We start from the raw sequence: 72,089 nt of genomic DNA on the forward strand, positions 1-72,089 counted from the left end.
CTCCTGAAGATTTATTAAACACTAAATGTTACATGTATATTCAAGAACATAAAACACCATTACATATACATAAATATATATATTTGGATCCTTGCCTTCCTTCTCAAATCAATATATTTTATTGAGTCATAAACTTGCTCTTCTTATTCAGTATAAAGAAAATGGAAAAGTACTTTGCCGTTTATTGTCTGTAACTATGTGGAAATCAGAGTCATTAATGCTGCTGGGATATTACATATTGACTACTGCATTGCAAGATCATTCATTGTATACAGGGAATCTCGTAGGAAGTAGCAAAAGAGACATCCTGCATAGCATAAACCCGAAGTATTCATACATTATGCAAGTACTTCAGTAATCCATATAGCACTGTCTCCATACAAAAGAATAAGCAGCAAAAATAAACTGAAGAAAAAAATCTTTTTTTGTTGTTGAATAATAGTCAGATGGCCTTCCATCTAGTCTTGGGAGTTAAAAGAAATTGGCTTTTGCTTGTGATTTACAGCTATCCAATCTCTGTATATAAAAAGTAAAAAATTTACAATAGAAATAAAGGTTATGTAGCTCAATGTGAGCTCACTTTAGTAAAATACCTTATTTATTTCTACACAAAGAAATAAAGTTTATACATGACTGCTTTTGACCTGTCCAACTGCTGGTTTCCTTTGAAAACTTCAGTTGACTATACTGTGTGTTTATATGACTAACTTAGTCATATTTTAATAACTGTTCAAACCAGTAGGACTTAGTATGTCAAAGTTATTACTCTTCTACACAATCATGGAGTCACAGAATCACAAAAGGGTAGAGATCTGAAGGGATCTTTGGATGTCATCTGATCCAGACTCCTGGCTCAAACAGGGCCATCCAGAACACGGTGACCAGGCCCATCTCCAAGTGGCTTTTGAAAACATCCAAGAAAGTAGACACCACAGCCTCTCTGAGCAGCCTGTTACAGTGCTCTGTGACTCACACCATACAGAAGTGTTCCCTGATGTTCAAATGAAGCTGCCTGTTTTCCAGTTTGTGCCCACTGCCTCTTGTCCTGGCACTGTGCACTATTAGAGCCTGCCTCTGCCTCCTCTGCAGCCCCACATCAAGTATTTACATTATTTGATGAGGTACTGCTTGAGCCTTTTCAGGCTAAAAACACAGGTCTCTGAGTCATTCCTCACAGGAAAGGTGCTCCAATCCATGAGTTGTCTCTGCAGGCCTTCAGTGGTCTCTCTAGAAACAACTCATCCTTCTTGCACTGGTGAGTCCGGTGCACAACCTTGTAGCCAGCTGTGGCACCACCTGTGATGAGTAGAAAGGGGAAAATAACCTTGGAGGGGATAGTAGCACAGTTCATGTCATTCTTAAGGAACACTGGGAGGAGTTAGCTCACAAGTTTAGGAATAATCATACTGCATAGCCAATGGCAAATCCCAGTTAAGAGCTTAAAGACAAATACTACCTATTGTCCATTAAATCCTGGGGTAGTTTTGTACTTATTTTTATCTAGAAATAAATAATATATAATATAATTAACATATCTAAAAATAATCTAATAATCGAATATATCTAAAACTGTTATCATTCCAGATTTAATTCTATAATAATATAAAGATTTATTTTTTATGGCATCATAACAGGAAGGACTTCCAAGGATTCTATGATTCTACTCACATCAGCCATCTGACCCCACCTCATGAAATGCATGTAATATAGATTTCCATCTTCAGACTATCTCGGATCCTTTAAGGGAAGGGCATTTTCTTTTAATTTCTAGCATAAATGTATTCAAAGGCATCTCTTAGATGAAAGGATCAAGACCTCTTAGTTTGCAGATGAATTAGAATTCTTCATGTACAGATACAATTATTTCCACGCGCTGGTATAATGAAAACACGCTGAGTTCTGTTAATTATTAATTATAACAGGAACACTTGACTTATCTTTTTTTGTTTCAATTCATGCAACATTAAAACTGTAGCTAAGTGTCCCAGCTATTATTGCTGTGATGCTGTTTGTGTTTTACAGGTTTTCAAATGTAAACTTTTACATCAAAATTCACCCATTTGTATTAGCTTCAGTTACTATGAGGAAAATGTTACTAGAGATCTGAGCAGTCCCAAAACATGGTATCCACATACAAGGCATCTATAACTCAGTTCTAGTCTCTTAACAGCATGTATACTTCCAGAAAGAAACATGGTGCAGGGTGGCTGGAAATTTTTGCGTTCACCCTAAATTATTAGAGATGCTATGAACTGCCAGTATTCAAAAGATTACAGTAAAGAGCAGAGCAGACAAGCTTTCATTGCTACTGCTCAAAAAACAGCAGATTTGTGAACTGTGAATGAATTCAGTATTGTGTATATGTACGATGTACAATATGTACAATTCCTTCATTCATCTTAGAATTTTTAGTAGGCTGTAAGTATTGTCTTTGAATTTTATGGGGTAAATTACTTCCATTTGCTCAAAAGAAGGTGAAGAAAAACATTTCCTCCACCTTTTTTTTCTTTTCTTTCTCCCCCCCCCCCCCCCCCCTCGCTCCCCCAGTTTCTTAATACTAAAGATCTCAGAGGCTAGATGAAAATGGGTAAGGCCCATAAGCATGAAAATGCATACCATCTGACCATGTCTTCTGAGAATGCACTAAGCCTGTTTTAAGTTGCTGCCTTCAGAGGTGCAGTGCTGTGGCTACAGATGTGTGTCAGGTTTTCCATCTGTTTCATGCTTCTGCTTTCTGCAGAGGCCAAAGGCACAGAAACAGGTCCTTTTTTTATTTGTTTAACTGCCAGAAGGACAAATAGTTGCAACTGCTAATATAATAAACATAGAAGCTGAGTGGACTCAGAGCCATTTTTGTTTGGTCAGCAAAGTGGGTTTCCATGACAACAACAATGAAAAAAAAAAAAGAATAAAACTTGAGGTTTTATTCAGATTTAATATTTAAATAAGATTTAAATAAATTGTTCTCATAAAGACGTGTTTAAATAACCACCTAAGGAAAAGAAGTGTTCCCAAAAGATTTCATTTGTTTGTATGTACAAAATTCAAACCCCGACCTGACTGGATACTTCATTATGTTCAGGTTTATAGCAGCAATGCTTTGTTGATGAAATATAACAGTGCTTATCAGCTCATGACAAACTTTCTCATGGCTTATCCTTCTTATTTATTGATCACATTAGTACATTGCTTGAATGAGAAGAACTGGGAAAGGGGCAGAGAAAGGAGATGGTGGACAGAGTGGAACTGAAATCATATTTCTAAATGGCTGTGCTCATGTTGATCAGTACAGACAGTTTTCTGCCATGCTTCTTCAACTAGGGAAACTTCCATTGTGCTCCAGCAACCGAAATTTCCACAGTAGCTGGAGTTTCATATCTTCTGGAGAACAACTACACATAGTGTGAGCCATCTGCAGTGTCAGCCTAATGTCAAAATCTGCCCCTGCTGTGATAGCTTAGATTTGTAAATGCCCAGCATGCAACCCAGCCTTTCCTGAAACAACCAATTCAGCCTACAGTACTACCCTTATTATTCTGACAGTATAATGTTATTCTACATGAGGACTTTTAGCACTGTTATCTGCTTTGGATGACCCTTGTCTGTGCTCATTCTGATGCAGAGTTGTGTCCAATGGCAAAAAAGTTTGGAAGAAAATAAATCCCACTGTGTTCCAGCTTGTCCTTAAGTATCAGGAAGACTGCAAGTGACTGGGCTGGAATTCTGAGTGACACTCAGTTTGGTGCTGTAATTCTGGTTTCATGTGTTGAATTATCCCAATTACAGACCCGCAAGTAATCCAGCGCACCCTCAACTTAGTTGCATTTGACTAAACTAATGACATTCTCAAGGATTTTGCTCATGTTCACTGAGAAGTTTCACAGCTAGATTAATGAATGGTATGATTAATGAATCAGCAATAGACAGCTGACTCTTTTGAATTGCTGGTATTATATAGGCATATGCTGCATGTGCAAGTACCAAGAATATGAATACATAACCAACAGCAAACATGTTAAATTATAGTATAACTCTAAAGAGCTTTCTAACTTTCCCAGTTAAGCACTCATTATAACCAAGTGTGAGAATTTACCCAGTAGTTATTCTTAACAAGGGAGGCGCAGCCCATCAACTGACTCCAATAATGTTATCTCTCATCTGAAACGGAATCGGCCCTAAAATACCTCCTCTTTTAAGCCATATTTATACAATGTTATTACTTCCAGGTGGAAGTGGAGTGACTCTAGTCATACATGCATTTTTTGTCCCTGATGTAAAGTTCTCTTGCTTTGCTTTTGAAGATATAGGTTTAATACTTCAGAGCACTTGCTCAGTGTTGGGGGGACTGCACCTTGGAGGTTGGTAGCCTTTGGAATGGAGGTGTGTTTTGGTGTCATTATGAGGTTATAATGAGCAAAGTTCACCATGGGGTGTGTTTCTGATAATAAAAAAAAAATAAATAAAATAGGGAAGGGAAGGAAAGGGAAGGAAAAAGAAAAGAAAAATATTGTTGGCTTAGAGTAAAACTACTCAGTTTATCAGTTTTGTGGTACCACCTACTTCTCATCCCTTCAGTGTTACTACAGAGCCTGGCTGTGGAGCTGTACCTCACACAATCAGCACCAAGCTCCTCTGGTGTTGCCAACTCCAAGGCTGCAGGTTGTGTTGCCTAGGGAACCATTGTAAAACAGACTCTTTGCACATGCACTGTACACTGCCTTGGAATTTTCCTCAGCCCTGTACCTTCTCTTAAGAGAGGGACAACCCAACCAGTCCCCTCCAATATTTATTCCACATCCAGGAGTTAACCAGATAATTCAAAGGTCCTGCTTGAACATCTACATCCAAGTTTCTTCTGAAGTACTGCTTTATTGGTCGGTCATTTGAAACTGAACAAACTGACAGCACTGTGTGAGAGAGGGCACATGAAAGCACTGTGAAAAAAACAGACAAATCTTTCTTCCAGGATGGTGTAATTTTGTCTCTAGCCTCAGTCTCTCGTGTCTCAGCTCATGATGCTGTCTTTCTCTCCCACCCCACCCCACATGCAGAGCCTGCTGCCTCTCCTCCATTCCCTCCTGATGCTGCTGGAGCTGCTGCTGGGTGCCCCCCATAGCCATACCTGCAGCCATTTCCTGCCTGAAAAGGTCCTACTCTGCAGCCTTACTTCACACAGCATGGCCTCCAGCCCCACTGCCTCAGGGCCTCCCCTCCTGCCAGTTTGGGGGTGCCCTCCCCAACACCCCCCCACCACACCCCTGTCTACAGTGTCCCAGCTCTGACAAGTGAGTTCTGGGTAGCTATGGCTGATGCATGGCTGGAGCAGCAGTAAATCATACCCAGGTCTCCTCTTGTCCTCAGGATTTTACTGCAGAATGCAGTCAGGTGGGACAGGCATGATTTACTCTTGTTAACTTGTGCTGATTGATCCCAGCTGCTGTCTGCTTCCTCATGTGCCCAGACATGGGCTCCTTGATCTTAACTGGGACTGAAGAGAGGTTGGCTGGTCTGTGGTTCCCCAGGCTGACTTTGCACTATTTCTGAAGGCACGTGGGGCATTTGCTGTTCTCTAGTTATTGCATACCTCCCCTGAACTCCACAGCGTTGCAGAGCCTATGGAAGATAGCAATGCAAGGGCATGCATTCACACTGTGGTCCAACAGTGGGAAGTCCCACAGTTGATACCCTAAGATATCTTGTGTTCCTGAGAATGGAACACTGTTGCAGTTGGAGTATGCCATCCACAAAGGCCATCTTGATTTTCTGGGTTCCTTTGCCTGTGGAATTCCACATACAAGTTCTTTGAATAAGGTGAAGCATGGCTGATGTGCAGTATCTGTGCTCTGACACTCACATTCCTGCACAATGGGGAGGGGAAAAAAAAAAAAAAAAAAAGGCTATTAATGCCAGATACGCATTTGAGTCCTTTTTTAAAGCCTGAACAAGTGATAGTAACTGCAATAGAATGCAATCTTCATAAGACTTGGCTTTGCACTCTTCTGTTCCTGGAAGAAAAGAAGAACACATTCTGTTTCTGAAGAATTATTTTGTTTGTTCCTTTTTTTCTTCCTCTTCCCCCCCTAAAATCACTCCAATTTGCTGTAAAAAGCATGTCAAAAAGGAACAGCTATGCAGAACATTAAGCCCAGTCATTACTTCCAAGCAGGAAAATATAAGTGCATTTATTTGTCCTTCACAGGAAATTTCTGTGAAACAACCAATCAACTAATTTTCTATTATTATCTCTGCTAAGTTTATCTAGGAAACAGGTCTGTGCTTTATGCTTTCTGGAGGGTCTGAAGTTATATAGCCACTGTTTAGATAATATTAATTTACTGCAATTGAATAAAGGACACACTGAACACGTGTAATTTGTCAGATTGACATTGTCCTCCGTCATTTTATTTTTAGCACAAATGAAGACAATGTTTTCTGCTTTAAACCAAACACATAACAGTAAAATATAACCACTGAAACACCTGCTATTTTCATTTGTTTGTTTATATGTAAATGACTGGAGTTGCACAGTCGTATGGAGTTTATTAGATTTATAGGAGCAGAAAGGGACAGTCATCTCAAAAATATTACTTTCCTAAAACATTTCTTTACTCAGTATGACTTTGGGTAAAACAGGAAACCTGTCTTACCTAATGAGCTTTTACTCAACTTAATTTGGAATCACATTGATAATTTTAACCAAGGCAAGGCTCTGAGAATTAACATAATAAATTCATTATTATTATTATTATTATTATTATTATTATTATTATTATTATTGTTGTTGTTGTTGTTGTTGTTGTTGTTGTTGTTGTTGTTGTTGTTGTTATTATTATTATTATTATTATTACCTTCACAAGAAGTCTACACTGCATGGCCATTCACAGTGAATGTTTTATACTTGCAGTCACGAGGTCATATGGGCCAAAGACTGATCTGTCCTACTATTTCAGGTTCTGTTTCTCTTCCTTGATCCAGACGTGGAGAAACCAAATCACTATATATTATCCCTACTATTTGAGACAAAGAAGAAAACTCATTTTTGTTTAGTTCTAGTGAATATCTTTGTAAACTGCCACCACCTTCCTCTTTAGAGCTTTACAAATGAGCACGATCTTGCAGTCTTCAGTGTTTGGCTTGGTTACGGTAGAGTGGCATATATGTGGAGCATCCCTCTTTGGAGTGGAGAAATTCAAAAGCTGTGTGGACATGGGCTTGAGAACCCTGCTATGGGTAAATCTGCTTGAGCACAGTTGTTGGAGCAGATGGTCTCCAGAGGCTTCTACCAGCCTCAGTCTGTGATTCTGTGATTCTGTGATTTTGTATAATGGGGTCTTTCCAAGTGGCTTGGACCAGGTGAGGTTAGAAAGTTACGTGCAGTAAAACCAAGGTTTTTTTTTTTCTAGTTATGATACATGAAGCGCGTGTTTCATGACACATGGGAGCTGTAGAAGATGAATGCTATTGATAAAAACCGTAAGATGATGAGGAATTAGTTGCATGTGAGAGAAATATGGACTGAATTAATAGATCTTCTTTCAGACTGGAGAGATGTCAGCACTGGAACTAAAGTTCTGCTTCTTTTCTTTCTATTGCTCAATATTTCCATTTAACACGATTTCTCAGAAGTTATGCCTGCTGATACTTGATGACAATTTGGAGGAAATATGATCCTTAAAAACAGAAGTTTATCACTCAGGAAGAAGTGGGCTACATTATTTAGATACATTCAGTACAGTTTAGGACAACATGAGGAGGTGAAGGTTATGAAAAATAGAATGTTTATGAACTACTAAAGTGTAGCAACTGAAAAAGACACAAATGAGAATTGAATATGGCAAGAGACGAACTTTCCAAGAGGAACAGGAGCACCTTAGTGACCCCATCTGGAAAGACCTTGACTCTGCATATTGGTAATCAATTTCAGGAAGGAATTGCTCTTATAGCAAGCAAAATTTAAATTGGATATATGGAAACAATTGTCAAGAAAGATGGTCAAACACCATAACAGATTACCCAGGAAGGATGGTCTCCACCCTGGAGACAGGCAAGCATCGTATGGGCATGGCTCTGAAGTGTTTAACAGGCCTTCCTGGTGGATTTTGTGTTGTGCATGGAGCTGGATTAGATGGCACCCAGCAGTCCTGTCCAACACAGATCATTCCGTGCTTCTGGAAATGGAGATGATCTGTTACAAGACTGTGACTGACTTGGCAAACCAGAAAGGGCAGAAGTTGAAAGCTGTGATTTTGTCCCATTTTTATCTATACCCATCTATTTTGTCTACACCTGTGGAGCATTATGCATTGCTTCAGCTGCTGCCTGACAAGGAGTCGTCTTCATGGGCAACATGAGCACAGAGCCCAGGAGAGAACAAATGGAGGCAGCTGACATGGTCGCAGCATGCAGCCCTGCATTACATCCTTGCTGTTGCTGGTCACAGACCTCATTCTTTGCGATGACCTTGGAGACCTCAGGGCTCACACTTGTCAGGCTTGCAACGTCTGAACTTTTTGTAACAGGTAGCTTTGATTTACTTGATCACAAAAGCAATTTGTTCGAGTGTTAATGACTGATTTGTTTTACTTCTGTATAGTAAAACAACAGTTTTATACAGATAGTAGCAACAAGCATTTATTCCATGCAGAATTAGGTATTTTCACCTCTAAAACAAAGGCACAGCATAATGAAATACAGGCCTGGTTTTATAGCAAAAGCCTTGAGAAGTAAGACACAAGATGTAGTACAAAGTTTTAAAGTTATACACACATGAGCTTGGCACTGGGAAGAAGAGAGGAGAGGAGAGGAGAGGAGAGGAGAGGAGAGGAGAGGAGAGGAGAGGAGAGGAGAGGAGAGGAGAGGAGAGGAGAGGAGAGGAGAGGAGAGGAGAGGAGAGGAGAGGAGAGGAGAGGAGAGGAGAGGAGAGGAGAGGAGAGGAGAGGAGAGGAGAGGAGAGGAGAGGAGAGGAGAGGAGAGGAGAGGAGAGGAGAGGAGAGGAGAGGAGAGGAGAAACTGACCTAAGTAAATACCACCATACATGCTACATTTGGGTGTAGCATGCTGCAGTGGACCACTGAATACAGGTATAAAAGCATGTTAGTAGTAAACATACAAATTACTTCTAGTGGATCTTGTGAAGAGAAATTAGAAACCAGCAGCATCAACCAAAATAATTTCCTTCCAAAGGACTCAGGAGACTAACATCATCTGGTATTGCCCTTTCCAGTGATTCAAAGCTACTAACTTCAAGATGTAGAGGAGCGCTGGAAAGGTGATCATAATACCAGGAAAAAAAAAGTAGTGATTACCAACTGTGTACAACAGTTTCAATTGTATTATTACCAAGCTTCTTCTATACGGAAGACTCCACATGCAATATTATTCTTTCATTTTCTGTAATAATTACATTTCCATGACTAATGATTTTGAATTAGGCTGTTAAGTTTTCCACCATCCTAGTTAGATCTTTATTTTTCACTTTACTTGTAGGTGAGACCTACAGTGTGTCTAGGTGTCACACTGTGCTGTGACAGTGCATGGAGAGGTCCCCAGCATGAGCTAAGCGGGCAGGTCATCAAACATCAGCACCCTCCAGCCTCCATTAGGTAACTTTTGACTTTTTTTCAGTTTTGGAAGCACAGTTTGAGAAATGTAGTCTAAATAAATCAGCACAATTGTACAAGTATAATTCCATTACTCAGAAAAAGTTACAATTAGACCAGTTGGGCTGATTGCCAGCACTTCTGATAGCAATACTTTTCAGAAACCAGATGCAAGAGTAAATTATAATAATGTAACCGTGGTAGTCAAAATAGTGTTCATACTCTGTTAATTCCCTGAAAGATCTGAATATCAGGGCATAACACTGGAAAATAAATGTGTAAATGCTGATAAAACAAGCTATATAAGATATTATTAGTGGGAGAAAGGTTTGTTCCTCATATATTCCCAGAAGTAATATTTACCTCTGTTTCCTGACAACATAAGCAATGGGCTGAGACAGTGGTTAACCACCTGTGGTGTTATGTGAGTTTTGGTGGTGCAGCAATTGTTATGTGAGAGTGGACGGATGTGTTGGGATTGGGCAAACCACAAAGCTTCTACCATGCTTTTATTCACGTTCAACTAATTAACAATCCATCAACTACTAAAAATCAAACACTAAAAAAATACAGCGGTTTAATTCTTGTGCATTCTATTCCATGTGCTTTTTGTGGCCCTTCCAGAAACATCTCATTTGTTTTTCAGTGTATGTATGTATGGCAGTTACCATATTCCCTCCAACAGCCACATCCTGAATGTCTTTGCCTTGCTCAGTCTCGTAGTACGTCTTTCTGTAAGGCAAACTGAAATAAGTCACTAATAGGTTTTGATGCTATAAGAGAGCATTCCTCCATTGAGGTAGAGTGTTGAGCCATGCAGATTTTTCTGCTGAAGTAAGGCCGTGAATTAGTTAAAAGAATTTCAGATCAGTCCAGATTCAACCTGAGAAAGAGTAAACCTATGTCTAATTTGAAGCTTATATTATGATCAAGAGATTCCATAGCTAAAGGGAAGAATAAAAGCCCTCCTTCCCACCAAGACACGTTCTCCAGAAATCTCCCACAGTCTAAATTCAGAACAGCTTGATGAAATGCTAAGCAGAACAAGAGCATGCGGAGTTTGCTTAGAATCTAGCATACATTTTCTGTATTTATATCTTTTTTTCTCTGACTCATTCTGTTCAGTGTTTTCTTATCAACCAGCCATCTATGTTAGGTGGAGGATAAGATACTCTCATTAATTCAAAGAGCAATGTTGTTCTTATGTTTTTAGACATCAAATAAGGTCAGGAAGGATAGTTAAAACATATTGGACATCTTAGAAAAAGGTATTATACCATTCCTAAAAATTATTTCAGCTTTGTTCAAATGGAGGGAGGGGACCTGAGTCAAACACATTTGTCTTCTATGCAGAATGACTAGAACAGCTACAGGCTAGGGGATTAAAATCATTATGTATTTTAACATCATTTGAAATTAAGGGAATTGGTTTATGCATCTTTTGACAGACAGCATACAGCTGAAAAGCTAAGTGGCATGTATGTTTTCTATTCACATTTCTGAAAAGTGAAGAATAAAACAACACTGTCGTCTCCAAAGCAGTCCTTGCATTACAAGCCAAACAAGAAACTCTTTTTCCAGGCAGATGGCTTCTCTCACCTGGTAACTTAAACAGTAGCTCAGTTACAAGTGCTGCAGGAGGAAAGCTTAGCTGAAATCAAGGAATCACGAAGTAGCAAGTATTTGGAGAAATTATCTTCAGTTTGGGACTGGTAAACTCTGGCATACCTCCAAAAGAATGAGAGCTCAATTGACAACTGTTATTTTTAACACCACACACACAACTCCAGTTTTACTTCAGACTAGTTTGGGGCATAGGCAAGGGGAAGGGATCACCTAACACGCTCTGCTCCTGCTGCCGGCCCAACCACCTGCTCTGCTGGGCCCACTCCATCTGTGTTTGCAGCACACATGGGGAGAAGGAATGGCAAACTTCCTCTTTATCTATACAGGAACACAAAAGCCTCCACTGCCCCCCAAAACCACACTGATCTCCTTTCTTTCTCAGACACAAAATCCTGTTTCCTTCCTTTCCAGTAAAGGAAAGATAAAATGTAGTGTTCCTGTTAGTTAAAACAATAAACTCAGTTTTTACTCTTGGTCCAGACAGTCTGTAACACTGTGTGGAGTTCACAACTGCTTCAGGAAAAGATCTTATAGCTAGTAGGATCTGTTGTTCATTGCTCATCTTGCACCAAAATCCACTAGTATGCACTTTCCCTAACTCTGGTGTTAATGCAGTTGCAGCCCTAAGGAACTGAATCATTTCACCATTCAAATGCAATCTGGATTAGCTCCCTCCTTGTCTGAGGCTTTACTTCGTCCAATGAACTTTAGTCCAGAGTGAGTTTCTGTGCTGTTCAAAAAGGGGCTGTACTGAAATGGCCTGAATAAAATGTGCTGTGCATACATATACAAAAAAGTCACCACGAAACCTTCATTCTAACCTCACTCCCAAGGGCTGCATTTCTTTTTTCTACCTATCTTTCAAAATTTTGTATAGCTAATGTAGTTAAAGAACTGAAGTTTTCTTTGAAAAAACTACTTTGGAAAATAGTTTCACAGCTAATTTCATCATTGTGTTACTTCTTTCTGCCAAGGTAATTTCAGATAAGAGAGACTTTTAGAATAACTAACAAACTAAAGAAAAAATGTATGTTTGATGTTGAGATAAAAGCAGTTTAATACAAAAGGTCTTTTTTACACTTTTCCAAGAGTTTTACAAATCACGGGGAGAAGAAGGGAGGTATTTTCCCATAACTGGATCTTGGCCACTGTAGTGATCCAAGTCCAGCTAACAAGGAAGAATGTTTGCTGCACCAGTTTTGTTAGACAGAGCCACATAATCAGAAACATTTGGCTGCAGTTTCTATAAAAGTTTTTATTACCTGTTATAAAGATCATCCATGTATCAGATATCTGACTCTTCTCTTGCAAAGTGGGAGGAACTTTGCAAACCAGCTCCTTCAGCAGCCCACTGCCCCTAGCTGGCAGCTCTCAGCACTTCACCTTCCTCCAGCCTTACACTCGAAAGATCCCTCATTGGACCGGTGCTCCTGGAATGCTCCTCACCACAGGCACAAACCTACTGAGTGCCAACTGACCCCAGACACCTGTCAGAAATGAACTGGACAGCTTGAAGGGGAGTACTAGTGAGCTCCATGTGTTGAGGTGCCAGCACTGCCTGGGAAAGGAGCATGGGCTCACTGGTCAAGCAGGTGCTTTTATCTTGTACTTTGGACTTGTTTGGTCAGCTTTTCTGCAGCTTTTACCATCAGAATTCCTGTGTAGATATGAGTTTAGAGATAATCTGTTGCACGATATAATAGCTCCAGTTTAGAGCAAGGATTAATTATAACAAGTTTTCTGTTAGCATAGAGTTGCAAAGCTGCGGGTTTATTTTAGCAAGGTAATTGTTTTGCGGGGTGAAAGAGAGAGCAAAATTGTGAGTGATGACAATTACAGAGTCTGTGCAGAAGTTAAGGTTTTGCTATCACCATGGTTACTTACTTCTAAGTCAGAAACAGGGAGGGAACACACTGTTTATTTCCTGGAAATGGCCCATCCCATCGAAACTATGTTATGATTATAGTTAACCTCACCTGGCTTTTAAACCTATTCAACTGAATGAGCCTGCTTTAGACATGGGGGAAAGAGAAGAAAGGGAAGGGAAGGGAAGGGAAGGGAAGGGAAGGGAAGGGAAGGGAAGGGAAGGGAAGGGAAGGGAAGGGAAGGGAAGGGAAGGGAAGGGAAGGGAAGGGAAGGGAAGGGAAGGGAAGGGAAGGGAAGGGAAGGGAAGAAGGGAAAGGAAAGGAAAGGAAAGGAAAGGAAAGGAAAGGAAAGGAAAGGAAAGGAAAGGAAAGGAAAGGAAAGGAAAGGAAAGGAAAGGAAAGGAAAGGAAAGGAAAGGAAAGGAAAGGAAAGGAAAGGAAAGGAAAGGAAAGGAAAAGGACAAACACAACCAGTTGAGACCTTTTTTTTTTTTTTTTTTTAATTTTAGTTGACACAAAAATAATTTGATTTCTTTTTCTTGTGGTGAAAACTGAACCCAATAAATTCTCTACACCAAGTATTGCAAATGGAAACAAACTACGCTATACAGCACTCCAAACAGGGAAGCTAAGATATATTTCTTGATACACTATAGTTACTACATACTGATTTATCAAAGCTTAATTGTGAACAAGGCAGTGGCTGAATAAGATTTGAGGTGACTGGATACACTTACATATTGACTGCACAGAGAGTAGGGTAAACACATGTATACAGAAGGCCTTCCCACTGAGTCACAGCATTCAGTGCAGATCCCTTTATTTTCTAAACTCCTTGAACCATGCAGGTAAGGAGCCTAAGTGCAGCTGGATCCATGCCTAGTCCCAGGCCAGGGGAATCATTTATGTCTGAGGGATTGTATGTGCACAATCTAAGATACAATCTTAGTGAAGCTCACAGAGCTTACAGTCTATCTAAGATGTGATCTTAGCAAGGGTGACCAAGCACAGAACAAACAATTAGTCACTTACTGAGGCTATGTGTCCGCAGCATGTTCTGACATTAAGGTGTAAAGGATCTTTGTTCAAGCATAATCTCAACAAGCATCTCTGCTTGAGAGATTTTGTCTTGCAGCTCACTGCCATGCAGGAGAGCTCAAAGGGGCTTTTGGACTGTTCACAACTGATGGGATAAGATGACTGTTAGTCAGATGTTGCTTTTTACATGCATGCTCCATCAGTTTTTTCAGACCCTGACCCTGGAAATCCCCCTAAGTTTGAGACAGATTTGTGGTCATTAATCTGTTTTAGCAAGTGTGTTATCAGTACTGTTGCTTTATCTACCTGCGTGCAAATCCAGGTTGAAGGATAGAGGGAAGGGAAGGAGAGGTGGGAGCAGGGGGAGCACACTGTCATAGAAGGGCAAAAGGACTCTTTAAACATGTAAAGCTTCTGGTGCATGGGGCATTTTCTAGGGCCTTCTGCAGTGAAAAATGTTCACCCCTGTAGCTGCCTTTCAAACCAGGAAGAAATCACTAGTAAATAAGCTAACATCTGGAAATGATGGTTGAGAGAGTGTTCATGAAAACAGAATTCATATTTATTAATTTATCTCTCTCAACCAAAAGAAGGACTTCTTTCTTTCTTTCTTTCTTTCTTTCTTTCTTTCTTTCTTTCTTTCTTTCTTTCTTTCTTTCTTTCTTTCTTTCTTTCTTTCTTTCTTTCTTTCTTTCTTTCTTTCTTTCTTTCTTTCTTTCTTTCTTTCTTTCTTTTTTTTTTTTTTTTTTTTTTTTTTTTTTTTTTTTTTTCCCCTGTGACTTGCTCAGATTCCAATCAGCTGACTCCTACTTAGGAAGAAAAGGAGCTGGTTATCCTTGGAATGGAGCTTCCTCCCACCTTAATTCTTCTTGAACTTAAGAAATTCCTTTACTCCAGTTTCTAAATAGCTTCTGGAAATACCTATCTTCACTGAAAGTTTCAACCAATTCATGCAAGCACCAATAACTTCTTGTTGCAATTGCATCATCAGCTTTTTTGCATGCCTTTTGGATACCTTCCCATTATGAATATCTGAAACCTAGTACTAAACAATGCTGTCATCTTGCTATATATTTTCCTAGTTAAGAAACAGTTTACAGAGGAGAACAAGTTGCCTTTAACTATTTCTCATCCAAACAGCTACATCATATAAGCCATTTCCTGCTATACCACGCTGACAATATGCAGGTTATGGCTGCACAAAATGATGCAAGGTTAAAATATGTCGAATTCTGTAAAGAGATATGTTTTCTTTTATTATATAAAAAAAAACAGCAATCAACCAATAGGAATGTCTGCCATTTGATAACCAAAACTGGTTCTCTTGTTACATATTACTATATCTAAACCAGAAGGAATTTGTGGAAAGGATTTTGCTATCTTAAATCTCATTCCTACAAAGTCATATAATGTCTCTTTACAAACTATGACTTGCTCTATTCTCACACACTTGAGATGGCAGCGTTGTGCTCTATAGAGTTTATTTGTGTGTTGACCTGTCCTGCTACCTACATGCCTTCAGCAAGACAAGAAGCACTGTGAATCAAACTCAGTTATCCCTTAAAAAACATCTCCTTTCAGAAATGTTCAATTTCAAGAAACACTGAGAATCATGAGATACCACTAAACTTACTTATGATAACAAATATTAATTTTACCTAATTTTAATATCAACAGTTTAATTTGTACATCTAATACTAATTTTGACTCTCTTATGCTTTCCTCTACATAACGGAAGAGTTCTTGACAGCTGAATATTGTTGGTGTAACTAACCCAGTCACCCCATTAAGTTCAGTTAATGCAAGTGACTCATGAGTGAAACCGAGAACAAAAATGAACATTTTGTCTGCTGCACCTCCTCTGAAAAGCAAAACAGCAAGAAATGATCTCTTGTTTTAATCAACTCTTAGATTTATCTATAATGGTTCGACTTAAAACACCTTCCAACAGCTAAGAACACTGATGCCCACCCCCAGTGTGATGATACAAATATAGAAATACTGTTCTGCAGTTGCCATAGAAATGATTTTGGATCACAACAAAAAATTATTGAGGAATTTAGAGAACATTTGACTGATGCTGTTAAATTTAATCTACTTCGCTTTCAGTGCATGAAATACTCTCAGCAGAAAGAATAAATCAAGCCTCTCTGCATTAAGCCATCTAAAGGGGATGGTGAGGACTGTCAGGACAATGAAAAGTTGTACGGACTGTGACAGTGACCCTGCCCTCCAGAAGGACCTCAATAAATGCCAAAAGTGGGCCTGCAGGAACATAATGGAGTTCAACATTGCAAAGTGCAAGACTTTGCACTTGGGTCAGAGTAACCCCAGATACATTTTCAGACTGGGAGAACTCCTTGAGAGTATCTCTGTGGAGGATCTGGGAGTGCTGGTGGATGAAAAACTGAACGTGAGCTAAAAGTGTGCTCTTGTAGCTCAGAAGTCCAGTGGTATCCTGACTTGCATCAGAAGGTGGCCAGCAGGGACAGAGAAGTGATTGTCCCTCTCTACTCTGCCCTCATGAAACCCCACCCGGAGTACTGCAACCAGGTCTGGGGCCCCCAGTACAGGAAAAATGTGGAGCAGTTGGAAAGGGCCCAGAGGAGAGCTGTGAAGATGATTAGAGGGCTGGAGTATCTCCCCTGTAAAGACAGGTTGAGGGAGCTGGTCTTGTTCAGCCTAGAGAAGGCTGCAAGGAGACCTCACTGCAGCCTTCCAGTAGCTAAAAGGGGATCATAAACAGGAGTGGAGTCAATTTTTTACAAGGTAGAAAGGGATAGGAGTAGGGGGAATGGTTTTAAGCTCAAGGAGGGAAGGTTTAGATCCGAAGTTAGGGGAAAGTTCTTTACAGAGAGTATGACAAGGTGCTGGAACAGGCTGCCCAGAGAGATTGTGGATGCCCCATACCAGGACGTGTTCAAGACCAGGTTGGATAGGGCCCTTGGCAGCCTGGACTAGTACCAAATCAGGAGGTTGGTGGCCTTGCCTGTGGCAGGGGTGTTGGAACTTGATGATCCTTGGGGTTCCTTCCACCCCAAGCCTGTGATTCTGTAATTCTATAACCCTAAGATTCTGTGATGCTGTGATTCTGAAATTCTATGGTTCTAAGATTTTTTGATTCTGTGACAGCTAGATAGAACACATGGGTGGTGGGGAAGTCTGGTCAGCAACAGGAGACAGTCTCCTTCTTGAAGATCTTTATATCTACCACTCCCTGAAAAACGTGCTAGAGAAACAGAAACATGCCTAAAATAGCAGAAACATCCCACTCCACTGCACTGCCAGGTTCTGCACCATTAAAAGATCCATCCTTTGGCTCAGCTGCCATGGGATTTGGCTCAGAAGTGAGAATTTGCTTCAGAAGTGGGTATTTATTATAATAACTGTTGGGCTGGAAAGAGGTTTAAACAAAAATCTGCCTTGTCAGAGAGCTGAGGTCTCTAAAGCAATAGCCTGTGATAGCTTTACCTCAGAAACCTGACTGGTTTGGATAAACAAGGTTGCTACCATTTGTGACCAAATACTTTTGTGAATCACAACATTATGCAACATTAGACTGATACTCTATGTGCCCATGAAGACCTCTCGGTGGAGAAAAAGTTGCTCTAACAGTGCACAATTGAACAAGGCTCAATAGTCAATCACTAGCACAATACAAGTTTTAAAATGAAAACTTAATAGAGCATTAGATTTAATACCAAACTCCCATTGATTTTTATACAGTTTGGATTTGTCCCAGGAAAAACCATCCGTATGTCCTAGAACAAAAAGTTTTTTGCTGTACTGTTCTATGAAGCACTATTCAGACCCATTGTACTAACTAAAACAACACATCAGTGTGAAACTGAATGCTCTTATGCACATGGCTTACTGTCAGCGATTACTGACCAGAACATGAAATTAATAATAAACAGAATTAAAAAAAAAAAAAAAAAAAAAAGAGCTCAGTTTTCATAACTGGACTGTTAATAGTTTTCAGATTTCTAATCTGAAGCACTGTTGTTCTGTTGTAACTTATCCTGTTCATCACCGTTCTTGTATGCACATTTCTCCAGAAGGCACACTCCCACCTGATTCAGGAACTTCTAAAGCAGAAAATACAAACCACCTCCCTCCATAGACTCAAATATCATTCTTTGATTCTGGATCTTCAAATGATGAACATGCAGAACATTATGGATATATATAGAGATATATACATTCCAATATAAATATATATATATATGAATATATATATGTATTTAAATACCGAAGGCTCTGGAAATAAGGAATAGGTCATAATTCATCTTTTTGTTGCAGTTCCTCTTGCTGTCACTGTTGACACCTTTCTTTCAATAAAGGATTTGCTTTTCATGAATTTTTGCCCCATAGTGTATACAGCAACTGTTAGTGAAATACAGGCTTTTCAACAGTTTGAAATATGTGGGTCCCTATGTGCATGCTCACAAATTTTCTTACAGATTTGCTAAATCTGTGCCTAGAAATGTATGTATTAACAGTGCTACAGTAATTTATACTTTTGGTACTCGGAACTAAGATTGCTGTAGAGACTATTCAGGTAACACTCAAAGCAATTCAGATGACACACTAAAGGCACACAAGGCAAACTGTGCCTGGCTGGGGTAGAACTAGTTGTCTTGATAGCAGCCCTCACGGAGCTGTGCTTTGGGCTTCTGTCTGGAACTGTTAGTAAGACACCAATCTTTGGTCATTTCTGGACAATGCTTGGACACAGGAGAGGCTTTTATTCTTTAAAGCTCTGTCACTGTGCAAGAAGTAAACTGGGAGGGGACACAGCCAAGAGAGCTGACTCTAACTGGCCAAAGGGATGTCCTATTCTGTATGTTGCCATGCTAGTAATAAAAGTTCAAGGAAACAGAAAGAAAGGAAGTTATCTTTCATGGTGTTTGTCTTGTGAAGTGACTTTTCACTTAGTGGTGCCCTGCTTTCCAGGGAGCTCTGAACACCTGTTTGCCGATGAGAAGTGGTGACTGAATGCATTGCTTTTTCTTTGCTTGTTTCCCAGCTTTTGTGTTGAGTTAAACTGTCCTTTTCTCAGTCCACAACTCTTCTCACCTTCCTTCTACTTTCTCCCCATCCTGCAGGACTGTGTAGCGAGTGTGGAGCTGCATGGCCATCTGGTGGTTAGCCAAGGCTAACCTACCATGGGAAGGCAAGTGCTTATTTAGAAGATAGTATGGGAAGTCAATATTCATCTCTTTCTCACTTCCTCTTGTTGTTGGCTAACTGAAGATTGTTTTCTTTCTACCCTGGCATACACCTGTTTTTCTGGGCTTTATCTACTTACAGCTCAGAAGCTGTTCTGCAAAGCAGCTGCTGAAAACCTACATGCTCAGTGGAATGTCATTTGGAGGCAGCATTTTTCATTTTCAGTTTCCTTCTGTCCCAATAGTTCTGTGCTGGTTTTCTAAGACTACCAAGAAAATGCACAAACTGATGTTAATATAACCCCAGTGACAGTGGGTGGTACCCCATCCCTGGAGCCGCTCAAGGCCAGGTTGGATATGGCCCTGGGCAGCCTGAGCTGGTGGGGGGCAGCCCTGCCCACTGCAGGGGGTTGCAGCTGGATGGGCTTTGAGATCCCAGCCTATCTAATCCATTCTGTGATTACAATGTGTAATCCTTTTCCGAGGTGTGATTTATATGTCATTGGTGCGCTGATTTCATTTTTAAACTCACAAAAAAAGCTAGAGCTCAGGATGAGGACACTAACACACATTTTAAAAATTCATACACATTCACACGTTGCCTACTTGCAGCACTACAGCTATCAGTGTGGAACCCAGGCTGGGATGTGTGGCTTTTTAAGCCTTCCCTAAAAGCAGATTCCAGATCAAAAGCAGAGCTCCTGGCTCAGTTTTCCACAGTCGATCCAAGCCCCTCTCCTGAGCAGCTGCAACCCCTTGCTAGAAGTGCAGAACACCCACACCTTTCTGTACTGATGTATGCCCGTGAGACAAAATCTGGTGAGGACAAGGCAATGCCTTGAGGTCATTGGTGGTTTTCAAAGCCTCTGTCACCGCTTAGTAGAAGACGAATTCCAACTCAACCTTTTCACTTTGTTATAGTGACACCTGGTGTCGTAGCGGAGTATCTTCTAGAGAGGAATGTTGGCCGCGGCACACCGGAAAGTCTTGCTTCTTTGCTCAGCGATGCACCCCATACCAACAGCGTATTTGCTGGCTTCCAGATGTAAGATTTTTTTTTTTTTCCTTGTTCTGCATTTGTTAAGGGAAAAAAAATAAAAATTAGCCTACAAAAGGTTATACTTCATTTTACACAGGGAACAAAAAAAAGCTCTGGTAAAGAATTGGTTAGGATTTAAGGTTTAGGGATTCTACTGACACGCTTTCTCAGCTGACTGCTGTGAAACTTCACAGCTCCTATGACCCTCATGTATCTGCCTTACCTCACACAGTATACTGTGGATCAGGAACTGCCATTCAGGTTCGAGACCTTGTCATCAATGGAGCATCAAAGCACTCCTGTAAATAAGAAGGTTCAAGGCAAACAAACCTCAGTCAAAGTAAGTAAGTCAAACATGAAGCCCAGTGGACTATCTTGATGTTAAATCCATTAGAAAAGACATACTTAACCACCAATATATACGCAAGATCATCAAATCAAGTTTCGTTGTCACACAGCAGTCCCAGATGGAGAACAACATGACTCAGTGGTCTTGTCTATGAAGTGGCTTTGTACACAGCAGAACTTCGCTCAGTAACATTAACCATGCTAAACACGGCTTAAAGGGATGGGTAGGGGGGATTGGTTAGGAATGGAAACACCATCACACTACAGTGATAACTCTTGCCACTGTTATGGCCTAGTTTCAACTTCAGGGACTGGTTTAGTAATTCTTTCTAGGCAATTTCTGTTTGGGCTCCAGGATAACAGCTACACCACAGAACAGTTTCTGCCCACTACAAAATTGCTTTCATTTTCACCTAAAATTAAGAGAGCTCAGATAGGAACAAGGTATTTCATTCCTCACAGCCTGCTTTCAAATCTCATTAAGAATGCCAGAAGGCAATAAACACTAACTTGCTGTCAGATCAATTATGCTAAAGCAGTGGGTTATTATTTGGATTAATTTCCACACTCATTACAATGACAGCTGGAATCTGTGAAGATGAAGAGAGGCGGCTGTGGGCTGTGTGAACCTCTGTATTTCCATACTCACAAGCTCAGCACTGTGTTTATTTCAGCCAGTGCCCTTTCCTTTGTTTTTTATCTCCACAGGGCATTTTGGACAGACCTGGCTCAGGAACTCTGCCTGACACCCTCAGATATTTGGCTGAGACCCTCTTCTGCATTGAAAGGCTAGAAGCATAAGCACTGTTCTTTATTTTGCATTCTTATTAATGGCAAGCCAAACTTTCCCTCCACCTCCCTCCCCACCTCCCTCCTCTCCAGCCCTTCAGCTCCGGAGAATAAAGCACACTTCTAATTCTAACCTCTATAGAAGAGAGGTCTGGGCCGCCACATGCTTGGACTGACAGGAGACAAGAATGGCCAATGGGACACATTTCTGAAGTGTGCTGGGTGAGGGCTGCAGCCCTTTTTGTGTCGCAGCCAGTCAGCTGCTAATGGGACATTTGAAGTAATGCACACAGACAGTCATCCCCGTTGTTTGGCTTCCTCAGTCCTCAGAGAAAAGTTAAGCTGTGGGGATGTGAATGGAGCAGCTAGTAGCTGAATGCAGTGATTCAATTTGTAATTCTGTTCTGATGCAGAAGAGATCATAATGTTACAAATGATCATAATTATTTATACCCAAATGCAACACAAGCTAATACAAAGAGTATAGAGTGTAAAAGAACTTTCTGCTGAGGCAGTAAAAATGCTGTTGTTACAAAAATTACATAGCTCTGAGAAGTCTTAATCCTTCACGTTACCCAAAGAAAAATGTTATGGCATAATAGCATCAGATCATCTTAACAAACCTAGACGCTTATGCCAAATTCCTCATTAGCTGGGTCTTTCCAGAGCACAGGATTACACTTCTATAGCATATAAAGAATATATAAGAATATATATTATGCCCTTTCTCCAAATGAAGCAGGAACAAGCTTGTTCCATCCTGGGAGATTCAATCACTAACTTCTTTTGAGAAAGACTCAGCCACTACTGATGAGTTGTTACTGTCTTTGAGTGTGACACATTACTTAATGCCAGTGAAATTCCTTAAAATCTTTGTCATGAAAGCAACAGCAAATCTGCCCTTGGTGAAATAATAGATTTTATCTTCTCTTATCGGATTCATTTTTCCTTGGAAATGAAAGGTTTAGGGTTATTCTGCATTTCTCAACTATAACAAGAAATGCCATAGGGTCTTTTTATCTCTTCCCCAAGACATTCAGCTTCATTTCACTTCACACACACTTCACAACGTCACTATTTCGAAGCAAGCAGTTCACTTTACGGTTGTGGCATCAACTCTGCAGATGCCACACAGGATAACCTGGAAAAATGTAGTTACAGCTCAAAGGCTGTGTCAGTTCTCATTCAAACTAGCAATTTGCACAGTGCAGAACCAGATTGTGGGAAAGAGGAATAAATAATGAGGAAGTCTGTGAGAAACAGCAATTCAAGCTGTGATGTAATTACCATGCACTTCTTGATTTAACAAATGTTACAAGTTTCACTACTGCTACTCTTACAAACATTTAAACTATGGTTAATCCTCATAGACTGTTTTCACACGCTATGTCACACTTGCTCAGGTAGTATGTAGGAAACAGCAAGAGAAGTGCTGGAAACATAAGTATGACAAACTTGAGGCTCAGAAACGCAAGGTGTTCCAAAAAGAGACATTTAAAGTGAGTGCTACCATTCAGGAACACACATAACCATTTCATATTCTTGTACAGAAACATGGTCTTCTGTGCTGCAGTTGCAGCAGTACATGAATGAACAAACACTGTTTGGTACTGCTTTCAAAGACCTTTTACTTATGTAATTACACCAAAGTCTTTAACTCGGTTTTCTAAAACTCTGTCCATGGTGAACGGAAATACAGATGATACACAATTGAAATTCAGGTAAAAATTCCAATGTATTAGATATGGCTTGTATTGTATTATGACTTCAGTTCGTGAAGGTAGGAACAGAAATGGGGGGTGTGGGGGGGTGGAAGAAAAAAAAGAAAAAAAAAAAAAAGAAAAAGAAAGCAAACTTCTCTGCAATTTCATCTTAACTGTTTTAAAGATTCCAACAAAAATATCCAGTATTGGAAACTTGGCAAGTATTTCATTTCTAGCCCCCTACAGGTGATTTGTCTGAGAACACACTATCAGTCGTCGCATAGATCTACCTCATTTCAGATACCAGCATGTTCTCAACCGTTCTGAGGACAAGAACTCTAATTTACATATGCACTGTATGTGATGAGAGCATGTGTATAGAACATGTATTTTTCATATGTAGCTTTGTCCTCTTAAAAGCTTTCAGATAAAAGACAGGCAGAAGAATGAAAAGAAACAAATGCTGTCAGTTCGCATGACCAGCTCCCTAAATATCTTGTCATTAAGGTCTCTATGCAGCTTAGAAACCTTTCCTCATTAACAGCTTAAGTCACAGAGATGCTTCCTTTAAGGAGAAGCAGTTTTGCATTTTCTGCTGGAGTCTATTTATTTGTGAGAATTCCTTAACAAAGAAAACTCACGTAATTGTAGGGCTAGAGGATTACTAGGTGGCTCATTTTTTTCTACCTGCTATTTTTTCCCTCTATTTTCCTTGCTAATGCCATGATTTGCATCTCAGCATCCAAGTACATGCCCATTATAGGGAGAAAACTACTTACCCTCTTCTTAATTAACCAGTAGTCCTATAAAGCTTCAGAGGCTGGTATTATATACTTTAGAGGAATATAGATTAATCAGTAGCCAAGACAAGAAAAGAACAGCCCAGCCCCATGCAAAACTAGGAGTAAATAATCATCAGTGCTTTTTATATCATGTAATACTTTAAAACACTTGAATATCTTACAGAGATACATATAAACTACAAAAAAGATAGATAGGAAATAATGTTAGGAAGCAGCAACATCCATAAAGGACTCTCCTCATGCTGCAGTAAATCCAGATTCCCTGAACACCTCCACACATATGGGAATTTTGTTTTCCAGAAACCTGATGAAGTCAACAATGACAAGTTCTATGATAAGCATTTCCCCTTGTGAAGTGAGAATCACCCTGTACACCTTACTCACGCATCAACAGACCATTATCTAATTAATTACTATCAGTGATGAGTCACACTAAATGAGAATTGATAATACTCATAAGGACAATTAGTTAACAGGAATCCACCTGTATCAGCAGCATCACTTCATCTTCTGTATTCTTCAGATGACAATCAACATCTATAATTCCCTTCTTCAGTAATGTATTAGGCATCTACCCACAATGCTCAGTAAAATTCCTGAAACCCCTAAGTCAGTCATCCTATACAGATCACTTTAATAGTATCTCAGTACACTGCTGTCACAGTGATAGCATTTCCCCTCTTGCTAAGTTTACAAACTCACTATACTCCTTGCAGAAGAAGTAGGAAGCCTTCAAAATCTCACTTAAATCTATATATATAGATATTAAAAAAAAATCCAAAGATGATTCTTATTGTGTAACTACCCTGGAGATTGTCTCCATAAAACCTGTTCAGATAGAGGGATCATAGAATGGCTTGTGTTGGAAGGGACCTTAAAACTCCAACCCTCTGCCAAGAACAGGATTCCCACACAACAGATCAGGTTGCACATGGCCTCATTCAAGCTAGCACTGAACACCACAAGGGGCAGAGCAACTACAACTTTTGTAGGCATCCTGCATCAGTGCCCCACCATCTCTCTCTCAGGAAAGAATTTCTTCCTAAAAATTGATCTTTTGTTTGATTTTTTTCATCAAAATATTTCAAAGATCAGTATTTAAAGGGGTTCAATCTCTAGAAAATCCTCATTTCAACAAGCACTTCACACACATACAAGTAAACTCAGAATAGACAACTAGTTACATGTAAGTATGTTAACTTCAGACTATTTTCTAACTTCTTTTGTTTTTGTTGCTCTTGTTGCTCAACTTCTCTTCCCCCATACTGCTGGAATATAATGCTGACTTTCACAAGGCAGCCCTTCCCCTTTTCTTATTGCCAATAGCACAAGTAAGTTTTCCTATCATTTCAGGATTTCCTTTCACCTTTGCACAGAAGGCTAAGTCATTATCAAATTTTTCCAAGTGAAAGAATGTTTCCTGTACGTATATCATTCTCATGAAAATTCATGTTTCCCCTCCATAAAGCACCTCTCTGCAGCTGGTGCCAAATTACTTATTAACTACACCCCAGAATCACCATGCATTTCCAGTGTCTGCTGGGGATACTCCGTGTTTACTCGGTCTTTACCAGTGTCAACTGGCAGAACAACAGGCAATGTCACACAAAGACAGACGTCACCGCTGACCTGGTGGGAGGACATATCAGTCAATGCAGTGTGACCTTCTGACCATCTTCTAGTCTCTTCTAAACACCACACTACTTCTCCTGCCATGCAGCTTAACAAACACTCTTCCAAGTCACCGCCATTCTATACATTTTAAAATGATGAATTTGGTTTTTATTTATTGAAATTGTGTGAAAGAATCTGAGATTGATAAAGCTAGTTCTTTATCTTATAAACAACATATTTATAGAGAGTGGAGAACGAAGATGGGCTGTTTTGGTCATAAACTCCAGTGCTTTATGATTTGCAAGTGGGCATAAAATACTACTCAAATAGGTATTAAACTTTACTTATGGCTCTTCACTGAGACAAAGTGTAATGACGTGTTAACAAGAACAGAGAAGACCATGACTTGCAATGGTTTGGTGCTCAGGGCTGTCATAAAACACTTTGCAAAAATCTATATATGCAGAAAATGGACATAGAAAAATATCTTTCTTCAAAAGCAGAGGGGCAGCACCAAAAAGAAACACGAATTAAACCAGTTCCTTAGAGATAATTTTTAAAGGATGTTTCAATGTTACATTGAAATAACCCCTACAAGGAACTGAAAATCAAGAAGACTATAACTACATATCCTGCTATGTAATTATACACATTTGAAATTGTAACTGATTAAACATAATTCTATACCAGCATTTCGACATGACACCTAAGTGTTTTTGTATCAGAGGAAACCACATTATGCCTACCTTTGAAAGAAAATGTGGAACCTGTATGAAAAATTATAAAGCCTTATCCTATTTTTTTCTTTTCTTTCATTTCAAAATATTGCTAAAAACAAGGTCACAAACATGAAATGGATATTGATGGTACTTAGGCACTCTTTCCATGGAAAAGAGACAGCTGGTGTAAGACCAGTGATCACTTGATATTCCAGTAATGAACTCTGGAAGCTCATTGACAACAGATGCAAGTTCTTCCCTCAAAATCTATTAAAATTGGTTTGACATTTCTATTTTTTTATTTTTTTTCTTTAAATGACAGTACTTTCTATTTGTCCTACAGATGTCCATGTAGTTTTTCAAATGGCAATACAACAGTTGTGCAATACTGAATTCATAACAATAACAGAGAGGGGAACATCTATACAAGAAATAACTGCACTTAAAGATTCAAACTCTGAAGCACCAAAACACCCTGTGCCAATACATTCAGACTTTAAATGTCAAAACAGGCTTTTAGAGCAGAGGTCATGGGAAAGCATCAGTCTATCACACTTGATTGTGTACAGTCTCTTCTAGAAACTCAACTTTTTGGATCTCTGTCCTTTCAAAATTCATGCTTTTAAATCTGTCTTCAAGCCTATCAGAATCTTCTTCATTGTCTGTACTACTGAAGTTTGTGTCAAAATCCAGTTCATCCTCCAGTCCACTCTCCTGGCCATTTTCAGTAGTCTTATTCTCAGTTCCATCTTGTTCTTTATCAATCCTGCAGAAATCAGTATTAAGTTAGCAACTATTACTTCTGGAATTTATCATTATTTTTAAAAAGAATGGGATGAAGGTTACAACATTCTACCTGGGAGAGTAAGGAAGGAAGGAGAAGGGAGAAAATAATCCAAAATTACTTTCATGTTGAGTTGACAGTAAGGGAAAGGAGACCAAGTAATAATAATAATAATAATAATAATAATAATAATAATAATAATAAAACGTATTTACTTATGATAAAATCATAGAATGGCTTAGGTTGGAAGGAACATCAGTGATCATCAAGTTCCAACTCTCCTACCACAAGTAGGACAACCAATCACTAGATAAGTACTAGGCCTGGTTGTCCAGAGTCCCACCCAGCCCAGCCTTAAACACCTTTAGGGATGAGGCATCCACAACCTCTCTGGGCAACCTGTTCCAGCATTTCACCACCCTCTCAGTGAAAAACTTCCCCCGACATCAAAAATAAATCCTCTCTTGTTTAGTTTAAAATCATTTCCCTTTGTCCTACCTCTATCTACCTGCATAAAAAGTTGACTCCCCTGTTTATGATTTCCCTTTAAATACTTGGAAGGCCATAATGAAGTCTTCCTTCTCTTCTCCAGACCAAACAAGCCTAGCTCCTTCAGCCTGTCTTTTCTCTGGCCTCACTGTCGTGGTCCTCATCTGGACCCTCTCTAACAGCTCCACATTCTTCCTGTGTGCCAGGACTGGATGTAGGACTACAGCTGGGACCTCGTGAGAGAAGAGCACCTCCCCTGTCCAGCTGGCCACCTGTCTTCTGAAGTAGACTAGGATACCATTGGCTTTCCAGTCCACAAGTACACACTGCTGTCTCATGCTAGGTTTTTCACATACCAGGACATGTTTTTCACATACCTAGGTCCTTCTCAGCAGGGCTGCTCTCAAAGAATTCTTCTCCAAGTCAGTGTACATAGCTGGGATTACCCCAAGTCAAGTGCAACATTTTACATTTTCTTTTGTTGAACCTCATCAGGTTCACATGGGCCCACCTTACAAGTTTATCAAGGTCACTCTGGATGGCATCCCTTTCTTCTGCCATATCAACTACACCATTCAGCTTGGTGTCATCAGCAAACTTGCTGAGGGTGCACTCATTCCCACCATCTTATGTCATTCATGAAGATGTTAAAGAACACCAGTCCCAAGACAGACATCTGGAGAACACCATTTGTCACCGGCCTCCACCTGGATGCAGAGCCATTTACCACAACCCTCTGGCTGTGACTACCAATTATTTACCCACCAAATAGGTCACCCTGGAAATCCATCTCTTTCCAGTTTTGAGATAAGGATGTGGTTGGCCCATGTCAAAGACCTGTCACAAGTCTGGGCAGACGATACCAGTTGCCCTTCTTTGGCCCATAAAAGCTGTCACTCCATCATCACCGAAGGTGACCAGACTGGTCAGGCACGATCTGCCCTTGGTGAAGCCATGCTGGCTGTCTTAGATTGCCTGCTCATCCCCAATGTGCCTTAACATATCATCCAGGAGGATCTGTTCCATAATCTTCCCAGGCACAGAGGCATATATATGTATATATGTATGATTGTATATAAGTAGTCTGACTAACTAGTCAACTGCTGGTGAGCAGTCACATACCAGTAAGTTAATATAGGATGCTCAATAAAAGTGACTTCTTTACTAAAAGAACTAAAGAGAAAAGCCTGCTAAAAACACTGCAGTAACACCATGCTCAGTATCAGCCCACCTTTATTTCTGTTCACTGGTAACCGAGTCATCAAATGATACACAAAATGCAAACAGTAAATTGGCTTATGCATATTTTATGGTGCTGCATATTTAAATCTATTTCAGAGTGCTTTGTTCCTAAGGAAGAAATGCAATCTTCTCTTGGTATCAAAATAAAGTGTCTTATTTGAGTTAGGCTTATTTGGCCCACCCTCACCAACATCAATAAGCATCCCACCCTGATTTCAGCAGAAATCAGACTTCTACTGATTCCTGTCAGGATTATACAGAATATGGCATGAAGTGTAACAGTATCTTGTATAGTTTCCAAACAAGCCTTATTAAAAAGGGAAAGAAGAAGTACAGTACTGAAACTACATAATCTACAAGCTACTTACGGAATTACAATTTCTTTTTCCTTTCCACATTTGGCACAAACTCCTAGTTTACTAGCACATGGTCGACAAATAATATGGTAAGGATCTTTCACAGCTTTCTGGAGGCACTTCACACTGTGAAGAGAAAGAAAACATAATTACTTCTTTCTCTGGTAAACATTTATTAAATATTCTGTGTTGAAAGACAACATGCACAACACAGAGAGCCTTCAAAAGAAGCACTTCTATAGTCCAGTTTCATACTTTCTTACTAAAACCAGAACCGAAGAAGAAATATTAAACAAATAAAAAATTTTTCCTTTGAAGTGACAAAATAAATCTTTCCATTCATTTCAATAGGTTATTTTGCTTTAAAAGCTGCATAAATTATTCATTTGTCTTACCAATAAAAGCTAATAAGAATAAGGCATAAGAAAGTGCATAGATTTTTACAGACTGAAGAGTTTCAATCAAAACAGTACAATGTCTTTTTCTTGAACTTCTCAGAATATAAACAAAACCAGTGCTGGACGTTTATTTCTATAAATCCATGCCTGCAAGGAACTTTATGCTAAACAAAACCATCCTAATTTTCTAGAGGTTTTTAGTTACTGTTTCAAATATGGTAGAACTCTGTACATCAAATAATTTCTGAAATGCTATGGCTTAATGTTCAGCTGATCTTTCTAATGCCTCGTATTTTTGGTGAACAAAACCCAGAATTAAATAACCCACATTAGGCAGCTGTCTTAAAATAAGTAATCTTTGCTTGATTCTTCTGGTACTCAAAGTCTGTCAAGGAACTTTTAGTATGTCCTGTACAACTCTAAACACTTGAATTGTTGACTAACAGGCTAAAGATGAACATCAAGTATATATCAATGTCTTGTGAGATTCTACTATGTCTACAGCTCTTCTCAGTTGTATCTCACTGATCAGGGACAATACTAATGCAAGCTAGTCTGTTTTTAATAGTTTAATCCTTAATACTTAAATACATCAAATAAAATTAAAGGCTAAGTTGCGGTTGTACTAAAAATCATAACTTTATCAGAGGTTAAAAAAATAGAAATAGATTTATATTTAAAGTCCTCGATTTCCATACTCTGTGATGAAAATAATTCAGTTTCTTAGCTTGAAAGTCCTATTTTTAAAGCATGTAATGTATTTATTTAAATTAGAAGCCTAACCAATTGAAATTCTTAATAGTCTAGGTCTTTCAGAACACTAGCCTACTCAGCCAGCACAGTAACCAATGGCTGTAGGAACAAACAGAAATCACTGCGGAATTAAAGTTTAAAATGATACGAAGTCTAATTTACTTGTTCAAAACTACAATGACATACTTAGAAGAAACTGTCCTGCAATGCCATTTATTCTATTTCTCATGCTTCCCTGATTTACAAATCTTTTTGGATGCTTTTCTTTTTTTTTTAACCTTTCCAGGTTAAATGGCATCCCTTCCTTCTGCCATATCAACTACACCATTCAGCTTGGTGTCATCAGCAAACTTGCTGAGGGTGCACTCATTCCCAACATCTATGTCATTCATGAAGATGTTAAAGAACACCAGTCCCAAGACGGACACCTGGAGAACACCATTTGTCACCGGCCTCCACCTGGATGCAGAGCCATTTACCACAACCCTCTGGCTGTGACTACCAATTATTTACCCACCAAATAGGCCACCCTTGAAATCCATCTCTCTCCAGTTTTGAGATAAGGATGTGGTTGGCCCATGTCAAAGACCTGTCACAAGTCTGGGCAGACGATACCAGTTGCCCTTCTTTGGCCCATAAATGCTGTCACTCCATCATCACCGAAGGTGACCAGACTGGTCAGGCACGATCTGCCCTTGGTGAAGCCATGCTGGCTGTCTTAGATTGCCTGCTCATCCCCAATGTGCCTTAACATATCATCCAGGAGGATCTGTTCCATAATCTTCCCAGGCACAGAAATGATGCTTACCAGCCAGCAACACTTCACCTCTGGCTGGTCTGTTCAATATTTGGACCAGGAATTTATCCTCAACTGACTCTGGGATTATTTGCATCATGCAATGTTGTTTTCCCAGCAGGTTTCCAGGTGGTTGAAAACCCTCTGTCAGGAGAAGATGCTACAAGCACAATGCCTTTTGTAGCTAAACCAAAAAGGTATTGTCAACAGGTTCTTCATAATAAGGCAGCCAACAGTAAACCTTGACAATCAGATGTCCTTTATTGGCTTGGTACCTGATTTTAATCCACAAACTCTTAATCTGGTCATGACTGTTTCTCAGAGGCAGCTATTTGTAATCTACCATCTTCTTAACATACAGGGCAACTCTATCGCCACTCCTACCTTGCCTATCACTTCTAAAAAGATTATAGCCCTCAATCATAGTATTTCAGTCGTGTGATTGGTCCCATCACATTTCTAAAACAGCAATTAGGTCTGAGTTCTCTATTTGTAGCACAGTTTCCAACTCCTGATTTTGTACACACTATGCTGTGTGCATTTGTACAGCATCATGTCAGCTGGCCTACTGACCACGTTATCATCCTGAAGCAGCCCTCCCAAATTCCTTTGCGACAAATCTGAGGTTTTCCTCTGCTGCTTCCTAAAGTGACAGTGTTTCCAGATTTTCTCTATCACTCAGCAGCACATCTCCTTCCTCCAACAAATTTTGTTTAAAGCTCTAATGATAAGTCCAGCCAGCTTGCTGCCCAGTATATTCTTTTCCCTCCTCCTCAGATACATCCAAACCAACATAAACATGTCCAGTTTATACAAAGGTGCATTCCAGATCGCAGTACCAAAAGCCCTTAATGTGACACCATCCATGCATCCATTCACAAACTGGTTCATTCTCCTGCCTTGTTCCCTGTATCCAACCAGGAAGACTGAGGAGAACACTAGCGAGGCTTCTAATACCTTCATCATCTTCCCAAGGGACAAAAAGTCTTTTTTAATGTTTTCTAATTTCCTAGTTGCGGCCTTCTGTAAGCCAGCTTGCAAATTCAACAGCAGACAGTAGTCCTCCTGCTTTTTCATACCTGGTATCCTCTTCTGGATGTCCCAGATGCAGGCTTCTGGCAGACAGAAAACTTCTGCAGTGACTACCCAGCCAGCAAATGGGGCCCGCAGTGCTTCTCGGTGCAAAATCCCTAATCATTCAGATGCTCATCTTTTTTTAACTGCACTGGCTCTAACTCAGGTTTTTGGTTGGACCATCTTGACATGGTTATTCCTTTACAGTTCTCAGCCACTACCCACACCTTCTTCTCTTTCCATCCCCAGAGCTTCACATCTGTTGCTTGAGGGTATTTCAGGGGCAAAGGAAAGGCTTCTTCCTTAGCAGAGACAAAGGTCCAGCCTCCTACATCCTGAATATTTTTTGCTATCTGATTCCATAGGGCTGGAAGTCTGCTTATCTTCTTCCCCTTTCTGAAACTTAAGACAGGGCTGTTGGTCTGCTTGTGCCAATGTATGACATCAAGCATTATATTCTCTCCAACTGCTGGGTACAACTCAGCCTGGTGACTTCCTCATGCAACCTGGCCACCAGCTCAAGAAAATTCATCAATCTGGGCACACTCACACCCAAGACATCCCACTCTGCCCTCAGGCTCAAAGTTCTGGGCAGCTCTGTCACTCCTTGGGAAGTCCATCTGAATGTACACATCAGCCCGGAAAGGCTGTGGTGCCTCCTTCATTTAGGTTTCTACCTCAGACCAACTGGGGTGGTGGGTGGTCACCATGTTTCTCAATAGAGTGCTACTCCCCACTATAACCAGATGAGAAGAAAGCAGACCTCCTTGTGCTCTTGCTGCACTCCCTACCTGTGTGAACTGTGCACCACATTCTTACTGCCATGCCACGCTCACCTGCATGATCTTTTTAGTCACCTGTGAAAGTTTTATTGCTTTTTTAAAATTCCTACTTAATGGTGAGCATAACCCAGAACATTCACTTTGAAAACTGGAGACTTCTACATTAAGTATAATATTTATTTCTTAAACATAAAAGGATGAGACCACTTAATAAAACCAAAATATTTTTTGTGTATAGTTTCTATTATAAAGTAAAAGTTCACACGTGTGGCAGATACAGTATGAACAGATATTTCTTCTCTTTCAAACTTAAGAAAAAAACTTTTGACACAATCACACAGGAAATTATACACGTGCTCACATAACCTCCCCAGGTGGTTCAGAAGCAAATATTTCATAAGTATGTAACTAAGAACAACACACAAATACAGAAGGAACTAGTGAGACAAAGCTGACTATTTTGTGCACCACATTCCACCTATAGTTTCCTTGAGTTCAGTGTTTCATTGCTGAAATGTTAGCTGCATCTGGAGACATTGATGTAAGAACCTCTACAGATGCGCATGTACAAGAAAGCAGAAAGTGACCACTTTAGAAGACTAACATGCCATAAACCTTCAAATTACTTAGAGGCATTTATCACTTTTATTATGTACTTATTCAACAATACTCAATACAGCTATGTTTGCAAGTAGCACTAAACGTTTGATGTGTATGATTATGGTTTCTATAATAAAAAGAAACAACATGCTAAAGGGTACTGAAAAACAAGTACTGTTAACATTTTGTATGAACTGAGGTAACACTGAGCTTGATAGTGAATTTTTATTTATTCACTATTATTATATCAAAATCAAGAAAACTTTCCTTGCTCATCATTCCTTCACCAGGTAGTCTTTATAAACTTAATAAATAAGTAAATAAACAAATAGAATTGTGCAGATAATATAAACTCTGACTTGCTACAAGGTCTGAGAAAAATCACACTTTAAGTGTTTCAGTTTTAACTCTTTCTTTTGGAGGAAGAACTGACGTGTTTTGGGAAACTTACAGGTTCAAAATGATCATTAAAAATATTCAAACATTTTAACAGTGAGGAAGGAAGTAGTTGCTTTGCTACATTATCTAACATTTAAGATAAAAACATTAAAGAAATTGAAAATTAATACTGTATTTTGATTATTGCTGCAGACTCCAGACTAAAAAACACAACAGTAGCATTTATGAGTTTCCAAAAACAGAACATTCTCCAAAAAGTTCACAAACAATACTGCCAATGATTAAGACTAGGTATTTGTACTCACCATTTTTTTGGTTTTGATAGTAGTTTATACTTGCTGAATTTTACCCGCCACTCCAAGATATCTTTACAATGCTGACACACTCCATCATGAAGTTTAGCATTTATTTTCTAAAATAAAGAAATAATAATTGGAATCAGAGAAACTTTCATATTTTTATGAGTACAATCTTGCTTAGAAAACATTTTTTTCGCTTAATATGATTCATACTATATTTAGAGAATTATCTGATGATAATATAAGCATTTTATATGTTTAACCCTTGTTATTTTCTTCAGCAGAAAGAGTGGTGAGGTCACCCTCTACTTTGAGTTGGTCTTTAGTATTACTAACATAGTTACAATACTACCATAAGTAATAGGTATAGTATGAACTGTGTTCTTATGTTGTTATTCTATTATTATCATTATTAGACCTTTAAAGTAGAAATGAACCATGAAATAAGCTGCCTTTATTTGGAAAAGATACCTCACAAGGCTTAACATTTTGCTTGTTATTGCTCAAGATACTGTTAAACTACAAGGCCCACTCCAAAAGCAACACCTCCTATTTTATGATGTTTGCCCATAAGAGGTGAATGCTGATGAAATGGCAGAAGCGACTGAACCCTCCCACCAATATTCCATTACATTTTGTTGCTATGGGGCAGATAGCAGTCAAGGGGCAGTCTGACACAATGACATCTGACATGGAGTGCGAATCAAGCAAACGTGTGGAATTAAAATCCTCCACGAGGAAAAAAAAAATGTACCCTCTAACATCCGTCCACATTTGCTTAACATTTATGGAGGCCAAACAGTGGTTTTGTAGCTGAGAATTTACCAAGTATTGTTTTTGTGTTCACTGTGTCAGTCATAGTTTCCACAGAAATAAATAAGAGGCATTACTTTCAGAGCAACTTGTGTACACACTTGAGGTGAGTAGTCTCAGAAGGTTTTTTTAGACCACGATAAAATTGAGTTGACATATTTGCTGGCAAACCATTCCATGTTTCTTGCGCCACAAACATCCCGTACAAAAATGTAGGATGTTTTTGAACTCAAGTATCTAGGATAAAACTACAAAAATGGTCTTTTAAACTACAATAAATCTTCAAGATAACATAAAATTTACTCTAAGATTTTCTGTAACTTTTTGTGTTTAGTTTGATTGGCAATACGAACTGCCAACTGGCTGGTATGGTTTGCACAAGGCAAGTTATTCAGAGACAGTGAACAGGAACAAATCACACTTGCTTTAAAGACCAAGTAATGAATACCAGTTCCCACATAGCAGTAATTACAATCATTATGCAGTTCTATGTATGCATAACTAGGAAAACAAAAATTTCACTGCAAATAATAAAAAGGCATTCTGTATTTTGAAACAGATTCAAAATGATATTCAAAAACTATAAGGTGGACAAAATCACATTTACTGCTTGAAATATCCAAAAAGTTCTTTGGGAGTGATCCTGCATTAACCCATACCTGGCTTTATAATATTCTTTCAGAGATAAATCTAGAAGTTCACCTATGCATATAGCAGCTACTAAAATAATTTCTTAGTTTTATGACCTTACAGAGCTTCTTACTATTCCAAGAAAGTCTACTTCAATTAGACAGAAGTTTCAATTAGAATAACAAGTCTAGCTTTAAACACACAGTATCTTATTCCATGCTTAAAAAGCTATGTGGTAGAGGAAATACTATATATGAGTAAGACTCTACTATGGGATTTAATTTCCCAGTAAATGGGAAAGTGTTTCTTTTCATCTTTACTCAACTTCACCTGCTCAGCTATGGCACTTCTTGTCTGGAAAGTTAAAAGACAGAAAAAATCTTTCAAATGATGGAATTCTGGCTTAGCATGTTAAAAAGAAATTGAAGATGCCATTCTCCCCCTCCTCAAAAAAAAAAAAAAAAAAAAAAAAGAATTTGTAAAAAGCTTTAATAAAGAAAAGTCTGATGCTCTGATGCCAGCTATTGGGAACAAATTTGCCAGGAAACATAGTTACTTAGACAACACAGAAACTTTATGAGAAGAAAATCAATGCTAAGTCCTGCCAATCATACAGGTCAGTTTGACTGTGCTCATTCTTTCAAAATGCATGCAACCTGAAGATAAGCCTTCTTTTCAGTGCTCACACAAAGATTCCAAGCAGGATAGCTTTAATAAGCTTCTAAATATCTGCAAATAAGCCCCACCTTCCCAGTTCTCCTTCTCACTGTCCTAATTTGCATTAATTAGTAATGCAAGAGGGGAGAGAGACACAAAGGCATTTGTATTCACAAGCGTGCTTTACTGTACCCAGCTACTTTTGGTATTGTCAAGGAAGAACCCCATAAACTTCAAAACACTGCAAGCGTGCACACTGAAGACAGCTGATTGCTGCTAAACACCTTTCAAAACAAGTGTTAGCTTCCTTGCTGACAACCACCCAGTTTCCAATAATGTGTCACACTATCAGTGCTGGGGACAGAACCCTGTCCCTACATGACGCGGGGATTGGCTCAGTGATGCGTAACACACCTGGAATTCAGGAGGCCACAATGAAGGCGTGTGTGGCATAAACAGTGCAAAGAGTAAGGTAGGCATTACTTTCACCTCTCATTTGAAGGAAATTCAAAGTCTGTAGAAATTTGCAACTGGATGTTTTTTTATGGTACGGTGAAATGCATATAATTATTATTAAGAGCACTTCTTCCCCCTCTCTCCTTCCCCCTCCCTTACGAAGTACAGCTCCTGAATATACAATAATCCTCCAGTCATTAACTTCTCATTTTCTTTTTTATAAAACTAAAAGACAGATCATGCCAAATTACAAAGATGTCTCTTCACATTACTCATAGGAACGCACTCAGAATGCTTGGAAATGCCCCTTGCAGTAAGACAAAGGACTCACCACATGACACACTGCCAGCTTTGTTTCAGACAAGGTCCTGAGACTTACCTGAACTCATTCTGATAAGTCTTCCCTCAGTACTCTTTAATTCACTTTTTCCCCACTGCAAAAGGTCTTCAGTAAAATATGACTAATACAGAAGCTCTAAAAGTAAAGTAATTCCATTTCATAGTAACAAGTACATTATCTACATAAAGTCAGTATCTATCAGGTACAGAGCAGGTCTGTGTTTGGATCGTTTTTACACATCAAGTTTTAACTATTCCACTATCCTGGTTCAATTAGTCATACTCCAAACATTCAGGACAAAGCTACACATTAAGTACATTGACCAAATCACTAAGAGCTTAGACTCAAAAGTCATGAAGAGAAAGAAATTCAGTGTTTATGAATTTAATTTTCACATATCACACAGAGTCACTAACATACAGTCACATTTTGAAGAGATGCCTATCACCTTGACTGAACAAAGCTTCAGTGAGAGGGGCAATGAAATTGAAGATTCCCTAGGGGAAATGAAGAAAGATATAATTTAAGCAGAGGGCTGTGCTGCAAGAATGAAGATGGCTCGTGCAGAGACAGATTTTTGAGTCACTGTAGAAGTGGTAAGCAAATACAGCAAGTCAGGAGAACTAAGAGGCCAACTTCATTCCAAATATAAAGACTGGAGTGCTTATCTCTCATTACAGAGATACAGTTACAGGAAGTGTGCAGGGATGCACACCAGTATCAAATGTACTGCTTCTGTACTGTTCTGTTCTCAGATAAGAAATATAGCCAAAGTGCAAAACTGAGACCCAATTCTAACATCCTTCTACCAGCCAGCTGATTCAGAAAATCAAAGCAGAAGGATGGACAGATGTAAAGCAAATTAAGCTGGCAGATTTACCCAGTTAAACCTTGATTTTTATTTGTCTTCTAAGTTTATCTTTCTCAGAAACAGTATCTGATTTTAAATCTTACTATTACTAAAACAAGCTGCTTTTCAAAAGCAAAGAAGACTTGATGAAGCAAATAAAATCATGCAAAATTAAATATTTGGATAATATTATCCAATATAATATTTGGATAATTCTATCTGATTTTTATTTATTTTTTATTCACTGAGAAACATGTAAGAATAAGTTCCCGTCACAAACAGGAAGATAAACTTCCCTGCTATCTCAGCCATAACATGGAAGTTAATAGTAAAATAAATGTCTCTGTTGTTTGTTTTTCCTATTAATATTCAGTCTTGTATGTATTTGCTACATTTCACATATCCAGACTTCTTTCCTTTCAACCATTTAAGAGCTCATTCTGTTTCTGTCACAGCAGTTTTTTACTTTCATTTCTCTATTTTACTCACTAGCTCTTTCCTCTTTGCCATACTTCCTCCAATATCAGGGTAACTCTTTTAGTTCTTGCAGTACTTCTGTATGTTTTCCAAAGAAAAAGAAATTATGCAATGCTGAAATATATAAACAATTTTGAAGTATACAGTCACAAAACATTCCATATGCATATTACATACGCACTGACAGGTCAACTGCATCAATAAAACAGCACCCTCCATATGCTCAAGTAACCCAACATTAAATCATTTAACAACCTGCCAAAAGCAGTTCAGAAAGTATTAAACAGATGTGCCTACACCTACTAACTTGGCTCACAAAATAATTCCTAGCCTATGCTAGCATTAAAAAAGCAGTCACAAGGAAGATGTAATAATGGGGTTTCAAAGATGCCTCACTGTCTGTCTGGAAGTTTCTAATTATGTGTACATGCACGTGTGTTTTGATTCACTGTACTGACAGCAGACTTCTACCACATGTCAGTAGCTTGTTCTACTATAAATCAACACTGCATCAACACTATCCAAAAACTTTCTTCTCATAAGAAACAGGAGATACTGATTGGAACAACAAGGCTGTAGCAACATTTCTGAGTGACTGCATTCTCAGAAAAACAAAACTCCACACACTCTGTGATAGCAAATCCTTGTATTTCAGGGCTATAATATACACCTCAGAGACTGCAATCAGTTTTCCCAGAAACCTTCTCTTGCCCATATACAATATATACTGCCTTCAATACATGTGAAACCAAAATCTTTCTTTAAGCCCAGTTCAAAATGGCCTTCTTCATCTCCAAGACATGTAGCCTTTTTTCACATTGGCAAACAGGTTCATAAAAACTTCATTCTTCAAGGATTTCAGAAAGTATGAGATTCTGCATATTTGGAAGAACTGATTTTTTTTTATTGTGTGTGTGTGTGTGTGTGTGTGTGTGTGTGTGTGTGTGTGTGTGTGTGTCTTCACTGCAGTCTTAGGTTACAGTCCAAAATGTACGTTCTGTTTGCTTCTCTTCCACCTACATGAAACACTGTATGGTAAGCCTGAATTCACTTTTAAACTCAGAAGGAATAGCTAGAAACCAGACTTTATCCTGACAAGCTGCCCTATACTGCAGCAAGACAAACTTAGTGTTGTTTGCAGCCAGTGTTATCTGTCACTTCCAGCTGGTAGTCTCTTACTTTCTGAACTTCTAAGTCTCATTCATTGACTCAGCAATTAAGCCTCTTCCCAGTGCCTTCCCACAGCCTTGACCAGTGCCTCCACTAAAACAAATTATCTGTACAGCCAGATGAAGAAATAGCTAGCATCAGCATCATGGTAAAGTTAGGGTTCAGAGTTAATAACCTCTGAAATTTTGGAAAATCTGGATTATCATCTGGGGTGTAATTAATAAGGGGAAGAAACCGAGGAACAGATCAGTCATTTGGGTGTAAATATGAATCATTTTGTGGCCTACCATCTCATAACAATGGAGTTTTAAATGTTCTTGTTGAATATTGCTTGCTTTCATCTCTAGAATTACCTTTATTTCCAGTTTCCACATTGATTTAAGTAATACAATTCATATAGAGTGTATGTTTACGTAACATAATGTATATTCCTCAGCTCTGTGTCACAAACAGGTGTTCCAGAATATACTATGTAAAGCAATCACCCATAAACAAATGCCCAGTTTCAATAATTAATAGCACAGTGTGTCTTACTCTGTCCAGCTCTTCATTCTTCAGTTCATCCTAGCATGCGGGCTTTCCCAGCACTGTTGTAGGCAGCTACCCAAACACAGTTCAGAGGCAGCTTGCATTGTTTCACCTCAACTAGCCTGTCCCAAAGTAATGCAGGTAGTAGGGCCTGGTCATTAGGGGAAACACAAGTGCCTTTTCACCATGCTCTAGAAGTAATTAGAACTTTTAGTCTTTAAGATTAGAAAATGGATGCCAAGGTCAATATCAGGTTGAAAGTATAAAACTTTTCAAAACAAAACAAACAAGAAACAACAACAAAAAATGATTACTATTATACTAATTTCCTTTGCAGCTACTTCTTCACATAGAAGACTAGAAACAGCAATGAAAATAACTACATCAGCTTCAACCACAGTACAACCTGAAGGTGCTGTACTTGATATTCAGCATTACTAATGCAGAGTACGTGTGCATAATGATATGAATTTTAAGTTAAAAATCATTCTACAGACTTTCAAGATGGTATTGAGCTGCACTGCGAACAACAGTAGCCAAAGACAGGCCACAGACTCAAAATAGCAGTGATTTACTAGAGATCCACCCACTCTCAGCAACTCTCAGCATTCTGACCTAATGAGCCAGTAAGGTATGGAAAAGAGGAATGTCCCATTTCTGTGTCAGTCCTCATGATCAAACTGCCACTTTTTCTTCCTTTGTCTCTTAACAGCTTAGACGTGTGTGGTCAGTGTGAAGCTCAGGACCACACCAGTACACAGAAGTTACAAGATAAGAGAAATAAAGTTCCTTGAAAACATTCAGCTTATGTAGGATGACATTAATCACCACCTAAATCTTGTTAAATTTCTTTTCAAATTTCTTAAATGGGAGAATCAGGCCTACTTATCACTATGATAAGAAGGTGAAAATTTGAATTTGATTACAAAAGTACATCACAAGAAAACAAACATTCTTTCCCATTACCCTGCAGACTCAGTCCTACATCACAGTTAATAACGACACTGAATATTGGCTGTGTTCAAAATAGGCTGTTTTTTTAAGTTCATGGCATTGTGGAGTCAATTCTCTCAGATAACAAATATACTAAAAAAAACCAACCAACCAACCAAACAACAACAACAAAAAAAACTAGGTGTACTTTAAAGAGACCATTTCAGTTACAAAACTGAACTAAGTTTCTCGTTAAGGACTTTTCTGATTGACCTGCTCTGTAGGATCTTTCGTAGGGGGTATGTACAGGAAAACACACTTATCTATTACTATTGGATATCATAAAGTGATTCAAACAATGAATAATAGTGGTGATGCTTGAAGCAGGAAAACAGCCCGTTCAACCTGTAGAACCAGTCCTACAAGAAGCACTTGGAAAAAAAAAAAAAAGAAAAAAAAGAAAAAAAAAGAAAGAAAGAAAAAAAAAAGAAACCACAATTCTTTGATGTCACTGTTTTTTACTTACCAGTTTATTCCCCTCCTCTCAAATTCTTTTTGACAGCCTAGTCAGATTACTTAAAGGGATACTGACATAGCAACAACAGCACTACATATTCCTCTTTCAGATTGCTCATCTTGTGTTTTGCTTTATTCGTGTTTCTCAGTTTCATAAGGTGTTTTGTCACAAGACAAAGCACCCCACTCCAGTGGCGCTACTGATCAGGACACTGTGTGGTCTTCATCCTCACAGCATTATTATGTTGCCAGAGCTGCAAGTAAGATAGAAGGTGTTCCAGGAATACATTGTGAACCATTTCCTTTTCCTTGCTTGGAAGTTATTTAAAGGAAAAGACAACAATGGTCTTTTGTAACAATAGTGTACAAGTATCAAACCACGGCCACGAGTGCAGCAGAGGCTCAGATGAAGCAGGAGACCATGGAGCCACCTCTAAGCACACTGCCAGGTTTTTTAAAGCCTTAAAGAAAACATGAGTGCCTCATCAGTTGTCTCAAAGAGTGTCACCTGTTGTGTGCAGAGATGTCAGCTGAAGTTGTTCAAAATCAGCTCTGACATGTGGCGATCTCTGAAATAAGATGATACAGACGAGACCACCAGCGCAATCACCTTTCCGTAAGTTGCGCTGTTAGCCCTGCAGACAACACTTCCTCGCCGCACTCACTGCCCAGAGGTGAACGCTTTATTTCAGCTTTCCTTTCTTATAAGGCTACGACCCGATGAGAACCCCGCACGAGGCCTCGGGTAACACCGCTCCGCCCGCCCCGCCCCACCTCTGCCCCCGGGCGCTTCCCGGGCCTCCCCTCAGCCCTCACGCTTCCCGGCGGCGGGCCCAAGGCCGGCCCCGATTGCGTGCCTGGGCGCAGCGCTGCGCCTACCTTCAGCCGCGCGCTGGTGTCGTACTTGTCGTTCTTGAAGGCGCGCACGTTCTGGTGGCGCTGGGGCCGCCTGCGCGCCACGTTCCCCTTCTCCGAGCTCATTCCCCGGCAACCGCCGCTGCCGGTGGCGAGTGCCCCGGAACCGCTCCTCCCCAGACCTGCCACCTCCCATTGGCGGAAACCACCGTCAGTTACACTCGTTTGCCAGCGGCGATTCGCCGTCCGCTCACGGCGTCCCGCCCTCCCGCTCTTATGCGGAGCCCCGGCGGTCAGAGCCGCGTTGCGGGCTGTGCCGCGATTGGTGCTCGGCGGCAGTTGGTCACCGCGCGGCTGCGGCCGGCTCCGCCCTGCTGTCCCTTCTGCCGCCGCGGCAGCCGCCGCCGGGTCAAATGCAGCCGCTCTGTGGGGTGAAGTCTGCGCTGCTCCCCTAAGCCGTTCCGCCAGAGGCCTCTGCCGGCCGCAAGTCCCCTTCCGAGCGCTCCTCGGGAAGAAGCAGGGGCCGCCGAGCCGGCAGCCGCCGCCGCGCCGTTACTCAGCACAACCGACGCCTCCTCCGCCGCCGCTCCGGCGCTCGTACGGCGGCGGCTGGGAGTGCGCGGGGTTACCGCTGCCCAGCGAGGGGGAGCCGGGAGCCCCGCGCAGGTAAGGGCTGGGGCCGACTGGATGGGCCGAGCTGGGGGCGGCTGCGGTGGGGGAAGGGAGGAAGGGAAGGGCTGCCGGGCAGGTGAGGCTCCGGGTGACTGCGGCGAGGGGCCGGGGCGGGCGGCGGCTTCTCCAGTCGCTCCGCCCGCGGGGTGCTGCGGGACGGCCGCTGCCCCGCTCGCGCTGGGGGCGCCTTTGTTCGAAGATCGAGCAGCTGCCGCTGGCGGCTCCCGAGCGGTGGGTCCCCAAGCTCCGCGGTCTTAGCACCTCTGTCAGTGCTGCTGGTAACCGCCTGGGGAGATCGGATGTTGTTATGAGGCGACTTACTGCGTTTCCTCGGGTCCTGCAGCTGCCGGCGAGGGTGAAGCTGGCCTTAGCTTTGCTCTCGAGTGGAAATCGCTTAAAAGTTTAACGCCTTCGGTCGGGAGGCAGCTACACGAAAACACCCGGGTGCAGAAACGCTGTCTGAGGACAGCGGAGCCCCGGTGCCCCGTGCAGGTGGCCGCTCGCGGGGCGGGCAGAGCCGTGTGACGCCCCGGCGCCGTGCTGCTCTGCGCTCCGCGGCGACGGCCGCCCCCGGCGCTTCCTGCGTCCCGCTTGCCTCTTGGGGCCTGCCGCTAGGCTTTGGGTCTGCGAAGGGACTAACCAGAGGCAGAAAGCCTCTGCGCTGCGATCGATACGCGCCGGTCCTTATCAGGAGTTTGTGAGATAGGGGGGCTGCTTGTTTCGTCTGTTCGTTTGTAACCTGTGTATTCCTGACTCAAGATCTGGTCTCGTTATGCCTCTGTAGGGTTTGATTGTTACTGTTGCATGTTTTTCTTGAATGCAATTGTTTGGGTAGGTTGGGTTTTTTGCTTGTTTGTTTTTGTTTGGGAAGTCCTTGAAAGATTAGTAAGTGACTTCACAGCATGTCTTGGATTGTTTTTCATTACTGAATAAACTCCCTCGGTGTTATTTTCTGAGCCTGCTGGGTGTTCATTCATAATAGCACTGGACGAGAGGGCTCAACTTACTTGTACACCGATTTACTTAACGTTTTGTCACTTTAGGTGTTGGACTGATACTTGTTAAACTTGTATTCAAACCCTTCTTCCTGTATCAATGTACACAGGTGCTAATGTTAACATTAGGGTTTCAGTAACAGTTTGTACTTAAGTTTTCGTTGCTTTGCCTTCAGCGGAAGGGGGAGGGAAGCTGCATTCAAGTGCATTATTTCAGGACTGCATAATGAAGAAAAAAAAATGATTATTCATAAAAGGCAGCACACCACAATGTGAATATCTTGCCTGTTGCAAAGCTAGATCACTACTAAGATTTACAAGCTGGCAATAGTACTTATGAATTTGACTTCATTCTTCTGAATTGTTCTTATGATGTAAGTAATTTAATATAACTACATGATTAGAATACTTCAGATTTAATGTAAATATAAGATTTCTAGATAAGTGTTTGCACAGGCTGGTCTTTTGAGGCTAAGGTACTAATATGTAGTGAAGTACTTCAAGATGTGAATAATAGAAGCCACTCTGATTTACAGAGGAAGAATGACTGGAATAATTGCTTTTATGAAATAACTATGTTTGCATTATCCTAGGAATAGCAGTATAAATATTTCAGGTGTGCTTTCAGATTAGGTGGATTTTCTTCCCTTCATCTGTCAGCCTTAAACATAAGGTTAATTGCTGAATTTTAATACTGCCTGTGGGCTGTTTTAAGTTTTCCTTTTTCTACTTTTTAATTATTATTATTCATGAGAGAGTTAGATAAACTTCATGAAATGGTCTCCCCTTTATTTTTAAAGGCTCTCCTACAAAGAGCCATCCTGCCACTTGGGTCTGTTTAGTTTCTGTGTCCTTGGAGCTGTAGTAAAAATTCATGCATTACAGTTCCTTCCACAGACTTTTTCCATTATATATGTAGCATGAAAACACAGTATCCTTTATATTTCTTAAGGATGTTTGCATCTTTCTGACTACATTCTGTTTGTTAACAGTAATTTTACCAGCATTAGTATCTATGTATGCAGGGCAGCGCTGTCATCTTTATTGTTATGTTGTTGAAATGTGTTGATCTTTTTATCTGGTGATTCTAGCGTTATGAGGACAGATCTTCATCATGCATTCTCAGAAGGTTGTAACCTAGGTGTTCTCTGCATATATTAGTCCCATTACTCACCTACACTTGCAGTAATTTCTGCTGGGTATCATCTATGATAGAGTTCCATAAATTGTGTACTAGGCTTATTAAAAGCCCAGAGGTTTCAGTAATACTCTTGATCTCCAGCTAGGAAATTTGAACTGCTTTTGTGAAGACTTGGCAATGCAAAGGAAAATTTACTTAAGTCTTAAAACAAACAAACAAACAAACAAACAAAAAAACCAAAGCAAACAAAATGAATACTTAGTTTCTGTGTTGGTAATTCATTAAGAAATCATGTTTACATGTCTTCCTGACGTTTAAAGGAAATAAACTTTAATCACTTCAGTGAAGTACCTGAGTAGTACACCTTCTGAGGAAGGATAATGTCTGCTTTAATTGAAGTTATGACACCATGTGCATAACTACTAGGCTGAAATGCTGATTCAGGTGAACTTTTAAACAGTGATATCAGAATTACACTGTGCTCCCTGGGGACTCTCATATCCTGGTGCCATTCCAGATCCAGAGGTAAAGAACACACTCATGTGAATACAATGAATGACAAACCAGTTCCAGCATAATGAAAACACTGTTTGCATTTAGTTGGAGGTGTCCTCCTGAGGAAGACCAGTAGGTGTTTTATGATACGTTTGTTCAGTTAGTGATGCTAGGGATCTCCAGTTATTACTTTTTTCTTCATTTTTGTCCAAGTAAAGACAACAGTGAGTATTTTCTTTTATGCAAAGGCTGTTGCTGGCCATGATTCATGTGTAGAATGGCTTAGGAATAAGAAACTGTAGTTTAAGTAAAGATTAAATAGACGTTACATAAAGTCTGTTACAGTCTGGTGCAGGAGAGAAATGATACTTTAATCATTTTCTTCCACATAAGTCATTTGTCATATGTGGTAACAACCCATATTTAGCACTTTTAAGCTATGCTGGGGCCCAGTACCTCCTCAGCTGATTATCTGCAATTGTTACAATAATGTGTATTCCACAGGCCAGCTAAAATTACTACAACAGACAGCAAATTCTTTGTGTGAAATCTTATTTACAGTGTTGCAAGGCTGTTTATGGTTATAAATAATGTAAAGTCTTGTTTGAGTTCTTTCTGACAAGTGCATTATAGAAAAAGTAAGAAGTTTTGCAGCTAGTATTTTATGTTGGAATAAAATACAGTCAGCTATTCCTGGACTCAAGAGGCTACTTGTACCTCAGTTTTAAAGATACGACTACATTTTTTTCAAATGAAATGAAAATGCTTTTTCCCCCATCATAAAGCACATTATATTATCTAGCTTTGGTCTTCAAAAAAACTTTTTTTTTTTCCTGAAAAAGTGGAGAAAAATTACTCAATTTAATAGTTTCTATAAAAATAGAGGTGTGATTGAATACTGAGTCATGGGTGATGCTTGCAGAACTAAAAAGCGTGTTGAAGGATTACAACATTACTGTTGTTCAAAGACTGTGAATATGAGCTTTCTAATTAAGGTAAAAAGAGTAGTTCCTTTGGTGCTCACATGTATGAGGGTTATAAAGCAGGAAATAAATATTTACCTGTCAGTGGCTGACAGGCTGGTTCAGCCCGGTTCTGTAACTAGTGGGGCAGAGGAATTTTGCAAAATCCATATCTCTGGAAAAGGGAGACAGGTGGACCCCAAAGTAATTAAAAAAAAAAAAGTGGCAATGATCTGAGGAGAAACAAACTAACTTACTAAATATGGTATTGGAATGCAAGGTAACACACTATAATACAATATAATTATATTTGATTTATTAGCTTTGATTCTAATGAGGGAGTATCTGAAAGCTGTGGGCCTTACAGTAATACTGAAGTGGTACGTGCAGTCAGGACAGGCAGCAGCAAGGAGAGGTGAAGGAGAAGAACAATGAAGAGAAAAAGCCTGATCAGGTGACCTTGCCAGGAGTTCGATCTCCTCTCTGACTGCAAAGCCCCCTGGGGAATGTGCTGCTTCTTTTCTTCTGGACAGGTACCCAGAACTGGAGCACTGACACTTTAACTCCCAGTGCACTACATGATGTTGTGATGTGGAATACCAGTAACCAAAAATCATAAAATGATGATATTACCTGCGTTTATGTATAAGATGTTTAAAGCCTTTTGAGAATCTATGGGCCCCTTCTGTAGGTCTTTTCCACTTGTCTTTACTTGCAGGTTGAAAGTAACGTCCAATAATGTCACTTGAAAGTGAACAGATGAACAATTGCAAGTTTAAGTGACTAATTTGCTTATTGCATAAATACATGAGTCTGTTTCCTTAACTGGTAGGCCATTTACTCCAGATCTGTTGTTAAGAGATAATCTACCTTTATATGGGAAGTGGTGGCCTCTTTCTGCCATCTCTTCTAAATGGTAGTGCTGATCACTCATGCCTAAGAATCTATGATTTCATTTGAAGAAATCCAGAGACTTGGGTTGAGACATTTGCCCAGTTTTGGAGGAGGGAAAAAAAGACAACTAACCCTTTTTTTTTATGCTCAACAGGGAGCAGTAGTATTTCAGAAATGCACATCTTGTTTATTAGATTTTGTTGCCGTGATTATTTTCAACAAGTATATTCTATGATTGTGTAGTGCTATATGAATGTCACACACTGTACCAAGGGAAGAGACCATTCATAAAGTCAAAATAAGGGTAACTGTTCAGCCATCTATATTCAGAAGCTCTTACATCATTGCCCTATGAAACTTTTCTAAAAATAAATGTATACAAGTTAGAGAACAGACTTTGAAATGTGATTTTGATGCTGCCAGGTATCATAGCAGTAACTATGCTATGCTAAGTCTAAAGCATAGACTTTACTGTTGACTGACACGGGTGTTTCTGAAACCACAGGGAATGTGAACATCAGAAGTTGGCTTTCTGTTGTTGTTATTCCTGTTTTTAAGCTTGACTCTAGCAGTCAAAGCTGGTACATGAAACTGTAGGATGGTTCCTGTTTGCATGACCCAGTAGGAGCTAAGTCTGAGACCAGTGGTAGAGCTGGGTGGGAGAGTTCTTGAGATGAAACATCAAATGTGTTCACAACAGGAAAGTAAATACTTATGCTAGGTGTGCTGATGTACTTCATGGTTCTTGTCAGATTTTGTCATGCTCTACCTTTATGGGAGAAGTACTAGTACAATAAAGATTTCTTTTCCTCTTCCTTCAAAGCCTTGTAAATTAGGAGAACTCAATACCTGTTTATCAGTGCAGCTGTGTCTGATTAGCTTGCTTCAGGTCTGTGTGTCTACTGTTTTGCTCTTTTTCAAACTCCCTCACCCCTCCCTATTAAAGCGCTTTGAATTCATAGCAAAGGTTATATTGCTCTGCCAGTTATTTGTGTTAAAATATTTTGTTTGGAGTGTTTTTGTTAAAATATGGAATAAAAAGTCATTTCTTTAAGACTGATAATATAACCCCAATCCTGTCATGGGAGTGAGTGCTTCTGTTGCTCTGAGGTGAGGGTCCTCAAAAGAAACTAAAACTCATGCTTGTTCTTGGCCTAAGCTATCATATTCTAGTTCTAGAGTCTGGCAGGTCTTAGGGGCCACTCTTCTGTAAAAATATGCTCATTCTAAAGAAGCTACTAGTAACAAAAAGGTGTTGTATAGAAATTAATATATATATTTAAGCTTTTGCTTTGTTTAAACAATGCCACTAAATTTCAATGCTGTTTTCTTAAGAGGTTGAACTTACAAATTCAGTGAGTTTTCTTCTTTTTATGTTGTATTCTAACTAGAAACTGACGCCATTCTCTCTTCCTGTTTCAGGCTAGAAGATGAATAATCTTTCCTTCAGTGAACTGTGCTGCCTATTCTGTTGTCCACCATGCCCAGGGAAAATTGCCTCCAAACTGGCATTCTTACCTCCTGATCCCACGTACACTCTGATGTGTGATGAAAGTGGTAGTCGCTGGACTTTACATCTCTCAGGGAGAGCAGACTGGCAGTATTCATCAAGAGAAAAAGATGCCATTGAGTGCTTCATGACTAGAACAAGTAAAGGTAACAGGATTGCCTGTATGTTTGTGCGTTGCTCACCTAACGCCAAATATACTTTGCTCTTCTCGCACGGAAATGCTGTTGACCTAGGTCAGATGAGCAGCTTTTACATAGGACTGGGTTCACGGATTAATTGCAACATATTCTCATACGATTATTCTGGATATGGTGCAAGTTCTGGGAAGCCAACAGAAAAGAATCTGTATGCTGACATTGATGCTGCCTGGGTGGCTCTTAGGACAAGGTAAGACATTCCAGCATGCTTTCTAAATTACTGTACTTAATTTGCAGTGGTAAATTAAACAGATTTTTTTTATTTTTTTTTTTTTTACAATTAATGTACTTATATTAAAGCAGACTGGTGATATAACACGTATTTTTAGTATTGAGCAGTATCAGTATTTAGTGCTGATATACTTGAGAAACTGAAATGGGATGAAGTTTAGTAAGGTGTCATTTGTTGTTATTTGAGTGTTTCAAAGATAACCCTTACTGTCATAGCTCAGGATCCCCTTTGTTGATAGTATTGGAGAAGAAAAAACTATGGTAGATTCCCTACCCACAGAGCTACTGGTATAACAGGGAGACAAGAGAAAACAAGAATTCATTTTTCAGATATTTAATGGTCTTAATGAGTTTTCAGACCTCCTTTGTTTCAAAATTCAGACTAGTAGCTACAGCATTTCCAGAAGATAGAAAGCTTTTTGTTTTATAAAGGAAGCATTTTAGCAAAGTACAGTGTCTGAGAGAGGAGGTCATTAATCTATGTGAATGCATTATGGTAGGACCAAAGCCCAGGAATCTGAATCACTGCTGTTAGCACAAATTAAAACTGGACACAGGAAAATAAAATTCCAACCTGGGAGGATGTAGTTTCCAGAGCCTGTTTTCTAAGCCTGTACTTTTAAGATGGTAAAACAGTAAGGTAAATACTATAGAGACATACATGTAGGAGTCCCAGCTCCTTGTCTGCTCTCACCCTATTGTCTTAGAATAATTTCTGTATGGAAAATCTGGAAGTAAATATGATACCAATTTGAATTCTCTCCTCCATTCTTAAACAATATGTCTTTCCTTATCAAATAAGGTTATAGCTCATAACAATATCCCATCTGAATATATCCTTTGCTGAACAGTCATTGTAGGAGAGGAGAGGGACATATGACTCTAACTCCGTATTCTGTATTTTTTTTCTTTCCCTCTTCTATTCAGGAATGATTCTGCCTGGAGTCTATTTGCTACCTGTGAGATGTTTTATGTCAAAAATTCATGTAGAAGTATTTAAGTATGTAGAGTTAGGTTTTATATTTAGGTATGAAGTGCCCAATTTGTGGGTTTCTCAGATGTGAACTTAATCTTTTCCATTGGCTGAAAAGTGGTTGTTCTTAGTAGTTTACACTATAATACTTTCAACAACTTCCCAGCTGGTAATGCTGGTTTTGTTTTTGTGTTTGAATGCTGAGTGAAATACAGTGAGGTTCAGTACACGACTCTGGATGTACTAGTTCATACAGCATGGTTGCCAATATTCTTTTGTGCCCTGAAACAGTGTTCAGCTGCTCTTTAATACTTAATATCAGGACCGGGAAATGTTTGCTGCAGCTCTGATTCACTTTTTCTAGTGTAGCCTGTTGTGTCAGTGTTACACTGGCATTGTCTTTAATGCTTTATAAAGTCAGTGTTCTGTGAAAGCAAAGTAATTCTATGGATTTTGTGTAGGGTAACTGTAAACACGGTTGTAATTTCTTTGAAGTTCCTTTTGATGGGAGGAGAGAAATCTATGTCTTGTTATCATAGGCTTATAAACCATGTCTCACTGATTGTATGATGGTCAAAGAAAGGAATAGGGAAGTTACTTCTGTTGAAGGTTGATCATAGCCACTCTGCTTCCTCCATTCACTGTTCTGAGAAACGGGATCAAAGAATCCAGCATTAAAAGATGTATCTGGGGTACCTGGAATTCTCACATGGACATGGACATCATTCTGCAGTTGAAACTGCTGCTTGTGTTAAAGACATGTTAGTTATTTATTGGAAGAACTATCCTGATGGCCACCACTTTCCTGCATGGAGTAGAAATAGTCTTTGAAGTGATATTCAGGGTGAAATTAAGATTGGTACAAATTTGCTTAAGAGAGGCTTTTACAAAGTTATGTGAATATCATCACGCATGTAGATGAATGTGGAGAACTATTTGGCAGTGGAGCGGAAGATGAAAAGAGTAGATAGAGGTTCTGAATTGTCCTTTTTCTTTACCTGCTTTTAGTATTTCATTAGGACTCAGTAGCTGTCCTTGTGAATGCTGACTGTGAAAGATGGCAAGGTGATTCACTGCCATGGTGTTTAAGAAAGACGCACAGTATTGCATATTAATCTTCATGGCGCTATATAAAAGCCACAAGTGAGAACATTCTTTTTCTGACTGTCATAGCTACAAAGTGCTGAAATGCAGGTAGTCATTTTGGGATACGCCTATCTTCTGCTGCCCTGGTCTCTGAAGGCCTTTGATGACACACTAGGAAGGGTGGAAAGGTTTAACCAGCCCCAGGCAAATGCAGGGCAAGTGGTGCTCATTCAGAAACCTGAAGATGTGCCAAGGTTGACTCATGATGAGATTTGTCTTTTAAGAAGTGAAGCTACCTTGCCATTGTTTCTTACCATGGATCATACTGTATTTTAAAAGCTGAAGGATCTCACTGTCATACTGATGTGTCAAAATGGATAGAATATCCACAACTCAAACATAATTCAAATCTATTTTGATGATGGCTGGAAGTATTTGTTGAGAAATGACATATTATGTTTTTTTCATTCAAAAGTAGTAGTGTTGTTTTTTTATACTACTTTTAGCCTTCATTAGGAGAAGGAAGGACTACTGCTTTCTATACCTGAACATACTATATTTTTAGAGACTGAGCTTTTATTTAAATTGATGAGGAAAAGAGACCTTGATTTACTGTGAGAATAATCTTACAAATGGAATAAATGTATGTGTAACATTGCAAGGACTAGAAGAGGCCAATCTGTCTTGGAAGAGGTAAAGGAGATGTGTCTTGTTGACTACTACGTGCATGTTGAATGCATGGCAATGTCGTATGTTGCATGTGCAGAAAGGAAAGGTGCATCTAAGTTGAGGAAGAATTTTAATCTCATGAATTTCATTCATGACCTGGAATGTTGATAGTTAGGGATGTTTGTGTCCTTCATGTTCTGCAACTTGCAGCTGTAATTTAATGCGTTCTGTGCATAATGATGAAAGGTTCTGAAATGTGCATTTAAAACTCCCTTAGGATGTTCTTGTTTCATCTGCCTCAAGCACTGCAGTTAGTTGGTTAAGTCAGTGTTGTACTGACTTAACAAACAGCAGCCTTTCTAGAACATCTATTGCACCTCTTTGTTAGTAGGAACCTAAGAGATATTACTGAAAATAAACCCTTCTAAGGTTAGTTGTACCACTGTTTTGTTTTGCAAAGGGAGCAAATCTTTTAGATCAACATCAGTACTTCAGAGATAATAAGATAAATTGCTTTCTGTCTCTCTTGGGTGTATCAAGGGCAAAATGTCAGATACTCTAGGGGCCCACATTGCACACCATAGTAACTTCTGGGGTTTTTTTTGTTGTTGTTCTTAAAGGTAACTTTAACCTTAGAAATCTTGCAGTTTGCATGTCATAGTAATATGTATGTTAAGTAAAAAGTAGAAAAATAAGAGACTGTCACTAAGACAAGTAGAGAAAAGGTCTTATTTACAGAGACAAATATAAAGGAAACTGTAAATACGTTTTGGTACAGCACTTTGTGATAGTTGTCACAAAGAAGGGAAAATAATATTTTGTGCTGTTTAGTAGAAGAAGAGAACACTAGTTCTTATTAGAAGGTGAGGTCAGGAAGGAGTGTTTAAAAGAGGCAGTCAGTTGTAGGCTCATGGAAGAGTAGATAAGGGTAACTAATAAAACCATGAGTTAGGTTGGGTTGCTAGTACTAGGAAGTAGTGTGATGATACAGTTAGTGGTATATTGGCTTCTTTCCTCTGTCCCTCTGTTAAGTCATTACTCAGTACATTAGTCAATACTCAGTATAAAGGCACCCTGCTCAAAAGAGCAGAAAAGTAGCTGCTCTACTACCAGAAGGTATTAGTACAGTTTCCTAAACTAGTTGGCGGAGCCCAATGAGGGCAACACATGACTGAAAACCTAAGTAGGGAAGTACTGTTCTCTTTGGCAATATCTTAGTTTAGTAGTGACATTAACCTATACCTTTAACATGATTTTGCTAACATTCACAGAAGTAAATAACCCTGTTCATGATGTGTGTGAAAGTACTGCTCATCAAGTTCCATGTTTTCATGAAGGTAGCACTTTGGTGTGTAAACTTAAAGGATAAGTTAGATGTTTAAAGGAATTGAAATCTCGGTTACTCTAGGAAAATGTTTTGGGCAGCCTTTGTGCTGCAGAAAATGTCTAGATTTTATGCTAAATTCAGTCCTGAGTAACTTGTCACTGAGGAAAACTGCTTTCTCTGAGAATGTGCATCTCTGTGCAGCTACTTTCAGGTTTTTTTCTGAAGTCCATTTGGGTAATTGTGACAAAAAACCACCCTCACAATTACCGCCACCAATAAAAAAATAGAAAACTTCATTTAGACTAAGATTACCTTAATAGACAGTAGCATGCATTACTGCTGTGATCAATGTAACAAGTTTTCATGGATTCCAGCAGTTTTCACAGCAAGTGGCTGTGACCTCTTGGCTTCTGAATAGATGCTTTCAGCATATAGCTTTATAGCTTCTCCTTCCTCAGGACTGACTGCCATTCTCAAAGGACTGTATTACTGTTGCATTTGTTCTTGAATTGATACTTCTTATTCTAGAAAAACAGGCAATTTTTGGTTAATAATTCATGGCAATAAAAGAATCATTGAATTACAGAATTTGACTTATTAACTGCCTGTTATCCCAAATTAGAACCTGGACATTTGGTAACTTTCTATGAAATTTCTTGGAATTTACCACTATGGGACTGCTGAAAGGAAGAGGCAATTAATTCTATGGATAAGTAATTTACCAGCAGCTTTCTTCTCAGCTAGAAGGTGATACTTTTGAGAGAGGAACTGAGGGATGTTTGGACTCCTCCTTTTCTCTCAACTTTTTTTTTTTTTTTTTTTTTCCCCATGAGGAGTGGAGGTGAGGAAAGAGTGGAGAGGGAAAGGGGGAAAGCTAGGGAAATAGATGTCACTGATACTGTTCTTGGGATCCTAAGGGGATTTTTTTGCTTATTTTCCAGATCAGAATATTTGGAAGTCTAACTGCTTTGAACAACCACTACTGGTTCTAGGTTTAACTATTTTTGTTTCCAGGCTATAAAAACTGTTTGAGTGGTGCTGTGAAGGCAGTCTGGCTGTGGTGCAGAAAGGTTTACTTTAATCCAAATATAGTAAGCACTATTCCTGTATTGCTTTTTGCAGCTAATATTTGGATCTAAATCCTTCAGCCTACGGGTAGCTAAAAATAAGAGGAAGAATAAAGGCAGTGGAGAATATACAATGAAAAGTGTTTATTTTTGCCTTAAAACATTGTGCAGTAGTCTTTACCTTGTAGAGTCTGATACTGGTGAAAATGTGTGATGGATTTGCAAGGTGGTGTTCTGTGATAATGTACTGTGCAAAGTCAATGTCACTCTAACAATGCAGCATGTCATTTATTTAATTCGACTTTGTTCTGATTTTTTTTTTGAAAAGGATAGAACATTGTATTTTCAGAATGCAAAAATGTGCTGTATTAGATTTATTGTAACTGTTTTCAAGTGTTTCAGTCAAGATAAAGAAATAGTGAAGACTTCACATCTTCTTTACACTTAAGAACATTAATTTATTGTTTTGTAGTGTGCTGGAATTCTGAAAAAGTCTTAATTAGAAAGTTAGATGTTTGAGGGTTTTTTCTTGTACTCTGAGAACTGCTTTGAGGTAGGGGGTTTTCCAGTAACGTAAAACTGATAATTAAGTCTTGGTTTTTTATTTATTTATTTTTTTTAGTTATATCTTAGAAACTCTTTCTAGGAAACATTAAGTTGTCATGGTATAAATGGAGTCTATTCATGTTTGTGCTTTTTTTTTTTGTGAATTCTTGAAGAGTACTTGTTACAAAGACATCCATTCGTGTTTTGAAAAATCTTGAACAATTTCTTGTTAACTATATTTTTGTTTTTCGTGGAGTTATGCTAATGAATCAATTTGAGAACTCTGAGCATAGGTGCTCTTAGCTGGTACAGCTCTCCTAGCTTTTGCAGAAAAAAATGCATGTGTTTATTGTAGAAGAGGAAATGGTTGGACTTTCCTTAACTTTAAATGAAGACAGTTGTCAGTTCCCCTAGGAATTTTGTCAGACATTAGACTTACAATATGCTATTCCATAGCATTGTTAGGCTAGTGTAGTGTAAACTAGAGAGCTCACAAACTTCTGTTAATACATGAGAATGATTTATGTTTTGCTTTTGAATGCAGTGCAATATCTCTTTCTATTTAAAGTACTTCCTCTCCAACGCAAACTACAGGTTTCCAGATAGACACTTCTGCAGATTCAGTGTGCATTTTTAGTGCACTAAAAATGCTTTGCTGGTATTTATTATTGTATCAGTACTTATTTTCTGCTGTTCTTGCTAGCATAACATTTTGCTCAGACTTTTGCAGTACTGTTGTGTTGCATGGCAATCAGATCATCTTTGTATCCATGTTACTGAAGAAAAATACATTAGGTTTGATCTGGATAGATGCAGCTAGATGTTTCACAACTGTTGACTACCTCAGCTACAGGAAAAAGACTTTTTTGTCTTAGTGGGGGAGAAAATTGACTTGAACTTTGTAGTGCTTATTGAGATACATTAATGGTGTAGTTGAAGTATTCCTTTTGCTAGCCTGTATTTCAAATATAGACCACTCAAAGCAGCATCTCACTGTTACAGAGAATATGTAGTACTTTGGGTGTTGTCTGTATGGGCATGCCTTATGTTTCATGAAACTGAACAATGTTACCAGCATGCAGTTTTTATCAGATAACAGAGGAGTAAGCTGACTTTGTGTGTGTGTGTTTGGCTATCCTATGGGTAATGGTAACTACGGACCTAGTGAGGCTCCAATAATTTCTGTTGTAGCTCCACAGGAGTTACAGATAAAGATACTCAACTAGTATACAAGTTGCAACAGCCTTCTCAAGTCTATGCTTAAAAATGTAGTGTCATTCTTTCATAAGGCAGGAAATGTACTGCAAACACAAAGTAAGTCTTCCTTTAACCTAAATAAATTGTTCCATAATCTATTTTTTTGCTCTAGCTTCAGTTTTGTCTTTTTCAGGAAAATTTAATGTATGGAGATGGTTTGTTTGCCTTTTGTCATGGAGTTTTCTTGATCAGTCTACGACTGTGACAAGGAGGGGGTGGCAGTAGGCCTGTGGGCCCCCTGGCTCCTAAAAGTGGGAAGGGAGATGGGAGATTGTCTTAGAGAGAAAGGGAAAAAGAACGGAGAACGGAGTGGCAGTGATCTAAGGAGGAAAACTTATTTTACAAACTATGTTATCGAAATGCAAGATAACACAATATAATACAGTCTAATTGAAATTAAGGCTAATAAATAAGAGTTTTCAAAACCAAAGTGCCTACTTGAATGAAGGCACATAGCTTGGGAGCATGCCCACTGCTGGCCAGCAAGATAGCAAGATCCCATGACTTCTGTGACTTATCTTCCTTCTCTGACCATAAGGTCTCCTGGGATATGTAGTTCTTCTCTAAGAAGCAAGTATTGAAAAGTTGTCAATCCATGGAACTGGAGTATTCATTTTTTAATTACCCATGCTGTACATGATGTTGTGATGTAGAATACCAATAGCAAAATGACAGAACCATGACACCTTTTTATAAATTGCTTTTACCTATTTTATTTTGTATGCCTTTTCATTAACATATTTGATCTTCTAGGTACGGAATCCGCCCTGAAAATGTGATTATATATGGCCAAAGTATAGGAACAGTACCATCTGTGGATCTTGCTGCTAGGTATGAAAGTGCTGCTGTAATTCTACATTCTCCACTGACCTCAGGAATGCGAGTAGCTTTTCCTGATACAAAGAAGACCTACTGCTTTGATGCATTCCCAAAGTAAGTTGCGGGTTGTTGGTGTTTTTTTGCTTTTTTTTTTTTTTAATTATTTTTCCAGTTACATAAGTTTTGTATTAGAGAAATGGGTAATACAATTAAATTCTCAGAATGTTCATTCAAAGGCTTAAAAAAAAAAGTGAGGATAACTGGAATAGATAACAATAAGAAACAGTTTATTTGAAGGAGTCTGTGGAACTTCTTAAAGGTTTTTAATGTCTCTAATTGTTGCAGTGTATGAAAAGTGATTAGTTTTCCTCTGTGTAACTCTTAATACCTCTAACAATAACAAGCAGTTCTCTTCTGGTGAGTTGCTCATCCGGATAACTACAAAGAATGTCTTCTGCATCTTTTTCAATAAGTATTAAAGAGTAGGATAAATGAGCTGTAGAAAACTCCTGTCATGTATTTCAGAACTCTGCCACTATTATACTGTTATGGACTGGTACACTTGGCTCAAAAAAATATTTGTGAGTTTCTAACTTTTTTTCCCCCACAAAAACTTTAACGTGAAGTTAAAGTATAAAATAACTTTAGTTCTGAAAAGCAAGCAGTTCTATAACTGATTCAGTATAATTTTCAATAAATATTAAGTTTCATGTTTTTAACGTGGACATAGTAATGAATATCACTTTCAGATTGCTGAGTTATTCAATCCTACTAGTTTCTGTTAGTGTTTGTCCTTTCTTTAGCTTAAAATGCTGCTTCAGTGATTTCCAGGGTGTTAAGTTCTATACATATATATATATTTCTTTTTTACTTAAACAGTTCCAGAACTAATTACACACTGCAATTTTAACTATTTAAAAAGTGAATTCAAGAGTCGCTGGTCTTTTAAAGAAGATCTAACAAAACTGATAGCATTCATAGATACAATCTTTCTCTTACAGCATTGACAAAATTTCTAAAATAACATCTCCTGTGTTAATTATCCATGGGACTGAAGATGAAGTAATTGACTTTTCACATGGCCTAGCCTTATATGAACGCTGCCAGAGACCAGTAGAGCCACTGTGGGTAGAAGGAGCAGGCCATAATGATGTGGAGCTCTATGGACAATATCTTGAAAGATTAAAACGGTTTGTGTCACAGGAACTGGTGAACTTGTAATTTTCTATGTATATTTAATGCTTCTTCATTTCATTGCAGAACTGCATACCTTGATAAGTACATAACATAAAACCCGAAGGTTGTGTTTTCAAATCATGTTGGTTGCCTTCATTAAATGTACAGGTAATGATTTGTCAACATAATTAGTGAAGGTTTTAATGCCAGTATTATTAACTGGAATTACATCATCAGACAAGGTTGGCAGTTTGTATTAATTTGTGAAGTTTTTCTTTATAGATCTTAAAAAAAAAAAACAAAAACAAAAAAAAAAACCAACACAAGTACTGTATGAAAATCTAATTATATAAAATCAGATGCTGTAAAAGTGTTGCCAAATGCTCTAGCATATTAAAAACACGTTTATAAATATTTTTAAACATCTCAAAATGTACTGTGACTTACTCTGTTTCTTAGATGTAAATTTAAAACCAGACTTCTAAGCTTCTGAGTTGTCATGTAAAAAATGCAATAGCCATGCAATTTGAGCAGTTATGTATGTAATAAGAATGAAGCATCACTGGAAATGACCTGTGCCCTGTTATAAAGGGAGGGGATCAAATTAGGTCTTTCCATATCTTTTTATATCTTTTGTGCTTAGTTTTACTTCAGTTGTTCTGTTTTGTCCTTGTGCTGTTTTATAACTTGAAAGGGACGAATTTATTCATGCATCTTCTTAGCTGCCCTAATCTTGCCAAAATATTGTCAAAATTGTCATTGTTACAACTTAAATATCATTACATGATTGCTACTGAGGCCACTAAGTACTACTTTTAAACAAATAGTGCATTTAGAACTTAGAAAGCTTTGCGGACAATGTAGTTTTAAACAGTGATTGTATAGAGATGCAGTGTTTCAGTAGGAAGAACCTGGAAGTTTATTTAACTTTGTAATAAAATTTGACATTTTGCAGTTTGTCTGTTCATGCTTACTTTTGGATGTTTAGTGTAAAAGTTCCTTTTTTTTAATATTGTATGGAATTTTTACTTATTGCTCTCTCCTAGACAAGAGTGAGAGGAGCGGCAAGAAAAGAATGTTGACATTTTCCTATTAACTAATACTAAAATAAACTTTGTAAGTTGCCTTTCCTTGAATGCATTTTGCTTGAATAAAAATATGGAAAAAAAATAACTATATGTAGCCTATTTATAAACTGGGTAATCCAAAAATACACACTGTGCTTCTAATTTTAAGGCCTTATGTAGTTTAATTGTTCTGCTTGTTCTGTGACTCAGACTATTGTATAATTAAATGTAGCATCAAATATTGTGAAAACTTTCAGATGTGTTGATTTAACAGTAAACAATATTCCATGGACGACTTGATCTTCATTTCTTCTTTTTTTTTTTTTTTTTTTCCCAAAAGCCAAACAAGGAAAAATTACCTCCTCTCTTAATTTCAAAAATCTGAAAATTAGAGTAGTAACCTACAGCTAATCTTATTAGCACATTTCTTTTGTGAGCAACTACTGCTCTGATCACCTTCCCATACATGTCTCCTTAATTCTTACTGCTTTCAGCCATTCAGTTTAGTTTTCCTGCTACAGAACTTCATTATAAACATTATTCTGTGGGGAATTCAAGGTTTCACTTTGAAATCAGTGGTGACTTTCTCTTATGCTCTCTGGCTGTTACTGTTGAATAAAATTAAGTTTATTCTAAAACAATTTGGTGCCTTTCTGATCAAATATGATTTAAAATGTTCTGGACTCAGACTGGTAGTCACATGGAGTAATTTTAATTGTAGATTTCCATCCTGGTCCAGGAGTTAGTAATGTACTTAAATATGATGCAATTCAGCTGATTTATGTACTACTTACATAGTTTGATTTCAGTTTCTTATGGCTTTCAGCCACTCTGATTTTTATGGAAATGTTTCCCTTGAGTGCTTTCATTTTTAAGGAATATAGACTTTTCAGAACCTTCTTCAGAAACCTGTGAAGCATGTGGAACTGTAGATAGTCATAGAGATTGGCTGCTAGTAATGCAAATTGCAGGCAAATAATCAGTGTCATCACAAGAACTATTTGACTGTGCTGGTAAATATTATAGCACCCTGTAACTGAAAGGACAAAATAGGTGTTATTTACCACTTTGCTCACTTCTCTGTGTTTTATTGAGGCTGAACAAAGCACTAGCAGTGTTTTGTCTTCAGTAGATGCAGCTGTTCCATATTCCACTGGTAAGTAAAGGTTCTGGTGTCTTCAGGATCAATTATGCATAGTTAATTATTGCCAGTTTGTTCTGATTTGTAGTTTACACCGAAGTTTTCAGATTCACTGTTTACTGAAGGCATTAAAATAGCTTTTTATACACAGCTTATATTGTATTGAGTTATGTTGTCGCAGGAAATGTGTTTGGTGTGAGGCAACTCTGAGCTACTGCAGCTTGAAAGAAAACATTTGGCATGGTGGTTTGTCTTTAGTGTAAATTCTCACTTTGAGATTGACAATGGGCTGTTGTTTTATTATACATGCAGTTGTCTCATGATGCATAAGAACTGATTCAGCATTCATTAATAAGACAATGTCTATATTTCACAGAAAAAGAAAAGCGCTTTTTATGTCTCACATGACCTTACTCTTCTTTGAACCAGACATCTGACAGTAAATTCTTTTCAGTTCTGTAAACTTGACTAATCAACTTTAGAAACAACTTCATTTATGTAACCTGTGATTACTCTCTAAGGATGTGATCTCCTGGGGACATGTGCAAAGGCATGAAAGCCTATGTATTTTTGTTCCTAGTTACAGATTTTTTTAAAAAGTTATATCCCCGCTGTTCGGTGTCTTCATGTGGCAGGGAAGTCATCTAGTGTGTGTTCAGTCTTGGTGATTTTCAGATTTATTTTACTTGTAAACTTTTTACAGTAGAAAATTGTGTTTGATTACTTTTGTGCTTTTAATTGGTTGCCATTGTTCCACAGGGCCTAGCTACTTGGTATCTAATTGGCTATTTCAGGTCCAGTAGACATAGTTTCTTGGTGTATGATAGGCATTATTAGTATTAATATTATAGGGGAAGGAGAAAGGAAGGTAACATTTGAGGACAACAGGAGGAAAACATCCTGCATGAGTAGATCAGTCTTGAAAGTAGGTCTGCAGAGAAGGACCTAAGAGGGGGTTGTTGATCATGACCTGGCAGCAAAGAACAGCATCCTCGGCTTCATTAGGTCTTTACTTGGAGGTGACATTCCCCTGCCACTTAGAGCTGTTGGGACAACTTGAGCAGTTTGTTCAGTTTTGGGCTCCTCAGTGCAAGGAAGGTATGAATGTATGGGAGAATGTTTGTATCAAGGGTACAAGTGGACCATCCCTCACAACAGGGGAGCCTGATAGCTGGTGCTGTTCAGCCTGGAGAGGAAAAAGCTTGGGAGGCTCTTATCCATATGTATAAATACCTGATGTGTGGGAGCAGTGACAACTGTGAGAGAACAACCCAAAACCCACAAAGCAGAGAAATCAGTCTGAATGCATTTTTTGTTTTTTTTACTTATAACTCTTTGTGGTGATGTTGGCCAAACACTGAAACTGATTACCTAAAGAGCTTATGGAGTGCCTATATTTAGGGATACTTGACTGAACTTGGCTCTGAACAACCTGCTGTAGCTGATCCTGCTCTGATCAGACAAGGTAATCTCAAGAGATCTGTTGCAATACCACTCATGCTGTAGCTTTGTAAAGTATGGTTTGCAAATCCTTCACCTAGTTGACACTACATATATTTGTGCCTCGTCATCATACACCACCTCATAAATGGAGATTTGAATTACAAGAATTATCTTTATTGCCTCCCACTTCTGATGTTTCAATTTTCAGCAGCAAGAAAGCAACAGATTGCTACAGGAAAACCAAAAACTTTTTTTTTCTTTTTTTTTTCCTTAAAATAAAAATCAAGGGAATTACTTTTTTTCTTTTCTTTTTTGATGTGATATGTAGCTGTATGAGTGTGCTCATATGTGAATGAAGTATTGACTTGTTTCTGATTATTGCTTAGTCATTAATCAATAACTAAGTTTTCTCTTTTTTTCCGTGAGGTTTGTGAGAATGCATATCTTAAATAGAAGTGCTATTAAATTTGGCACTTTGTCTGTAGGAATTTGCTAAACAATTGGAATAATAAGAAACCAGGAATGACTTCAAAGTGTAGTGCCTGTGTAGACTACAAAGTCTAGTGTATTTAAGCATTTTATGAAATATGTAGTTAGCTTCAAAAGCGCTTCCTCCTATTTATTGTTGTGGAAACCACAACAGATATAAAGAGCACAGTGACGTTATTTGATAGAGCAACTTCTCAGCTATGTAACGCTACTTTTCAACAGTGTCACCCGCATGAGCTATGCATTTTTGTCAGTGATGAATGAAAGCCTGCATGCTGCACTTGTTACAGTCTGCAGCAGTGGAGGTGACCCTCTGTCACCACTGCAGAAATGCACCGCCCACTGTCTCACTGTGCTCACATTCACTGTTTTGGCTCCATGAATGTTCAGCAAGTGTCAGTTAATGTCAATGGGTCCCATATTTTCTGCATGGAAGAATGCAGTGACACACCTTTGCTTCATACGCACTTCAGTGTCAGACGCCAATCTGTCAGACTGCGCCTCTGTCACACAGCAACAACATGTAACAGGACATTGATAGGAAGGTTCAACCTCTACTGCCTTACCACCAACATCAGCCTCTGATGTCACGGGACAACATTATGAAAGAAGAGGCATTAATTTTGGAGCATCCACTGTAAATGAAAATATTCATCTTTCTGTATATCGGTGTCAGTTCACAGAAAAATCTAAGTTTGAAATGTGTATTATGTATCTATAGTTTCAACGGTGTCAGTCATGAGTATGACAGCCAGGAGTCTGATTCTTATTCATAGCGAATGACTTAACAGTCTACGCTTCTGTGCTTCTCTTTTATAGTTCTTAGGGGTTTGGTTTGGTTTTCCATGTTACACAGCACATAGATCTAATTAAAGGAGCAAATCCAGTCGCAGTTATGGAGGTGAACCACCCTGCTGTACTTCCATAAAGCACAGACCACTGTTTCATTTTATTGTGTTGCAGTTGTATGCAGTATAGACTACATGTAGAGTGACAGCATATATATATATGCATAATAAAAGTTTTACATTAAGCAAACACAAGAATTTCAGTTTTGTTAGTTATTTTGCAATGCCCTGTAATCTTGTCCTTCTTTCATTAACTTTTGTCATGCTTACATGTGGCTCAGAACATGCAAGCACAGCAGCAGATAATACACAGGAGATGCTTCCTTGCAGTAAATTCACTACAGATACAAAAAGTGCCACCTTCTGAAGCTACTGAGCAAGAAATGTTTAAGGGTTCACTCAAACTTACTCACTTTTAACATTTGCATATCTTCCATTCAATAATTTGCTTGTGCCCTTTTAAAATTTCTTGATGCTATTCTGGCATTGGTAGCAATGAATCCATAAATTTCCTTGCTTGCTGTATCAAACTGCTCCTGTTCAAATCCATTTCCTACAAGTTGCAGTGAGTCTTGTTCATTCCTGCTTTGCAGGTCTCAGTAAATAATAAATCTGTTGTCATTTTGTCCATCTTACTGCCAGCAGCTTTCTCTCCATTTTTTCTTTTATCATCCCAATGATTGTAGATACTCTCTGTTATATCCTGCTTAAGAATTAGTAGGTGGAACTGCAAAGAGAAGCTGCACTGCTGGAAACAGAGACACATAATTTCAAATTGCTTTTGAGAGAAGAGCTGACGTTTATAAACTGTAGAATTTAGCTTCTGTGCATTATAGCTCAATACTTTTATAGGCGTATCTTTACTTGCTTTAAAGGTTGTTAGGGAAAGCAGATGATATTTATGCTGATACTGTTACTTCAATGCAATAATTCAGAACAAAAATAGTGTGAGAAGCGGTATGTCAGAAAAGGAAGTGGTTAACTTCAAAAGCAGTGTGATTTTTAACATACTGTTTAAAAGCAGAAAAACCAAGTGTCAGCATATATTTTGGGGATGGATTTGAGTGCTCATCTTTAACTTGTTAGTGAAGTTATCCCATATACATACTGTAACATTTTGGTATGATTTAAAAAATGTGAGTAGATTCCTACAGTGACCCTTCTTTTTAATTCTATGAGTTTTTAAGAAAACAAAAAGGTAAATCACTTGCTATCTATGTCAGTATTTTCTAGCTTGCACGTCCTTGCAGATGATTTCTTATGCCATTGCACATGCTGAAACACAAGAGAATGTCTTTTTGAAAATGACTGCAGCAGCAGTATAGCTAAATAAATAATCTTATACTTGAAGTAGCTGTGACTTTTGATCACTAAGTCATGTACTGCCAGACTGCCTGTTCTAAGTTCCCACTGTAACAGTGCTGTAATTGAAACAAATGCTTTGGAATGTAACTGTCACCTGATAAGCTGAAAGATGCTTTCTATAGTCATGTTGTCCTTTTGTTTAGCTGCAGCTCATGGACATTTCTCACTGCAGGTTATTATCTGCTGCCTTTTCTCACCTGTTGTGCCCTGTCTGGCTGTCCCTCTGCTGGTCTCAGTGTTCCACAAGCAACCTCCTAGAAATCTCCCAACCTGTTGCCAGCTGTGTCTGTGCCAGGGCTTGCATGCTGCATTTTGGTGGTGTGCAGAACTGAGGCAGGAAGGGACTTGTTGCAGCATGTGTTCAGTTATTCCTGCTTTCTGACGTGTGGTTTGCTGCCAAGAGAAAGGGTAGCCGGAAGGCTAGGGGAAACAGAACACCACAAAGGCACGTCTCTCCTCCTGAGCATTTCTCTTCTCTCTTTTCATGGGGAAAGAAAATAACAGGAAAGAGAGGATGTGGAAAATGTAAGGTCTCCCTGAGGAAAAGAAAAAAGGTTAAGGTTGCAGGGTGGAAGGAAGTAGACAACAGGAAGGCCCAAAGATGGGTCTGCAGACAAAGTGAAAGGGGCTCTTGGTTAGGAAAAGGAGGGCAAAAGGGTTGGATGAGAAAGGAAAAAAGGGAGATATCAGGAATGGAGAGGTACTATGGCAGAACCAAAAATAATAATAATTTTTAAAAAAATTTTTAAGTGGAAAGTGGGGGAGGTGGGAGGAAAGACAAAAGGACCTAAGAGCTTTTGTCTGTATTAAATATATTTTTGAAAATTAAACCGGTCCAGTTGTGACTAGGAGAAAATATAAGATAGAAAAATGCCAAATACAATTAGAAACATAGAAGTAGAAGGAAAATGCAAGAGGAAGCGAAGAAAGAAGACAAAGAGGAATGAATTTACTTTTTTCCTGATCATGTATTTCATCATACATTGAGAGGGTGGTTTATTCTGATTGAAGTGTTTAATTATGGTGCACCCTGTGCTTTAATTTGTTGATACCGACACTGTACTATGGATAAACTACTGGTCTCCAGGTGTTTTGCATTATACATTCCTATATGGAAAATATTTGCGAGGTTACACCCCTGATATGTGTGTTTCAATTAATTCATACATAAATGCCCTGCTGTACTGAAATATTGTGTATTATAAAATTATGTCAAAATAACATTTTTAAAAGAGATGAGGTAAAGGTGATGTAAATTTGAACTTAAATATTCTTTATGTATTCTTTTGTACCATTAATAAATTGTTCCTGTACCACAATGGATTATCTTGCATGCACCCCAGTCCCTGATATTTTGGCGATCACTGGGCTAGACCAGTAATGAAATGCTTAAAGCTAAATGATAAGAGCTCTCCAAAGCTATTGCTAACATTTTTGGTGGTCTGGGTGACATTACAAGATGCAGAGCTGTCTTGGCTCCTCATGGCAATGGAATCTGAGTGTCTACAGTCATGCACAGGAACTGATCCCAATATAAGTAGTTAGTACAACAGAGAAAAATAAATATGTGATCATTCAATCTGACCAGATTTTAATTTTCTAGATTCTTGTTTTAATTTTACTAACTAAAAGGAGCAAAATTTACAGTTTTCCAGAAATAGGCACAAGTCTTACTGAAGTCAGACTTTTGAAGACTCCAATCCAAATTAGAGAATTTTAATCTATTTAGGATCTTTTGTATTCTTACAAGATCACCTGAGCACAATCTGTGAACTAAAATGGGTTTATAAATAACCCTTTTAAAGTAGACCTGCAATCAAGCTCTGGTTGCACAGATAAGAACAGAGTAACTGCTCCAAGGATAACTTCTTCTACATGTGTTGAATCTTAAATTTCCATTGTGTTTCATGTTATGTTAATGAGAAATTCGAAATGTCCATGATAAATCATATTGAGCTTTCTTGAGAAGGGTGAATCTGAAAACATTATGTCATCTTAGCGTGTGCTTTCTTGTGGAAATCTGTAAAAATTGTATTTAGGAGTTAAAAGCTATAGGAAGACAAACACAGACTTCTATTTAAAGAGTATTTCTTAATTTTTGTTTAAGCTGTAATGAACTGCAATACTGCTTGTAAAACAAAACCTACTAAAATAACAGATAAAGTTATTTTTAAGATGAGGTTTCGAGTAAAAGCTCTCTGATTTTGTTTATGCCCTCTGCTGACATATACTTGAATTTTTGGATATTAATGCATTAAATGTACTAAGATGAAGAATCTTTGTTACAACAAACAGTTTGGCTGATAAGAGTTCAGAAGAAGGGTTCAGGCTTTGAATTGTGTAGGAATATAGAAAGTCCATCAGTGTCAACAGGAAGACTGGAAAATTACTCCTCTTAGATAGATTTATACCTAAGTTTCAATGTATGACCACAGTTGTTTGAGTTTTTTTGTTGTTGTTGTTTTTGTTTTCCCGACTTGCTTGTCATTTTATTAGTTTTTTGAAAGACTTCATCAACAGCCATTAATTGCTTAAACACAAAAGCTGGAAGAACCCAGAAGATGTGTTTAATCTTCTTGAGCTTGACCCTCATGCTGTAAATATGAAGTAAGATTGTAACAGAAAACAGGCATGGGTTTGCGTTCAGTACGCTTCCTCATAATGGCATCAGGCGAGTCCTCTGTGCTTTTTTTTTTTAAACTCATTTCATAAACAGAAATCCATCATTCTTTTCAGCTTCTGGAGAAGCAGTTGATGTTGACTCAAAGATAAAATTGTCTGTATCCTGTTAGATATCTGCTGCCCTTTGAGTAGTGTTTAATGATTATAATGTTTGTGAGAGAATACAAGCAGAGTGATAGTAAGACAATAGTGCATTGTGAAATGGAAATGATGCTATCATTTAGGTTTTTTAAGAATATACTTTCTATAGAGCTGTGTGTGAATAGTATCTGATACTCAGTTCCAAATAAAATACATTCTGTAAAGTTTTATAGGAGAGCTGTTTCCCTAAGGATGTTTATGAGTCTTTCCAACAAGGAAGAGCCAGTGAACTCAAGCCCAGCCCAATCCGGTATATTAAAAACATATGTTGAATCACTAAAAGCTTCTGAGTTTATCCCTCTCCCTGAAGACCAACAAACCCAGTCATGGGGTACTTCTGATTTACCTCTTGGATTTTGAGCATTTAAAGGACACTAAAGTCATACTTATAAGCACCAGCTGGAACATAGGCTAAAAATACTTCTTTTTAAAAATAAAGATGCAACTCAAGCAATCTAGAGAGAATAGAGATTCTGGAAATATCAAGGCAAACACTTGAATTAAACTTCAGGATGATGGAAGAGGCATGGACTTAAAATCACCAGATAACAAATGCATTTGGGTTTGCGTTTCTCCTTATGTGCTCCTAGTTGTGAGACCAGTTCTGAATTCTAGGAGTTTGGTGGTGAAGGACAAGGTTCCTGAGGTCATAGCTATAGGTGCTTTGGGTTATATGGCAAGGAAGATCACAGCTTTGGCCTTTGTAACTCCAGGACTTCTCTGAATTTGGGATATTTATAATCCAGAAAAGATTTCAGTGGAGGATCAAATACATAGGTAAGTGTCAACCAGATGTCAAATGTAGCTACCTTACGCTTTAGATTTACCAAGACTGCATTGAGATGCAGTTTTTCCATTACTAGAATTATCTAAATATTTAGCAGCAGTAGGCTTCCTATGAAGTTTCAGGTGTTGACAGCCGCTTATGAGAAGGTCAGCATTTTATCTACAAAGTAAGGAGAACACATGTAGCTATCTGACTTTCTCACTGGTGAAATATTTGAAAATATGACAAGTGCAATGGGCATAATAAATACCAGGTTGGAAGTGAAATTCTTTTAAAGGAAGCATGCAGCTTTATTCCCAAGCATACAATTTCAGGCTGCAAGGGGCGTTTCCACTTTAGTTCTGGATGGGAATATCCAGAGCAATTATGGCCAGATATCAGCTTTATCAACTTTTTCCCCTCTCTACTGGAACAAATCAGGTGTAATTACTAATATTTCCCTTTCAAATGTGATTACTGAACTTTAGGAGTAGCACCTATACAGGAGCCGTTCACATCTCATACCTTTTGTTGCACAAGTCAGCAATCTCTGTCATTAAACTGATACGCAGTCCATATTGTGAAATGTAATTGTACAGCTTCAGGCTCTCCAAGGCAGATATTAAGACAGTCTGAATATATTTCATAGAATTACAGAATGGCTTAGATTATGTTTGTATAATAACTCTCAAGAAATTGAAAATGCATCAAATAAATTGCAGTCCCCGTGAGGGCAGGTTATTGGTGACTAATTCAGTCCTGAATTTTAGAGTCAAATAGGGGCATACATTTCAAAAATGGAGATCATTATTACTGAGCAGGCTCTTTGTATCTAGCAACATGCCACTGAGAATATTTACTATACAGGATCAGAGAGCACTGGGTGAACTTCAGTGGCATTCTGAAATGACTGCATACAAAAAAGTTTATGTCCATTATCTTATCTCGTTACCTCTCCTTTAATGTTTTGTTTCAAGGATGATGTTTCTAAATAGAAGATGATTTATGTACTGTCTGGCTTTCTGTCAGTCTGCGATTTGTATTCATATTTCTCTGACCCTGAAGAAGTATTGTTTCTTCCTGGTTACATATTATGGATTATACAAATCATACAGCTCACTGGAGGTAAGCTTTTAGCAAAAATGCAAATTAAATGGGAAAAAGGCACTTGCTCTTCCTTCTTTCAATTAAAATGAATGCACCTTGAAGTGTACCAAAACCATCAAGTTTTAAAAAGAAGTGTCTACTTAATCTTCTTTGTTTATTTATTTATTTATTTAAAATTAAATTTCAACTATAATGTTTCCCAATGTTGTTTTTACTATTGTTTTATTTTTATAACTTTTATACTCACTTACGCCAGAAAGATATAGTTGCTAAGTAGTGCACAGGTAGGATTTAGGGTTTTTTTGTGTCCTGAAAGGGACATGTGTTGAAACAGTAATGTTGAAGTGTTAGCCATTAAGTAAGTTCAATGAACTAATATAACAAACTTCCTGATAATCTCTGTAGTTGTGGAATACACAATCCTTTCTGCATGGGAAGACATCTGACTTTAAAGCATTAGTAGCATTACAGTATTTCACACTTTACCCTCTTCTGTTGGCAGGACTGTAAGTCTCTGAGGATTTGTGTTTCAGTCAGGAAGTATTTCAAGGAGAAGACCCAAGTTTTAGCCAGACTCAAACAGCTTTTTGCCCTCACCAAAGCTGCTGTGCAGAAGGCCACATCCTCTTCTGAATGTGTAAGTAGTTCTCATTGTACACATTAGTGTGTTTACCAAGCATTTACATGTTTGTTTCTTTTCTTGTCTCTTTTGTCCTTCATTCCTTAGAATTTGAGTACAGCTCTGGTTCTTCACATCCATTAGGAAAGTTAGTCCAAAGCCTGCATGAAACCACCCCTGTGACAGAAGCCAACACAAAGGTGGTAAGGTTTTAGGTCTCCCCAGAGTGTTAGCCTGAATCTACAGAAAGGTCTAATCATTGTATTTTCTCAGCTAAGAGTGAGGTTCACAAGCTGTGCTGCCTTATGTTTTGTAAGCAAGGTAAATGTATGCCAGGAAACACCATGTGTAGTGAAAAACAGAGGGAACTGGTCCTGCAGTCAATGTGAAGCTGGCAGGACTTCTGCTCAGTGTCTGTTGCTGCAGTCATTACTTCAGACTGCCTAACGGCTTGGTTGTGTGGGATGTACTTGGTTAGTTGGTTGGCAGGTTGGTTGGTTGGTTGGTTGGTTTTGTGGCACTCTGTTTTGTTTTGTTTTGATAGAACCACCTGCGGTGTTCTTTTCCCAGGGCTTAAGTTATGACTACCTTTTCATCCCTCTTAAGCCCCTGGCCTAATTCAGACGTGGAGAAAATAACTTTGTCAGATAAACGCTCTTATTGAATTCTCAGCCTGAAATTTCAGTTGAGAAGTCATTATATAAATCTTTGCTCTCTGAGTATACATCTGATTTGCTTAGTAAAAATGTACACTGCATTCAGCAGTGGCCAAAAAAGCAAGAAGGCTTCAGAGTTGATTTAGGGAGAAGGAATTAAAAAATGAGCTCTGTTTATTCAAGATGCCCGTATTCTGGGGCCTTCTGCAATTCTAGTCTTATAAAAATTATTCTAGTCTTAAATAATAATAATAATATTGTAGCAGATGATAAAGCATACTAAGGATGATGCAGTAGTAAACAGCTTCTTCCAACTAAGGACTGAGGAAACAAGTATAAGAAAACCTGCTGTATTGGTATGGAAAAGGGATGTTTCTTTCAGTGTAAGAACTATGTAGTATGAAATGAGTAGGTGGAAGCTCCAAATACAGCAAGGTGTACTCATAAGAAGCAGTTATGTTACAAGACATCGTGGATGGTAGCAACTTACATGAGTTCAGAAAACAAGAGGTTCCTTTAATGGCTGGAAAATGTAAGTGTGCCACTGGTGGGGGAGTAGACAACCCCAGAGGCTGTGGGAAGAAGACAATGAAATGTTCAGGTACAGTTAGTTAGCTCTTTCTTGTACTCTTGCCATCAATCTTCACCAACTACTGCAGGAAACAGGCTGCATCTCTAGATAGATTGTTGTGTTGGTACAAGGTATATTTCAACTCAGAGTATTGTTTTAGGAGCTGACTTTTAAAAAGTGGTGTGTTTTTGGAGATTACTGACTATCTCAATTTGAATTCTCCATTGTTTGAAGATACATATGTTCTGCAGTGTGGCAAGTGCACTTTGGAGAACAAAAGGATTCATTTCTGATGGACAAATACATTTTGTTTTTACATTTGGCTGTCATTCATGGGACACTTTAAATCCTGTTTTTGTAAAAAAAGGAAAAAAAAAAGAAAAAAGGTCACGATGATCTCTTACGCAGAGAACCCAACAGATAACTTTTCCGGTAACTCTGATTAGCCATTGTATTTGTTCTCTTCCCAAGAGGAAAAGGGTTTAGTCAGCCATTTGGTGACACACTGTATTGACAGAAAACTGAAAATTTACTGGAAACAAAGCCCTCCAGTTTTACGTATGATTGCTGATACATTACAAGGTAAGCAGAATTCTACAGTATTACTAAAGAAGTATGCCTCTCTTCACACTGTTTAAATACCTTTTTTAAAAAAAGAGTATAATTT

The 72,089-nt window shown here is 38.7% G+C and overlaps 2 protein-coding genes and 1 long non-coding RNA gene across 4 annotated transcripts; 2 read left to right on the plus strand and 1 right to left on the minus strand.

Moving 5' to 3' along the window:
* Window positions 1–20,560: 20,560 nt before the first annotated feature.
* CZH9orf85 (chromosome Z C9orf85 homolog) lies at window positions 20,561–42,678 on the minus strand. Of its 2 annotated transcripts, none has more exons than XM_085528707.1 (4): window positions 42,535–42,678; window positions 34,292–34,398; window positions 29,197–29,310; window positions 20,561–20,636 (listed from the first exon to the last, which is right to left on the minus strand). In XM_085528707.1, the coding sequence occupies exons 1-4, from the start codon at window positions 42,634–42,636 to the stop codon at window positions 20,615–20,617; spliced, it is 345 nt and encodes a 114-aa protein (XP_085384833.1). In that variant the 5' UTR covers window positions 42,637–42,678; the 3' UTR covers window positions 20,561–20,614. The 2 variants fall into 2 exon arrangements, with proteins under 2 accessions (XP_085384833.1, XP_015704613.1); XM_015849127.3 differs by lacking the exon at window positions 20,561–20,636 and adding an exon at window positions 25,736–27,079.
* On the plus strand, window positions 36,792–40,786 carry LOC107306198 (uncharacterized). The gene is made up of 3 exons (XR_001552035.3): window positions 36,792–36,857; window positions 40,544–40,618; window positions 40,702–40,786. It is a non-coding gene; the product is annotated as an uncharacterized LOC107306198 (long non-coding RNA).
* Window positions 42,679–42,886: 208 nt separating the features above from the next.
* ABHD17B (abhydrolase domain containing 17B, depalmitoylase) lies at window positions 42,887–59,886 on the plus strand. Its single transcript, XM_015849126.2, has 4 exons — window positions 42,887–43,176; window positions 49,092–49,566; window positions 57,286–57,465; window positions 58,353–59,886. The coding sequence occupies exons 2-4, from the start codon at window positions 49,100–49,102 to the stop codon at window positions 58,570–58,572; spliced, it is 867 nt and encodes a 288-aa protein (XP_015704612.1). The 5' UTR covers window positions 42,887–43,176; window positions 49,092–49,099; the 3' UTR covers window positions 58,573–59,886.
* The last annotated feature ends 12,203 nt before the right edge of the window (window positions 59,887–72,089 follow it).

This window comes from Coturnix japonica, chromosome Z (genome assembly GCF_054131305.1).
Source record: "Coturnix japonica strain WE chromosome Z, WE-NBRP24, whole genome shotgun sequence".
In the NCBI taxonomy this organism is placed as follows: Eukaryota; Metazoa; Chordata; class Aves; order Galliformes; family Phasianidae; genus Coturnix; species Coturnix japonica.

Coding starts and splice junctions, on each gene's coding strand:
- CZH9orf85 (XM_015849127.3), bottom strand. CDS start 42,636: ATGAGCTCGGAGAAGGGGAACGTGGCGCGCAGGCGGCCCCAGCGCCAC. Junction 34,399..42,534: donor ACACCAGCGCGCGGCTGAAG/GTAGGCGCAGCG, acceptor TCTTTATTTTAG/AAAATAAATGCTAAACTTCA. Junction 29,311..34,291: donor CTATCAAAACCAAAAAAATG/GTGAGTACAAAT, acceptor TTCTCTTCACAG/TGTGAAGTGCCTCCAGAAAG.
- ABHD17B (XM_015849126.2), top strand. CDS start 49,100: ATGAATAATCTTTCCTTCAGTGAACTGTGCTGCCTATTCTGTTGTCCA. Junction 49,567..57,285: donor TGGGTGGCTCTTAGGACAAG/GTAAGACATTCC, acceptor TTGATCTTCTAG/GTACGGAATCCGCCCTGAAA. Junction 57,466..58,352: donor TGCTTTGATGCATTCCCAAA/GTAAGTTGCGGG, acceptor TTTCTCTTACAG/CATTGACAAAATTTCTAAAA.